At 35.2% G+C, this 60,948-nt stretch overlaps 4 protein-coding genes across 4 annotated transcripts; 1 reads left to right on the top strand and 3 right to left on the bottom strand.

The window, feature by feature from the left end:
- Window positions 1–11,726: 11,726 nt before the first annotated feature.
- Window positions 11,727–13,351, bottom strand: LOC113750393 (protein WHAT'S THIS FACTOR 9, mitochondrial). Its single transcript, XM_027294370.1, has one exon. The coding sequence runs from the start codon at window positions 13,349–13,351 to the stop codon at window positions 11,900–11,902; it is 1,452 nt and encodes a 483-aa protein (XP_027150171.1). The 3' UTR covers window positions 11,727–11,899.
- A 14,048-nt stretch (window positions 13,352–27,399) lies between these two features.
- Window positions 27,400–30,746, bottom strand: LOC113750392 (patellin-3). Its single transcript, XM_027294369.1, is given in 5 exon segments — window positions 27,400–27,654; window positions 28,162–28,312; window positions 28,401–28,525; window positions 29,649–30,151; window positions 30,233–30,746. Coding segments are annotated over 5 exon segments (1,548 nt in total).
- Window positions 30,747–41,549: 10,803 nt separating this feature from the next.
- On the top strand, window positions 41,550–48,015 carry LOC113749351. Its single transcript, XM_027293050.1, has 3 exons — window positions 41,550–41,904; window positions 44,653–44,792; window positions 47,711–48,015. Exons 1-3 carry the CDS (start codon window positions 41,709–41,711, stop codon window positions 47,723–47,725), a joined length of 351 nt encoding a protein of 116 aa, XP_027148851.1. The 5' UTR covers window positions 41,550–41,708; the 3' UTR covers window positions 47,726–48,015.
- Window positions 48,016–50,449: 2,434 nt separating this feature from the next.
- LOC113750033 (beta-amyrin 28-monooxygenase-like) lies at window positions 50,450–53,230 on the bottom strand. Its single transcript, XM_027293951.1, has 3 exons — window positions 52,105–53,230; window positions 51,187–51,374; window positions 50,450–51,081 (listed from the first exon to the last, which is right to left on the bottom strand). Exons 1-3 carry the CDS (start codon window positions 53,048–53,050, stop codon window positions 50,782–50,784), a joined length of 1,434 nt encoding a protein of 477 aa, XP_027149752.1. The 5' UTR covers window positions 53,051–53,230; the 3' UTR covers window positions 50,450–50,781.
- Between the last annotated feature and the right edge of the window lie 7,718 nt (window positions 53,231–60,948).

Raw genomic sequence — 60,948 nt, 5'->3', positions numbered from 1 at the left:
TTTAATTCCCTCTTTATAAGTATCTTGAGTGTCCAAAAATGCCATTTTACTATGTATTTTAAGGCACTCCACATCTAACAAGGCAGTTAATTAATCTACACTATAGTTATAAAGAATTCGAGGAACTTCCTCGAAATTAAAGGCTCCATCCTCAGTCATTTGTTGGTCGAAATGGTCAAAGGAACAAAATCTTGATTTATCCAGTTTGAAAAGTTCTAAAACTGAAAATACAAGAGCACATATTTCTTTCCTAGTTATTATATATTTGCTTATTCGGGGATCAAAAGGTTTTAAGTACATAACAAGATAAATTGATTTAACAACTTAAATGACAATCGCATTTACCTGTGAATTAAACATATTAGAGGGGTAAAATTGAAATTCTGGTGAATGGTTGATAATTTGTCTCAACTTTATGCAATTTGTTTTTCTAAATAATATACAAAAAGACCGTGCTTCTGTGATGATATGTTCAATTTGGAGGGGCAAAAGCCTATGTGCTAAAACAATTCTTGTCTGAATTGCAGTTTTCTAAGAAAAATTTTTTACTTTCTCCGTTAACATATTTTTAATTCTCTTTTAACATATATACATCAAATTGTTACAGTACATTTTTTTTTAAAAAAAAATTCTAAAAATAGCAAATCCAAATGGGATCTAATTTTTTTTTTTTTGGGAGAAAGAACAAAAAATCAAATATGAAAAGATATATGGTTAACAACTACTGGTGAACATTAGTGGTGTAACATGGATTACAAACATTGTTGGGGCATGCGCTCGTGGGCTGAGTACTGCATAGGGATTTAGGCCACACGAAAAGTTAGAGCCATCACTCTTATAGCTCAACCAGGGCAATCATGGCTGATGAAGCATGTGTTTAAACTATTATCAGCACCACTTTCTAGTTCCCTTCATTATTACTACGTAATTCCCAACCTTTTTGGCTCACATTGGAAGGGGGATGGGGCAGGTATGGCTAGGTTTAGGTGCGTTCATACTGCTATTGTACTTCTTTCGTAATTTGATAAACATTTACGTAACTTTATTGTATTTCTTGGCATACAACAAAAGTTATGTTAAGTTTTCATTTGATAATCTAATTTAATATTTAAATTTAGTGGGTTCATATTTTAACATGTTTAAGCGCGTTTGATAACAAAAAAAATAAAGCATCTGAATTAATTAAGTGACACTGAATTTGTTAAGCAAAACTTACTCCAAAAAATAAGTGATAAGTTATTCACTTCTCACTTAATGTGATATACATTCAAATGTATCGAATTTTGTATTTAACAATTCAATTACTTAATAGATTCAGATTTTAAATTTCAAATTTCAGACTTCAATTTCACCAAATAATGAAATACAACAAAGTCATGTAAATGTATATCAAATCATGAAAAAGTACAACTTGGTTTGAAGGTTTTGAAGAGGGAACGGCTGAGTTTAATATCGCCCCATTATGGATACAAATCTGGAACCTCCCAGTGCACTGGCTCTCGAAAGAAGTGGGGAGAAAAATAGCTTCGGTGTTCCAGGAAACAAAGGAAGTTATCATACCTCAAGGGGGTGGTAAGGAAGGAAGGCACATTAAGGTATTGGTGATGGCAGATATATCCCAACCCCTTATGAGAGGTACCATAGTTAAAATGGATGGAAAAGTGATATGGGTTAATTTTAGGTATGAAAGGTGCCCAGATTTTTGCTACACTTGTGGTAAAATAGGACATAGTGAAAGGAATTGCACTGATAGTATACAAGTGGAGAAAGGCCAGGCGGATAACCAATTTGGGCCATGGCTCAGGGCAGGAGGGGGGAAGATGTTACCTCAGAGAGAAGGGAGAGGCAGACAGTCAGGTAATACATCTCCTAACAAACAGCGCTGGGGATTCAAAGATGGGGAACTGGTGCCAAGGACAGGAGGAGGGAAACTGATGGATAAAGAGCAACAAGGTATTAAGGATGTAGGCGATAAGGAAGTTGGACTGAAGGTGGCTGGTAGTCAGGAAGGGACTAACCGGGCTACAAAAGAACAAGAGAGTGAAAATGAAAAAACAGAAGGAAAGGGGAAGAGATTAGAGATGGAGGAGAGCAGGAATGTAGGGACAGTAAGAATGGAACAGGTTACGAAAGATGTGGGTGAGATGTTTAGTACAGAAAAACTGAACAGGGTGCCAGAAAATTCTGGTGAACAGCTTTTAAAGCACCTAGAAACTGAGAGTATGCAAGTAGAAGAAACGTTGGAAAATGTTGGGGACACAAGCAATCAGAAGGCATCTATAAGGAGAAGGAAACAGGCCAAAACTCCAGTTATAAGGAGGAAACCTCTGAAACAGATACAAAACCTCTTGGTTAATAAAGAACCTGCAGGAAAAAGAAAGTTTCATCTAGTAGATGCAGATATGGTGGATGTTGACGTGGTTGAGGTTACGGGAAAGAAAGGAAAAATGGAGATAGGTCAAGAAAGCTGTGTAATGCAAGGTGAGGGGGAGGTGACCAGCCCAACTTGGTCACCCATGGATAAATGAAAGCTCTGGTGTGGAATTGTCAAGGTGCTGGGAGCCCCTTGACAATTCCCCAGTTGAGGGAGGCTTGTAACCTCCTCTCCCCAAACTTGGTGTTCCTGTGTGAAACCAAAAACAGAAAAATTTTCATGGAAAAACTACAAAAACAGTTGAGGTTTGAGGAAAGTGTGGTGGTGGAATCTATGAATAAAGCAGGAGGGATGGCGGTAATGTGGAGCAATGAGGTGCAGGTAATGGATGTGGTAACTACTGCCTTCACAGTAGAAGTCCATATCATGGATTCTGAGGCTAATGTGGACTGGTGGTTCATAGGAATTTACGCTAGCACTGATGATCAAATTAGGAGGAATCAATGGGAGGTGATTGAGAGAAGGAAGGTACTGTGGGGACAAAGGTGGCTGATCTCAGGAGACTTCAATGATATTGTTTCCAATGATGAAAAATGGGGGGGTAGAAGAAGAGAGGAAGGTTCTTTTAGGGACTTCAGACTTTTTATCCATCAAAATGGCCTCATAGATTTGGGTTTTGAGGGGAAACCGTGGACATGGAGCAATCAATGGGCTCAAGAAGGAGAAATTAGACAAAGACTTGATCGAGCACTAGGAAGTAGTGCCTGGAGCCAACATTTTGACAGAGCTACAGTCAAACACATTGAGAATTTTGGCTCAGATCATAGTATGATATTGCTGGATGCTAACCCCCTGCGAGAAAGAAGGAAAAAAAGATTCATATTTGATAAAAGGTGGCTGAAAAAAGAAGGTGTGGAAGAAGTAGTAAAACAGGCTTGGAATAGTCCCCACAGTGGATCAAGAATGTACAAAGTACATAGGAAAATTGCAACCTGCAGAGTTGAAATCCTCAAATGGAGGAACCAGTTTCAAGGAAATGCAAGGAAGAATATTGACAAGGTAAAAAAGCAACTGGAGGAGCTGAAAGACACTGACTGCCAAGACAAGAAGAGGAGAAACAAGATGCTAAAAAGGCAATTAAAGGAGGCATATGAGGAAGAAGAGATGTTTTGGAGTCAGAAATCTAGAGTTCAGTGGCTTAAGGAGGGAGATAGGAATACACATTTCTTCCACTCTAGTGTGAAGGGTAGAAGAAAGAGAAACAAGCTTCACAGATTACTACGAGAGAATGGGGATTGGACTAACTCAGAAGAGGAGATAGGAGAAGAAGTGGTGAGTCATTATAAAGACCTCTTCTGCAGTAAAGGGACTGAACAGGTAGACATGGTTCTAGAAGGAATATCACAGACCATCACTGACCAAATGAACCTTAGACTTACTGAACCTGTTAGGGAGGTAGAAATCAAAGAAGCTTTGTTTTCCATGAACCCAACAAAAGCTCCAGGCCCTGATGGCATGACACCAAACTTTTTCCAGAAATTCTGGAATATCCTCAAAACAGATGTAATTCAGGCCATCACAAGTTTCTTCCATTCTGGCCATATGCTCAAAGCAGTTAATCATACCATCATTTCCCTGATACCTAAGGTAGAAAACCCCACTGATAGAAAGTAGTTCAGACCCATTAGTCTTTGCAATGTCATTTACAAAATCATATCCAAAATACTTGCAAACAGATTGAAAAAAGTGCTGGATAATTGCATCAGTAAAAACCAGGCAGCTTTTGTGCCTGGAAGACAAATTTTGGATAATGTCATTGTCTCTCATGAGTACATGCACTATCTCAAAAACAAAAGGCAGGGATCTCAAGGTTTCATGGCTTTAAAGTTAGATATGTCAAAAGCCTATGACAGGGTGGAGTGGGGATATTTGAAGGAAATGATGATCAAACTGGGATTCTGTGAAAAATGGATCAGCTGGATCATGGAGTGCATCACAACAGCTACTTTCTCTTTCAATATAAATGGGGAAGCAAGAGGATATGTGATACCTTCTAGGGGGATTAGGCAAGGTGACCCCTTATCACCGTACCTATTCTTACTAGTCTCTGAAGGTTTTTCAAATCTGCTGGCTCAAGCTGAGAGTAACCAGAAGCTGACAGGAATGAAAATTAGCAGAAGTGGACCAGCAATCAGTCATCTTTTCTTTGCAGATGACTCCCTGATTTTTTGCAAAGCTGATACAAGTCAAGCTGAAGAGGTGCTGAGGATATTGGAAAAATATGGAAAAGGCTCGGGACAAATGATAAACATGGACAAGTCTTCAGTGTTCTTTAGTAAGAATGTGACACAAGAAGATCAAGAAGAAATCTGCAGCAGACTAGGCAATATAAGAAGGGTGCATCAAGGAAAGTATCTGGGATTGCCAATGGTAATAACCAGAACCAAGGAACAAATATTTGGCTATATCAGAGACAAATGCCAGAAAACGGTCTCTAACTGGTGCAACAAGAAGCTTAGCCAAGCAGGAAAAGAGGTGTTACTGAAAGCAATCACTATGGCCATGCCAACCTATGCAATGTCTTGCTTCAAGCTTCCAGTGAAATTGTGTAAGGATATACATGCCTTAATGGCAAAATTCTGGTGGGGAGGAGATAATGAAAAAAGAAAAGTACACTGGTGCTCATGGAAAAAGATGGCAGCTGGGAAGAATAGAGGAGGACTAGGATTCAGAGACTTACAAGCTTTCAACAAAGCCTTGTTGGGTAAACAAATCTGGAGGCTCCTCACGAGTCCAAACCTGCTGATGAGCAAGGTGTTGAAAGCAAAGTACTACTGGAAGGAGTCACCTTTGAGCTGTAAAGTAAAAGGCAACTCATCCTGGATTTGGAAAAGCTTGATGGGAGCTAGGGAGGAGGTTAAGCGAGGGGTAAGGAAGAGGATTGGAAATGGGAAGGGGACCAGAATTTGGGAGGATGCTTGGATTCAGGATGGGAAGGATGGAAAGCTAGAGTCCCCTAAACCCACAGGGTGCCTGATGAGCAAAGTGAGTGAACTGATATCTAATTTTAGATGGAATTCACCACTTGTTTTCAGGACCTTTAACACAAGAGAAGCTGGACAGATACTTAATACTCCTGTGAGCCTAACTGGTCGACCTGACTGCTACTCCTGGAGTTATAGTACCAATGGCCAATACACAGTTAGATCAGCGTATGAGGCAATTACAAGGGAGGGTAAGCAGCAGGAATCCAACGGGAGACTGAAGGGGGAGACAAGCTGGGAAGGAGGGAGTGAGAAAGTCTGGAAACAGCTATGGAAGTTAAAGATAAAGCATAAACAAAAGCTGTTTATATGGAAAAGTCTGAACCAAGTCTTGCCGGGTAGGGAAGCAATATACAAACGAATAGGCAAAGGTGACATGATTTGCAAGCTGTGTGGAGAAGGTAGTGAGACAGTTGAACACATCTTTTTTCATTGCACAAAGGCTCAAATGATATGGCAGATGGCACCCCTCCAGTGGGATGGAATTAAGGAACATACTGCTGACTTCAGAAGATGGTGGAGCATTTTAATGGAGGCACAAACCAGACGGGAGGGACTGGAACATATAGCTTTAACAGTGGAAATACTCTGGCAGATTTGGAAAGCTAGGAATGAAGCTGAATTCGAAGAGAAGGATAGACATCCAATGGAAGTTATCAGGAAAGCAATTAAGGATTGGGAGGAGTATCAACAAGCGCAACAAATGGAACATCATATGAGCATCTCAGAAACAGAAGTAGCACAAGAAGATGAGGAAAGGCTGAGGGAAGAGGATAATCTGCTAAACATCAGGGTTGAGGTAGGACAACATGCAGAAGGCCAAAACATGGGAATTGGAGTTACAGCAGAAAATAACAGGAGCCAGAAATGTGCAGCTTGGATACTGAAGGAGAGAAGTACTGGTTCGGCTGTTTTGGACAACTTGATGGCCATCAAACTGGCACTCTGCAAGCTAAACGAGAAAGGGTGGCAACATATCAAGATCCAAACACCATGTACTCAGGTGCTGAATATGCTACGACCCCAAGCTACTAGCAATTCAAGGCTGGTAACTCACCTGGAGGATATCAGAGACCTTAGCTCAATGTTTAGGAAATGCTCATTTGATAGTTTACCTGTTGAAGTGAATAGGCTCAGTGAAAAACTGAGCAAGCTAGCTATGCGGATACTTTAATGAGGACCTTTAGGTTCCTCTGTGGCTTAGTCCACTTTTGTAAAGCCTATGCTTGAGCCCTTGCTCATATAATGTGTATGTTCTCATTAATTTTATGAATAAAATCGTTATCGTTTCTGGAAAAAAAAAATGAAAAAGTACAACAATTGTACCACCCGCACCTAAATCTAACTGTACTTGCCCCGAAACCCCATTGGCAGATGGTATTGGTACCATCCAGATTCAAAAATCAAAAGGCCCACTGACATATTTTATGTTGGAGATGAAGGTGGGGTTGGGGTTAATTAATTATGATGAACCTAATTGCAGTTTTTTTTAAGTACACAAACCAATTCAAAGATCAAAGAACTTCTAAACATCTTGTAACATCCAAGATTATATTTCAGTTATTTGCAATGGTCGATGTGATCAAGCTTGCATTTTTGGGACCTGATACAAAAATTAGTGGAGTGATTCATGTTGCGAAGATTTCTGGGTGGATCTCTTCCCCAACCAAATTCATGAACCTTGCGACCACTTAGGTTACTGAGTCAAACAGTTGTGGCAATGATATCAGCCATATAAGTATATTAATGTTATGGAGTCACAATTTTATTCGTACAGTTAAATGCCAAAGTGTAGGGTAGGAAACCAAGTTCATTGCAACAATTCTCCTTGAGTAACAAGCATATGCAGGCTTAATATCCAGATATGGTGCACAAAGCTCAATACCTATAATTTGGTCTTGAAGTTTATCCAGAAATGTGAAGCTTGCTGCAACATTTCACCTTGTCTTCATAAGGGGCTTGCAGTTTCTGATATCTCAGAGGCAAATACTACACAACATCAGGCACTTGCATAAACGAGTCAGAGCCAAACTTGTTTGTCTTTATGCATCATTGCCTGAATCTGATTGATAAACCAACAGAACAGCAAATTTTAAAATGTTCCAAAAGACCATGGTTCTAGAAGTAACAGCTATTCTTCTCAAGCTATCATGTTTTGCATGAGCCAGAATTACCTATAGCAAGAGATAGGGGAAGATAAATACCTTCATGGCTGTCCTTCTTGGTCCATCATATCCCCATCAAGTTATAAAAGAACGGCAGAGCATTAGGGATTAACCCAGCATTTTATGGGGGCCTAGCGAGTATAGCAAAGGTCTTTGAGGGGATTTAACTTAAATTACATAGAATTATACTACAGAAAACCCTAAATATAGCAAAAGATTGAAGTCATAACATGGCAAGAAACAATCTGCTGATATCAGTTTACATAAAATAGAAAAACTGATTGTTCAACAATAGAGTGTACTGAACCTGAAGGATGCTTTGTATGAAACAGCACACATCAACCACAGCAAAGTTGCACTCCAGAATTATACATTACTCATATTCATAGAGAAACACATAGTTTGGTACACATTAATAGTCAAACATGTAGATATTTATTCTCCAGCAAGATAATCTAATCACTTAAGTCCAAACCCAGTTTCATTTGCCATCCTTTGTACCTACAACCACACAAAGCATTGTTGCTGATGCTACCTACTGAAAACATAAGTACTGGTTCAGTCAATAGAAGGTTTTCACATCAGTAATTTGCTTCTGCAGGTCACATAAGAGGTTTCTCAAGCCTTCTGCAGTATGATTCTGATTGACCATCAATAACTACAAAGCTTCTGAAGAGCATCCCTATACCTAATATAAAAGCAGTTCTTCTCCTGATGACAATCCACCTTTCCTAAAGTTTGGACTAAGCTACCTGCATCATTAATATCATATCAAGATTATATGCAGTACGAAATAAAGGGAAACCAAAAGGGTTAAATCTAAGATAAGAAATAACGAAAAAATGACCAAAACACAATTGGAGACCACTATAAAAGAAAACCCGATTGATGAGATAAGAGAAACAGAAGCCCACACACAACAGTTCTTGATGATGTTCTTCCATGGCCATCCCTGTTTAGAGAGAAAGCATGGAAAAAATACAATTCAGAGAAAAGAATTATAAAGAAAATTCCATGTTGAGCAGGGCAAATCTTGTGAAAAAAGCGAAAAACAGATATAAAGAGAGACCTGATGGTAGTAATCTGAAAGAGCACAGTATTCATCCTCTGAATTTCACTCCTCCTACTTTGTGTTCTTGTAGCTTCTCTTCTCTTTATTCAGGGGAGGGAAGAAGAGACGGTATTATAAGAGAAACGAAGCATAGAAATATTTAGGATATGGAGAATAGAAGTGAGATTTTGAAAAACAAAATAATAATAAAAATCACAGGTCATGGGAGACCAGCGAGAGAAGTGAAAGAAACAAGGGTGAAAAGACTGAAAGATAAAATAAAATAAAAGAAGTCATGCGCAGCACACATCAGCCGGTGACAAAGGACGACGAAACGATGAAGAAGTTGGCAAATGTCCTCTGCTTGTATCCTATTTATCTTTCAAACTTAAAAATTCCCTATGAGGATAGTGCTAACCCCGTGCACAAAGAAAAGGGATGCAACTGAACATTTGGCTATCCATTACCATAAAATAGTAATATGATGTATTGAAAAGCTTATAGGTAATAGATGGCTTCACCATAGATAGGAAAGCAGAGATTTTTTACCGAGTGAACTCTCTGATGTTCTTATTTTCCACAACCCCTGATTCATGAGAAAGATTAGAAAAGACTAAACAAACTCATGATTCATGTGGCAAACACTAACCAAGAACAAACTATGTTCCTGATCCACGAAGAAATCTAAAAATTCAACAGCCACAGTTAAGGTTAGGACACCATTATATTATTATATTCATGCTCTTAATTCTGCGCACCTGGGCAATTAGTAACCATACATGGGCATGCTTTTGCATGTTCATGTTACCTTAAGATGATGACTAACCACCATGGCTTCTTTGAAATCTTGGCATTGCATACTTGGTTACAGACTCAAAGTGACTAAGCTTATTTTAAGAAGTTTGAACATTTAAGCAAGGGTGAGTAGTGATGCCTCATTGTTGTCATTAAGGCCCCATTTCCGTTTTATTTATAGTACCAAACAGCAGCTCATGTACTCGACCTAATTACAAAAGACTAAGATGTCATTATATTCCTAATGCTCTTCTTGATTTCATTCCATATGGGCATCACCTCCCTTGAGATGAGCAGAGGCAAAATTCTGGAGCACACTCCACTTCTGGAGATCCACAACAATGCACTCCATGGTTATGTTGATTACAAGGTGGATGGAGGTATCTTTCATGCTCGGTTAGTGTAGGTGCAGTGCTACTAAAGTATTTTATCATGGCAGGAACGTACAGCATATCAAATCTTCCACTTTCAGGAATTTTCACTTCATGCAGCTGCTTAAAACTATTTTTCTATATTAATGGAAAATTAGTGCATCCTTTAAGCAGTACTATGATTACCAATCTTAAAAGGTACCTAAAAGTTTGATAAAGAATAGATCCCAGCTCATCATTTCTTTAATAAGAAGCGGATTTATCAGAATAGAAAGTACAAGTTGGTATTATAACATTCTCTCAGAGTTAACCACTCATGAATTCAAGTAGCAAAATTCAGGAAATTACCTCAAAACCCCAGTTCCATCCCCAGAGAGAGAGAACATATAGATAAAAGAGCAATGGATATTCACGCAAAGGACCATCACCTCTTGAACAGAAATAAACACTGAATAGGATGTCAAAATATATAACCAACATATCCTATACGAGTAAATAGTTATAACGTAAAGAAAGTTAAAGGAGATACCTACCCAAAAAGAAAAAAGAAGAAAAAAGATTAAAGGAGAAACAGAACTACAAGAAGCACAAAAGAAAAGTTCAAAAAAAAAAAAGCAGCAACCAGAAAGAACCAATTAAGGGCATGGTTACTCTCTAGACTAGTTTTAGATTCCCACTTCTCAAGTCAAAATTGTGAAAGCAATAGCAGGCTAAGGGGCAAAGAAGAAGTAAAACTATACATGTCCCATCTCCATCTCTAATATACATAAACACACATATCGAAGTACTTGATCTAACAAAAGTAGTAGAGATGGACAAAAAAAATCAAATCACAAATGATCTAAGAGTCAGCAAAAAGAGCGCACATCGGGCTTCCCAACCCCAAGCCCACACTATCATCCTGTTTATACTAGAAAAGTATCATCAAACAGGTCTGTAATGGTCATTCTATATTAGATGGACCAAGCATGATAGGTATGGAAATCTGAAACTACATTTCTGATTACAACTAACGTGAAATAATTCAGAATCAAACCTCATATTTCTTGAACATTCACAACACTTGTGCTAACCATGCAGGGTAAGGAAGAAAACCCGCTTTTGAGAATACAAATTGCCATTAGCAAAAGATTTCCTAGACTATACAGGCCTGTCTAGAAAAGCTAAAGAATCAACGGTAGCTAGAGCATAAAACAATTAAACAGGAATACAAAGGAAAAGGTTTTCCGCTTGCACGGAGCATCCAAACTTTGGATTTAGCGCAGGCCAAAAGAGATCCATTCCTTTACCTTTTTCAAAGCTGGAGTGCCTTAGCCGATGAGCAGAAGAGCAACTAGTTTAGATTGTCAAAATTGAAGAGCAGCTAGAGCAATAGAAGACAGGCGACGAGTGGAGGAAGGAGACATGAAGAAACCATACGTTTCTGAACCAGATAAGCAATATAGTTTGGCGGAATTACAGTTGAGGTGGATTTGGAATAAAAGATGAAATACATTGCTGTAAGAACATTATTTACTATATTTACTACTTGAGGAAGAGAACTCGTATTCATGGTCCTGCGGTACTATACTTAATGCTTGAGGAAACAAATTATCGTCTTCAATAATAAGGCATCTTGAACCAGGCATTGAATGTTAGGACATGCATATGCTCATTTGAGAATTTCAAGATTTTCTTGAACACCTAAGCCATAAGAATGCATATTCTCTTGAAAGGTAATTAAATAAATCAAAATACTGTGAAGCAAGAGCATTGCACCATAATTTAAGTGGTACCGTAAAGGCCTACGTGATAAAACAGGAGATAATGGAGAAGGGAATTTTATGCCTAGAAGCATATCCTCAGCACACAAATAACAAAAGATCAATATTACTGGCACAATATTTGGCTTAGGAAAACCTTGCAACAAACTGAACACAAAAAAGCTGAAACGTAACTAGTTCATGGATTCATCAGAGAAATAAATTAATAGGTAAAGACTCTGTTACATAATGTTACAGCAGAAAGGAATATAATATAGCTTTATGAAATCATAAAGTCTTTATGAAGCAAAAAGAAACCTACTTTTCTGGTTGATTCCGTCCATCATTGAACACCCCCTACGTAGAAGCCCTTTCCCTTGAAACAGACTTATTCTTTCTTCTTGGAACATTAAATCTCTCCAGTGATCCACCACAAGCACTTTTACAATCTTGAATCTCTGTTCTTAGATGAAATTTAGTGTTACTTTTGCCTGCATTTTGGGACGAGTTTCTTCCAGGTGATCTTCCCAACACAGTTCTTGGAGACTCCTTCTCTTTATATCTTTTCCCTGATAAGTTTCCCCTATTTTTTGAATTCATTCTTTCTTCATATTCACAATCACTCTCCTCATCAGACAAATCATGCATTTCCTCATCTTCTTCCGCACGACTTTCATCATCTTCCAATGCTTCTTCCCCTTGATCTCCCTTCAGATCACGACTCTTCTTTTGCTCTACACTCTTCGATCTTTTATCCTCCTTCACCAAGTTCATCAATTGAACATACTTGTACCTCATGTCCATCAAAGGAACCTTCTTAATCAACATGCCCCTTTTATAAGCCTCCTTCAAAACCACCGTATGAGTTCCAATCTTACTTGACACGTAGAATATCCCCGGATGTTGTAACAATGCCCTCTTAAACCTCGACCTGAGCCCCAACCACTCGCCTAAGCTAAGTACACTCTCCCTCTCTCCTTTACTTCCAAGAAAAAGATTAAGAATCTCATGTAAAACTGCGACTGCCCACTTATCGGAGTCATCACTTTTTGGCGCAAGATGCAGGGCATTTTCATAAGGTGAGATGTATGGCAACTTTCGCCACTCATCCACCCATTTTTTATATTTCTTATCCATCTCAAAACCATTGGAATACTTGAAAGTAAACTCAATTGGCTCCTTCCCCTTTTCCAAGGCTGAAACTGCAAGCTCATTGCTCCAACAAACTAACTCCAAAAACCCTCCATTTGCATCATCTCTCACTCTAAAATAATCTGGAAATTCCGGAACAACAGTTTTTACATAATCTTGAGGCAAACCCAGTTCCCACCTCAGCCCATCAATGATACTCAGTGGAATGCTGTTAATTCTACGAATCATCAAAAGCTTTAAAAGACGGTCAGCAACATCTTGCCTGTAGTTTACACTTTGGTAGATAATTTCTTCTTCCTTGTCGTAATTCAGCACTTCCGGGGTCAGCTTGATGTGTGGTTGAATGCCAATGCCACCAGGGAGAAATTCTTCAAAAATTGAAGGGAATTTTCGGATGAATTCAATGGGACGAATTGGAATTTTAAGAGAATCTCTGGATTGAGATATCAGCGACAGCGGGAGAGACTTTGAAGGCTCTGATTTTATGAGATTTTTTAGGTTCAGCACTGGCTTAAGGTTTCTTTCTCTCTCGACTGCGTGGTCGAGTCCCCTGTCACGGACGCATTTCACCGAAGCCGCCGCGTCGTAGAGGCATCGAAGCTGCAACTGGTAGTGGTGGTGGTCGGAATGTCGAAGGCGACGGAGGAGGAAATGCATCTTACTGTGGCGTGGCGGCTATCGGCGTTGGAAGGTTTTAGCGGGGTTTTAGCATCTCAGATCTTCTACTAATTAATTAAGGGGACTATGGGAGAACGAATTTTTTTTTTTTCCAATTTTTGTTTTGGTTATATTCACTTTGCCCCTGACTCCTGTTGGTTGGTTCACTTTTTCCCCATCAACCCATAAAATAGGCACTTTGCCCCCTCTATATTTACACCATTATGAAATGGCCAAATTTCAAGTCTATTTTTGTACTTCAGCAAAACAAAAATAGCTTTTGATGAGAACAAGAACATCCAGAGTCACATTCAAGTTCACGAAAATTTCATTTACTTAAGGCCAATCACATGTATTACTTTTATTTCGCCTTCTTCGCTTCTTACATATGGGAACTTTCTCATTTTCTCTAAATTCATCTCCTCAATAGATTCAATCAATCATGGTGATTAATGGTTGATTGTAGGTTGAAGAGTAGGCACGACTAAAATTTAGATGTTTCTATCCTATTTGTTTCTCTCTATCTCTCTCTTCTTTTTTCTCTTCTCTCTCTCTCTCTCTCTCTCTTTTTTTTTTTTGCTCATGTGACTTGCACTTCTTTTATTCCCTCTAATTGTGTGGAAATTTTGTAATTTTACCACTCAATTAGGATAAAATGGTCTTTTCCCTTTCGCTCCAACATGCATTTGACCAAACACTTTCTTTGAATTTTTTTTAAAAGTAACTTAGTTTAGTGTTACTTTGGGAGGTGCAAAGTGGTTATTGAATCCCTAAGGTTCAGGGGACAAAGTGAATTTATCTGATTTCTTTAAATTGAATCCCTTCTTGTTTACACCAAAAAAAGAAAAAGAAAAAATAACTCTCCTTATATGAAAAATCTTGTAAAAGGGAATAAGAAAATTCATATTCATATAAAGTGTGTAAATGTTGGAAACTTTGTGATTAAGTATCGATTAACGGCCATAGATTCTATATTAATTAATTTTGTAGGAAATATATGAAATTAACCTTATATAAAAATATAATCACTCACATGTGTACATACTCTCAGATATGCACATTTGAGCTTATACATATGACATAAATGAATTAGAACATGCGGATTCAAATGGATGTAGGTATGTAAATAGATAGGGTTTGAGTTGAATCCTTTTGATTCAAATCTAAATTCATTAAATTTAGTTAGATAAAAATTCAAAACCAAACCCTTATAGGTTTGAAAAAGTAAACCTACACCTGAACCCTCATGAGTTTGAGTATCTAGATAGCCATGGATATTTTTCTAAAGGGAAAATGACATGTTTCATCCCTCACATTTCGCAAAAATATTCTTTTCGTCCTTTACTTTTAAAATGAAGCAAATTCGTCCTTGACATTTAAAAATTAAAGCTATTACATCCCTGAACCTAATTTTCAATCTAAATCAAACTATCCAATAACCCAGTAATAAATTTCGAAAATAGAATTGATAGATCATTCTGTCAACTTCATCGTATTCACATGACATTTATTAAACCAAAAAAATAAAAGGCCATTATTTGTCTTGGAATAGTAGAGTTTTTTTTTTTTTTGATAAATCTTTTCATGTACCGTTAGTATATCCGCTTGCGAATCTAGATGTGTATCATAAATATAAAATTTGGTGTTTAAATTAAAATTAAAATGATATGGCGGTACATAAAACCGTCAGTGTATACAATGATAATGTAGAAAAGATTAATCTTTCTTTTTTATGTTATAATTTTTTATTTTTTTTCTTTTTAGGTTCATTAAATTTCACATGAATATCAAGTTGAGTTAACCAAGTGATCTACCAATTACACCCGCAAAATTTGTAATCAGGTTGATTGGTGGTTTGATTCAGATTGAAATTTGGGTTTAGGGATGTAATAATTTCAGTTTTTAAATGTCAAGGACGAAATTGTTTCATTTTAAAAGTGAGGGATGAAAAGAATATTTTTGTGAAATGTGAAGGATGAAACCGATCATTTTCCCTTTTCTAAACATACAGTAAAGAATTAAAGTAAAAATATTTTGAAAATATATAGAGTTCAAAAATAACATAAATATCATCTTATTTTTATTTTTAAATAATAAAATTAATATTCAAGATGTTAAATGCAATATTATGAATTCAAAGAAAGAACTATAGTCAACTAAAACTATTTATTTTTAAAGTTTCATCTGCATCTACATTCAATCTTTTATTTACTTGCTTTTGCTTTTTCTCTTTTTTTTGAAAATGTTTGGAGCAATTTACTATGACATAGATAGATTATATACACACACACACACATATACACATATATATATAATATATGGGTCGGATCTGGATTTGGATCTAAATAATAGAAAACCAAACTCTACCTATACACGTGACTTTCTTACCGGGTTTGGGTCTGAATAGGCTTTAAATTTGATAAATTAAAGGGATAATTTTAGAAACCTCCCATGAGGTTTCTGACAGTCTCACTCACCTCCCCTAAACTTTGCAAAATATCAGATACCTCCCTTGTCAGATTATTGGGCCCTATTTGTGATATCATTGATGATGAATTGACAGATATACCCTCATAACTTATGATATATTTTGAAGCTATTTTGACAGAATTAGTTAAATGAGTAATAGAGATATAACTTTTGATATAACTTATGATATACCTTATATTCCACTTTACACTTTTTATTCGTAGTACAATCACCAATGAAGAGTTTAGCATTAGTGTTACCTTTCTCTAAAGTCATGTATTTCATGTTTTTTTTGTAAGACAATTATCCAGTGTAACTCATTACTTATATTTGGGTAAATTTGGTTTTCAAAAATTCAATGACGTAAATTACATATTACATCATCTCATAAAGTGATGTGACACAATTTGGGTTATTGAATTTTTTGAAAATCGGATCTACCTAAGTTCTAGTATTCAAACGAGCTTGTTGAATAAATTCGACTAACTACAGTGTGAATTAATTTTTTTTAAAAAAAATGTCAACTAAAGTATCTAGCACTAAATGAAATGAAGTATCTTGCTACTTCATTTCATTTTCCACAGAGAAAATCGCAAAAAAAGTTATTAAACTATTGAGAATTTGGTTATTTGATCATTACACTATTTATTTAACTGCAATTGATATTCACTCAATTAACCAAATAGTGAAAATTTTTTGTGACTTAACTAGTAAAAATTTATACTTTTAATCACTCAAATAATATTTTTTTATGACTTAACTAATAAAAATTTATACTTTTAATCACTCAAATTATAACACTATACATTTTTTTTTATATCACCAGAAGTATGTTTCAATTAATTGAATGATCATATTAGCTAAATAAATGTCTAATAGCTAAAACAAAAAAATATAAATAGCATTGTAACATTGCTGGAAAAAGCCATCTGCATTTGTCTCTATCTGGTTCAACTTATTACTTCTTTTTTTTGCTTTTGCTTTAGCTCAAGTTGTGGATAAGCAAAAAGGGCATATGTGGAACACAAATATCATCTCACTCCTCAAAATATTTTTTTAATGCTCATTTTTCTAACATGGGCTGATCTTGTTGCTCCAACTATAAGTTCAGGGGAGGTATCTGATATTTTGCAAAGTTCAGGGGAGGTGAGTGAGACTGTCAGAAACCTCAGGGGAGGTTTCTGAAATTATTCCTAAATTAAATCTAAACCCTATCCAAGTATATTGGATTTATTGGGTTTGGATTAAATTTAGATAAGATCCAACCCATTGACATGTCTAATTAGATGTTTTAAAGTAAAAGCTAAAGTTTTGTGTTATGGAATAGCTTCAATAATATAATATCAGAAACGACATTCATGTTTGGAACTTTGGAAGCATAACAATATTTTTAAAATCTATATTCAAGGTATTATGGCAAAGAAAATTGACAAACTAGTGAATGAATTTAATCACCACACTTGGTCTAATATAGATATAAGCATGTAGAAATAGATGGATACATGGATATATATATATATATATATATATATATATACACACATGTACATGTACGTTAGAAGATTTTAACTTTCAAATATTTATTATAATATGTAAAGAGCGGATTCCCTTATTCCTTTCAATAACAAAAAAGTGATTTTAATTCAATTTTCAATCCTAATTAGTGAAAGTAACATTTATCTCTTCCTTCAGTCTTTGATACCCTTTTTTTTGTCCTTGTCCTCGCTAACAAAAAGGGCAAAAGAAGACAAAGTGGTTACCTGAGACCCCCAATTCCTACAAGGTTTCTAAATTTCCAAGAATGACATCAAAGGATATCCCATTATATAATTTGTCAAAATAAAAGGACAATCACTTCTTTATGTAAACATCCTACTAATTATTATTCCCTCTGTTCCATTTTAATAGTCTTAGTTTTTTTTCACACAGTTTAAGAAAAAGTAATTAATTTTATTGGAAAAACAAATTTAGATTGCTATTTTTCTAAAATACCCTTATATTAAATAAAGTTGGCTTTTCATATATCAATATGTTTTGAAAAATTTAAATGCATTAAATGTGGTAGGTTATATTCAATACTAACAATCTATATTAAATAAGGTAGTTTATAAGTAATAACAACTTACATTAAATAAGGGTATCTTAGATAAATTAAAAGACAACTACATTTTTCAATTGAAAAGTGGACTACAATTTGGAATAGACGAAAAAGAAAAACAGGACTATCAAAGTGGGACTGTGGCGGCCCCATTTCCCTCTAAGGCGAACCAGAGGGTTGGCGGGTCGCCTGCCTAGCTCTCGCCAGGACTCACGCAAGGAAACCGACTAAACCTTTTCCACGTACAACTTTAATCAAAACAGAATTCTTCACCTGAACAAGCCAATCCCTTAAACATCCAAAATACTAGAAACATATTAACTTCAGAGACAACATTGACATTGGACATCTGCATGTTCACCCTTGGTACATCTCCAACTAGCCTAACACATAACTACACTTATACAATACAAACCACAAAGTGAAAACTGAAAATTACAAATTTATTCATATAGACCAAAGTTTAGGGTTTGAACTTTTCCAGCTTCAAGTGGCAACCCAAAACAAAAGATACATAGACCGTTTCGAAACAATATTTACAAAAGCCAAAAGCAGATTTCAAATCTCTCGCACGCCAAAACCTGTTAAGGAAAAACAAATATCGTGTGGTGAGCTAAAGCTCAGTGGTGCCCCAAAACATGCAATCATATAACACAAATAGTAAATAATCTTCAAGCTTAAATTCAGCAAGTAGAAAAGCATATAACAGCACAGGGTAGGATACAGGGGCTCTCAGGAGCCATTTCCACGAACTTGATCAAAATTAATCGTAGTTGACCCTCCGTCAACTCTCACTATCTAAAGTCCATGTAGATTCATTTTTTTTTCTTAACACGCTCCAACCAACTTACTTCCACCGGGCCCGCACACCTCATGAGAGAGTTTGGTATTACTCGAGTATACCTTTTTATAAACTAGTCGAGAGATTCACCTAACGACGTCACAACAAGTGGTTACCAGGTCAGGATAAGAGGCCTTCCCACCCTAAAGTGTGGTACGTTCCCCTGCTTGGTAGATTAGTTGACGAGTCCACGCTCCAGTCAACAAATTCAAGGTTTTAGTACTTGAGATAGGATAAGAGGCCCTCCCACCTTAAGGTGTGGTACGTTCCCCCACTCAGTACTTAACTAATGCAAGCAAGATATTCGAGAAAACATTTCAAGCAAGTCACCACTCGAAAGGGCTAGTGCGATAAAGTACACACTGCCCACTTCGATGGATCAGGAAAAATCACTTTCCAAATACCACATAACAAATCAAGAAAGCACTTTAACAAATTAATCATAGAACAAGCACGGACACTCACCAACAGTGAAGCTCAAAAGTCAAGCTGAGAATCGTAGTCCACGCCCTCGCTAAACCCTAGAAAACCAAGTTTTAAAAACTATAAGTTTTACTATACAAACTCTTGGCTTATATATAAAATATTATCTGGTATATAACTAGTTTATTTTCTCGGAATAAATCAATAAATCTCTTAGAATTAAAGCTAATAAAGCGATAAAATATTTCGTATGATTTCTTTAAAGATACTTTTCTTTCTAGAGGGTAATTAAAATCAATTTAATTCAAACAAGTTTTCTTGCCGAACAAGTTTTCTAAGCCTTTCTTTTTATAATAATTAAAATCTCATGTTTTTAACAATTTTCCTCAAAACAACTAGCCAGGAATAATTTTACGAAAAACTTAAAATTTAGAAGTTAATACAATTATTTCCTAAAAGTAATAAAACTAGTTTAAGCAAAGAAAAGAATTAACTAGTTAGCAAGGTTTTAAAAGTCCTGTCATTTAAATTTTAATATTAACGTGCTATTCTCAATCTCTATAACTTGATAGTAAGATAAAATAATTCCACAAAGCTTGATTTAAAAGTACTCAAATTCAACAGACCAAAACGGACTTCACGATTTCAAATCATTTGCGCATTGTATTCCCGGTTGCCAAAATAGTCAAAACACAATTCAAACATCAATTTCACTAGGGTTTCATCAATCATTAGCCCTAGGTCTCAACAGATTTAATTCCAAATAACATTCAACAAAGGAAGTCCAAGATATCAAAACAATTCCAAATCACAAACCATGAACCTTCCAAATACGTTTCAGCCAACCACTTGAACAAATTCACCAAAAATTAAACTCTTGCAAAAATTACTCAAATGGCCAAGAGCTTCATCAATCATTAGCTCTTGACGAAAAACAATCATTCCTTGTAACAGTCAACCAGAAATTTAACTCAAACATAGAAGATAAGTCACGCCTAGCTTACACACAACTAACTCTAGAAGTTCAGATTTTCTTTTCTTGCTTCAATAGTCAATAAAATTCCAGCAAATGTCAATTCAAGATGTCCATTAAATCTCCATCTTTTACTTGCTAGAAACACTAAACATAAAGCTTATAATCTGTCCAACATGAAATGAATCAAATAACAAGTAATTCCAGCAAATTCTTCCACCAAGACGTCCCCATAAATCTGACATCATCTAAGATATAATCTTCCAACAATTTGACAGTTTAAATGTGAAACTTTCTCCACAAATTCTTCATTTTCCACTCCAGCTCAACATGCAGAGTGGAGTTATCATGCTACGGTGTATCTTGTGCAACAATATGAAATTTACAGCCAAAGATTCAAAAGGAAAGCTGGATAAAATTCTGTTTCCTTCTCTCAGCCATGCTGAAAATTTTCAGCAGCAATCCATCTTTAAAGCAAGGAATTCCTCCAATAATCTCTCCATTTCACACTTAAATCTAAAATGCAAAAGGTGATTAGCAAGCTACAAGCAAATCTTAAACTATCCCACACGAAAATCCTAGCTACAAATTCGAAGAAAAACTAATCAAATGTTCAACCCCTTCTCTCTGCCGAAAAATTCAGATTTCATCTTTTCTTTGTTTTTTCTTTCTTTTTCTCTAACCACGACTCACATCAGCTTCATGCATGATCAAAATAATTAACTATCTATCAGTTTTGATCCAAACCAAGTGCGGACAACATAAAAAAATTATCATCCAACCAGAAATTCATTCGATCCTTCTCGGTTAGCTTGCATGCAAGCAGATTTTGTGTTCCTACAACTTTCTTGCTTAATCAAGGCTAATTAACCTCATGCAAAGCTTAATCATCCAGTTTTTAACTAGCTAAACCCACAATTAAACTCAGATCACCACAAATTAACAAACTAAAGCTGCAATTTCCAGTTCAAACTCTCGGCAGCTTCAATTCTTTCCAAACCAGTTTTCTTGCAACTCCATTCTTTTTTTCCAGCCGTACAATTCCCACATGCATGCCCCTAAACAGCTTCATCAACCAATAAACAACTAATCTAAGTCCAGAAATTACCTCAGCTTGAAGCTTAATACACGTGACTGGCAGCTGAAATATTTTTTTCCCTCTCGGCAGTCCAAAATGCTGCCCGCTAGCTCTTCCTCTCCCTTGCTCAAGCTTGCGACTAGAATGGAGGAAGTTTGGCCTTAGACTCGTCACCAGCTCACGGATGGAAGGAAGAATGAACCGCAAGTCTCTCTCTTCCCTCTCTAGTTTACGGACAGAAAGGAAAAGGAATAAAAGGCTCGGCTCTTTCTCTCTTGCTCTCCACTCTCGGCTCACGGCAGAAAAGAAAATGGAAGGTTAATGTTGTGGTGGATTGGAAATGGTATAAGAGAGTGTGGTAGTGGAGGATATATAATGAAGTGTTTTAAGTGGCCTGAGTCGGCATTATGGTTAGTGGAATGGTGGAGTAGATAAAAGGAAATGGGACCGGCTAGAATGGAAATGCTAAGTGTAAAGAATGAGACCGGCATGCTGGAAATGTTTGTATTTGGAGCTTGTTCTAGGAGGTTCCATGGCTGCATGGTTAATTTGAAATGGAGGAGGGCTAATTTGGTCTTTTAACATCTTGTTCAACCATCCACTAGATTCCTCATTCGTAACTTAACTCCAAGATTTTACCTCAAATGAAATTCGAAAGCCTACTAGCACACTAGTCTCGCAAAATTAAATTATCGAGATTCAACGTCCTAAATATAATTATAAGCTTTTTGACCTAAGTCATTTCCATCTTAATTCTAGGTTTCCGTTAATACCTAACGTTATTAACACTTAAAATTAGCTATTGAAACTCAAGGAATTAATATTAAAGCAATAAAATACTCTACATCATGAAATATTAATTTAACTTAGTAAGATTCAAGTAACTTAATATTTGCACAATTAACTTATTTATATATAAAAATTATGGTCACATACTTATTTAAAAACCAACAATAGTAACGGTTATTAAGAGTCTAAAATGCAAATGCAATATGTATATATTATTTTTTTTTTCAAGGTTCTCACAGGGACGGAGGGAGTAGTAAAATATAATCAATTCTTCATGTGAAGATCCTCCTAATTGATTCGTTTTCTCAGCGATGTTGGCTTACCAAAAATCTTTAAAATGTTGTGTTTAGTTTCAAAATAAAAAAAAAGTTGTGTTTAGAGCCTCATTGGATTCTCTGACACTCTACAGCTAGATACCCTTATGCCCGCAAATATATGCTGCCAGATTGGGGTCTCAATTCCAAGCCTTATCAACTCTCCATTTGGTAGTCAAACCGACGTTAATGTGCGTAACACTGGCCCCGTACGCTGCATATCTAGACAGAACTAACTGTTGATGGTTTCATGTTGTCAGACAAACTGTCGATTTGGAGCCCCCGTAAATTCAAGGGATAATTTCCTGACAATTTCACTGAGCTCCCTTGAGATTTTCAATATTACACTTACCTCCTTTAATGATAGACAATGACTATAATAACCTTCATAATTTTTCAAAAGACAAACCATTGATAAAAAAAAAGGGAAAGGATAACAGAAAAAAAAACAATTCTTCTTGACCAAAGTCAAATATTGTGGCCAAACTATTTCAACCATGGCTATTAAATCGTAATCTTCTATTACTCAAATATGCTGCTGCTGCTGATGATGACAGAAGAAATCATCACTACCAATAATCCAATTGTTCATATCATTGAGCACAAAAAAGTTATTGGATTATAGGAAAGCATAATTTGATAGACTGTACTAAAACTATTACCCTAAACTTGCACTTTGTTGATGTTTTGCTTAGTTCCTCTTAATAGGCATCAAATTTGTTCTTAATAAAATTGTGTTAATTCAGAGAAGAAAAAATGTGGATGACCAATCCAAATGTTGAGAGTAGAGGTTAGAAGAATTTTGGTAACTGAGGACTTGGCCGTTTGAGTGGGGAAAAGGTAAGGACTGTGAGTTTTATGACTAACAGTTTTGGTAGGCAATGTATGGAAGAAACCTATAGAGAGGTAAATATTATGAAGGTAAGAATTATGACGATAAATTTTGGCATCTAAGACAAAGAGTTTGTTCGGAAAAAGAAGAATAGATAAGAGTTTAAAAGTTTGGACGGATGTAGAAAACCGTGGAGATGGAATATATCAAGATATTGGTTAAGCAATAAAACTCATAATTTTGGTAGTATACAAGTGTATTCTTACTTTTAAAAAATTTTAATGATCATTCATATTAAGGAAATTTATATGAGGGTAATTTTGGGCATTCATATACTTTTTTGGTCTTACATCATTAAAGTGAAACCTAAACCTATGTTCTAGGAGAGGTATGTGCAATTTTCAAAATGTAAGGGGAGCTGTCTGAAATTACTAAAAGCCTCAAGAGAGGTTTATGAAATTATCACTAAATTCAATTCAAATCCGTTGTGTAAATCTAATAACAGTGGGTGTAAATTCATACAATTTCAACACAATTGTGATTTAACTCAAAATTTACATTAAAATTATGCCAGATTACATTAAATATGATAAGAATTACATAATTTATTTGAATTGAATAACAACTCAACTTGTGAGATTATGATGTAAAACTCTCTAGTATAGTCTTGAACCTTTAAAATGCTTCTTTTTTGTTATTTGGTTGTCTATGGTACATGATATTTCCCTAGCTCCACAATCTTGAAGCTGCAAGGAACCACAAGTTCATTAGTTAAAGACATTCAGCTTCACTTTTGTATAATCACAGCATAGCCACCTATGTTTAAAAAAAAAATTGCAGTTTTGATCCCAAATGTTTAGGGTATGAATGTGTTTAGTCCTTTAAGTTTGAATGAAAACAAATGTACTTTTAAATGTTTAAATTTTTATACACATTTAGTTCTAATGACTGATTTTTTTCCAATTACTATTGGAATCAAATCACATGCCAACAACTAATTTTTTTAAAAAAATTAAAAATTGATAAAATAATCACAACAGTTTTGCCAATTTTGGCATGTTTGAACTTTGACTAATGTCTATTTGACACTGCGAAAGGTTGGATTACATAGTAAAGTGGAAGGGATTATAAATAAAAAATTTTGAATTTAAAACTTTTCACTTAAAAACAGTTTAAAAAAAATGTCTATTCGACACCTATTTAACAAATATATAAAAACAAATGAGGCAAATACGTAAAACCAAATTATAAGAGTAGAAACACATAATTAAAAACGTCTTTCATGATTTGGACTTGTATAAATGAATAAATCAAAGTCAAATAAGAAGGTTCTTACTATATTTTTAGGAGTAGTTAGATTAAACCTTGATTAGGTGCTTATTAAGTTATGTGAAACAATTGTCTTATGTTATGGAGTGAGATCACAAGACTTCATTTTGATATGAATTTCACTAGGTAAAGATTCTCTAGTTTGATGTAATGTGACCTCATTTAAGTTCGCTATATAAAAATAAAAAGCAAAGAAAAGTTTAAGTTAATAATGATTGTTTTAAGCTTTGATAACAAGAAATCACTGAACTAATAAAGGCTAAAGCATATCAAGCACCAACCTGTCTCTACCGGTGATCACATGGAGGGAAATGAAGACCATGAATTATTACAACCCCACACCAATAGCAAAGAATGCTCAACAACCACATCTCCAGTCAATGAAACAATGGTGGAAGAAGAACCAAACCAGCACCAGTATAATAGTAGTAATCATGATTTCTTGACCTGGAAAAGGTACCTAAGAAACTCAGAAATCTAAATTTATTATTTAGACCTTATGCAAACAGCATTAAACAATGCATCCAAGATTAAAATGTCTTGATTTAAAGAGTAGGATATGGTACATCCAAGAAACATGTACATAGGACCTCTAGAATGATTAAAGATGCTCCACTTAAAAGGGCATCCACAACAGGGCATAATAGAGGGCATAATACCCTTTGTTACACCCAAAATGATGATGCGTATCATGGCCGTTACATGCATAATAAAAATGCAAGAGGACAAAACCATGATAACGATGATGCGTATCATGACCGTTACACGCATAATAAAAATACAAGAAGACAAAAACTAGTTGTCGATCTCATTTGACAATTTAAAGCTTTAAATTTTATGGGATGTGTACTGTAAATTTTTAATATAAATATGTGATTTGGTTGTATATCCATGCTATTATACTATAGAATGTAATCTGTAGTGAGAAATAGAACAATAAAAGAGGGAATAATAAAATGATTACGTGACATATAAATTATATTCAAGAGAAAGTGTAATACTGAAATCCATTGTGGATGCCAAGAGAAGAGATATATTGGAACATAGTGCAGCTTTTTTAAGATTGAAAGTGCTAGAAAAGCATCTTTCTTAGAAATGTCATCAGCGGTTGATTATTACACTAATAGATGTATTCTTAATTTAACAACCATTTATTTTAGTAGCTCACTGCTGAAACATATAACTAGTGGAGGTTTATTAAAATTCTAAAAATGGTGATGAACACAGCTTTAAGATACTTTCCCATCATATAGACTCTGTATGGTTGTTTCGAAATTGAAGAAAAAAAAAACTCTATGTGGTGATGAATATTGACTTCTAAATAGGTTTGCCTACTCAAAGAAAATGATACCCGAAAAAATGATCTCTATCCAATTCTAATAGGAGAAAATCACATTCATCTCTTCTTTCGGTTTATAATACCTCTTTCTCCCTAATTGGTTAGTTATCTTGAGAAAAAGCCTATAAAACGAGCGAGGTTGGCTTGCTAAAATTGTGAGGCAACCCCCATACCTAGATCTCCTATGACAGAATTTTTTGCTACTAATAGGTCTCTTGATTCTAAAAAAGAATCAAGTTATGGTGCAATAATTGCTATAATGGGAATACAAATTACAGTACAAACAACTTTTAACAAATTTTGGATTTGAAGCAGAGACGATTATCAGGTTAATCGTTTATATCGATTTTTGTCCAATTCCACAAGATATAATTCACTTTCTTCACAATATAACTATTTTCAATAGAAAGTAATTATAAAACAAATTTTTGTAAATCTCAGGCATGACATTAAAAACGATGCATGTACATGTAGCAGCGATCCAAATTGTACATTTTCTTTTTGACAAATCTTGGCTATTAACTGCTCAGCTACTGCCCCGCTTCCACGAATTTTATGCTACATCTACCACACCAAAACAGGAAGACCAAACACTCTATTCTTGACTCTTCTCCATGTAAGATCGTTGTTCACCATCTTTTGCAGGATACGAGTAGCTAAATATTTGAAAATGGCACCATTTCATTGCACGCATTAACATGATTATGGCTGCTGCTATTTTTACTGAAAACAAGCAACCAAACGGATCCACGAATTACCCAGAAAGCTATGAAAACTTTGGACCCCATGCAATCCTGAATGCTAGACAAATAAAAGGCTTAAAGAGTGACATTCATTACCAGGAGAACCATAGCTAAAGTTCTGAAGAATTCTTTGCAAGCAGCCATTTAGAGGAACAAATCCCTTTTGCGTTTAGTTGTGTGCTTGGGGAATTCTAATAAGATATAGACATCGAATTATATCAACAGAAGTAAAGAAAGAAAAGGGAATTTCTTGTAGTTTTCTCCAAGAGCAAGTACAACATATAACTCGTAAACCAAAGCGTAATAGCTAAACAGGAATGCTATAAACGAATAAACTGTATATATATGCAAAAATGCAGCAGTAAAAACATCCAACAACAGCAATTATACAATAGAAGAACAACCAAATGTAAAGCACAAGTTTTACAAACTCATCCCTTTTCATATCTATACCTGCTGCCACCAAAATACTGTCCTTAGCCCGCATATTCTTAATCCTTCCAATTCCATTATAAAAGGAGAATGAAGATACTTGCATGAGTCCACTATGGGCAGTATCCAGGCAAATCAAGAAAGGATGCTTAACATATAGGCATGCGTAAAGTCTATATGAAAACGTCAAACAACTGAAAAAATTCGTCTATAAACAAACTCTACGTGCATAACTTGTCAGTCTTGAGATTACGATCATAAGAGGAATGCCACAATTTCCAAGCCAGATCAACCCCCTAAATTTGGTAGCTAAAACGAAATTAACGTGCAAAATGCTCGCCCTGTATGTTGAAGCCCGGTAGAACCAGCTGCTGGTGATTTCATCTTGTCAAACACTGTATGGTACAACCTTGAACCTGTAAAGAAACTTCTTCTTTTTTGTTGTTGGGTTGTCTATGGTAAGCAATATTTTCCCCAACTCAACAATCTTGAAGCTGCCAGAAACCATAGACTCGTCAGCTGGAGACATTTTCCTTGGCTTTTGTATAATCACAGTATAGGCACCTTCCGTGTTAGGCACATATTCAGCGCTGTAATTCACTTCCCACCCAACAACCCATAACTCCCAGACAAGGAAGCATTTCTGCAAAATTTGACCAAACCCAGTTAGAAATAAGAAATGCTGCACTGTATCATCAAAGGGCATATTCGTCCACAACTTGGAGAAAATACAAGCTCCTCCTTTTTAAATTTTTCATAGTTATACAAACATCCTCTGTTATTCATAAACTACAGTAACTACTCAATAAATTAATATCAAGTTTGGAAGTCTCCCAGCTCCCTTCTACTCAATGGGAAAAAATTTAAATACTAAATATATAAATTTCATCTACGTGTCAACTAGAAAATGCTTGTACTGTGGTTGTAGCCAGGAAAGTAATTGCAATACAATACCTGAAAGCAACGTTTAACATGCCAAAAAGAGCTCACAGCAAATGGCAATTTAATTTCAAAAACAGAAGCTGAGAAGGGATAGTCTTAGCATTTATGTGAATCACAAAGGTGTCCATGTAATTTATCCTAGTAGCATGCACATGGCATCATTTACAAAGCATAAATTGGTATAGAATGACAACCATTAGAGTTGTACCTCGTTCACAACAATTTCCACAGTTTGCTTGGTTACTAGTTTTGTAGTGATCTCTGGGGCAGGGTCATCAACGGTGAATTCTGGGTTGCACTCACAGTAATCTACGCTGAGCCCTCCATATTGAATTGGAACTTGTTCAGGAGAGATATACCTATAAGAGGAATAATACAATGCATGACTGATCCATGTTGAAGTCATGCAGTAACAACAGTTTCAGTAAAGAAAAAACTAATCCATACTTGAAAAGGGTTTCGGTAGTCCTTGCAGGGCCAGCAAAAACAAACTTGCTTCTGGTCCTTTGAGTCATGAATGGACTAATCATAGTGTAAAATGCCAGATGCCACCAAGGAACATTGATGAATACCTTCAAAAGCCCCAAAAGACCAAGTGTTATATATCAAACCAAGCCACCAGTTTTAAAACATCAGAAAATAGTTCAACAATAGGTACAGGATCTGATAAGAACACTGACTAATTTGCTTCTCTTGGTCTTTTTCATTGTTTAGTCATAAGACGTTATAGGGATAAGAGGAAAAATAGAAGGAACAGAGCAAGCTACAGTCACAATCATATTTCAAGTAGTCAAAACTGATTGCACGCATAAAGAAAATGAACAAGGCATCAGACTACAAACTTCTGTCATATCTATTCACTGCGAATCTTTTACAAATACTTCATACATCCCGGAGGACTAGGAGAATAGGTCAGCATCTTAAACCAGGTTTATCTAATTCCTTCAAAACCATAAACCAGAAAGCACTCTTGTCCTGCTTTGTCGAACAATCACACCATTTTCGCAGGCTTCATCACTTGTAGGCAAGATATCTATGAAAGTAGAATTCATGCTATTGTGTTGCAACTACAGAAGCTTGACTATCAAGAGCACATCATTTTGATTATTAACAATTAATTGCCAAACTAAAATGCTTGAGGCGTATGTATACAAGAAATTCTCTGAAAAAAGCATGGTAACTGGCACCAAGCATAGTGCAGAACATACAAATGGATATATCTAATAATTTCCCAATGCATGAGCATGGAGAATATCTGCAATTAACATGTCAATACACCAAAAATGGCACAAGAAGTGACCCTTTCAGCATGTCCAATGAAGATAATGAGAACCATTTCTAGTAGTAACAGGATTATAATGCAAATTATTAGGTCCTTCAGTTCATCTTCATATTGCTTCCCTATTTTGAACCTCAAGAAGTGGCTCTTTTTGCATGTTCAGTGAAGATGATGAGGACCATTTCTAGTAGTAACAGGATTATAATGCAAATTATTAGGTCTTAAGTTCATCTTCCTATAGCTTCCCTAATTTGAACCTCAAGATATCCTCCTACAATATTTGTCTTTATCACGCTAACCATCAGATAAACACAAGCTCAAAAAGTTATCCTATTGACCAAAGAAAAAACAAGTCCATCCATAATATAGAAATATCCCTCTAGTTCAATAACAAATGACCAAAATTTACAAGATACCTATTTTGCCACAAATTCTGGATAGTTGTCCTGAAGCAAGAGCAAAGCTTGCCTTGTGGCAATCCTAAGTTCGCGTTTCCCAGGTTCAGGTGAATTCTTAACGTCGCTAACCTGAAATATAGTATTAATCCTGCTAGGCCTAAAGTCCAACTTCCTAATACTCCTCTCCTAGAACTGAATCCTCCATCTCAAAAACCTCCTCCTCTTCTCCTCATCAGCAAATGTCTTGTTATACAACTCCTTATTCTGAAACTCCCCATATACGTTATCATGGCCGTGCATAAAAACAACTTTCTCGAGATCATCCCCGAGATCTTCATCAATAAGGCCATCAACATTGTAGTTGTTTCTCCAAATAATCGTGTTTTTCAACATCACAAACGCCTTCCTAACATCGAAATCTCGCGCATGCAAGAATTTCAATAGAATCATATCAGTCCTGTCATCTTCCATCAACGGCACGCCCCAAATGGATACTTCCTCTGGCAAGATGATTTCTGAGGACTTTCCAGCTTCTTCCACCACTTGGGTTTTCGCTTCTGAGGACTGAGATGGAGCTTCTTGAGCTTTTTACGAAAATGGGGTGGTGAAAGTTTTGTTATTGAGTGCTTCTTGAACGAAAGATTTGAGCTCTTCAAGCGCTTTCCTCTGGAAATCAGTGAGATCTGCGACAATATTACTCTATTCTTTGAAAGAAACCCAGAAAAATGGATCACCATTTTTCCCTTCATCTGTCTTCAAAATTTCAGCTTCTATAACTACCTCAGCTTGCCCTGGCAGCGGCGGCTGCGAAAAACCGGACTCCTGAGGCTCTGCTAAAGCTTCCGCTAATGGTTTAGACGTTGAAATCTTTTTCATTGTCGAACTAACAGAAGCTTTCTCCTCAGCCAGCGGTACTGCCGGTTGAGCAAGGGATAATGACACCTCTTTCTCCACCACCGTAACCGCCGCCATAGCAGTAGTTGGTGTTGGTACCGGGACTTCAACATCAGCTGATGCAAGTGCTGGCTCTGCTACTTCTTCCACCACTCCTGATGCTGATGTCGGTTCTAGTGCTTCTTGCTCAGCCCTGGTGAGCTCTGGGGTTTGCTCAGCCATAGATTTTCGCTAGTGAGTAGACTAATGAGTGGAGTAAACTGTAAAGCTGTTTTTTTTTCTTTCTTTTTGGGTTTGGCTTTTTATTCCTAGTAGGGGCGGGTGGAAGGGATGAGGATGGAGATAGGCTGTGGTTTTTAGTTCATACTAGAAAGGAATAGATGGAATCAAATGTAGAATATGGCAAAGAGGAAAAAGGAGTAGTGAGATTTGTTTGTTTGTTTGTTTTTGGAGGCTTGTAACTGTTGCGATGGTGTATTTGCAATGCGGGACTGTGTGCGGGAGAACAATACGATGCATAAGGTCTTAGGCCTTCAGGTAACGTGTGGAGGTTAGGTGTTGACACGAGAGCAAGAGCTTAGAGCAGAGTGGTTCAGTGAATGTTGAGTCGTACTAGAATCCAAAGTTCTACACTATTCCTATTTGGATTTTTTTCCTTTCTTTTTTTTGGTGGAAGAATCCAAAGTGATAGATATCAAAATTTAACAAAGATATTGGTACTGACAAAGTTCACATTTTAAATGTCATATTAAATCTTTTTCTTAAGATATAGTTTTTTTTGTTTTTGACATCATAGTAATCTTTTCTATTCATATCAATTTTTTTTGAGTTAGAGTTTTTTTTTTATAAAAAATACATGATGTATGTGAGGTATAAAAAAAATTAAAAATAAGTCATGAGAATATTTTAGAAAACTTTTTCTAGAAATGAGTTTTTTTTCCTCTCTAGTCGGATGAAGTATCAATTTGATAAGGGATTTTATTAGAGTTTGATTTCCTAGACACTTTTTTTTTTTAGTGTAAGTGAGAAATCTCAAACTCATGACCTCTCACTTATACTCTTTTTTGCTGTGTCTTTCAATCCATCTCTCCCCCCGAAAGTTTAGATTGATTCAACTCCGATCACTATTATAGCTCAGAACATATTTTTGAAATCATAGATCACTTGCAGAAGCTTTTGTAGATCACCCGCTAACGACTTTTAGACATGAATATCTTATGGTCTTTATTCAAGTTTTCAATTTTGGCTGGATAAAATTTAACTCACTCACACGGACTAAACTCAAGTTTGGATCCGTAAAACTAAACTCGCTTGTACTCAATTGAACCAATAAACAAGATAAACAAAAAGCTAGAATTATTTTGACCTGATTATACTCATTCATATCTTTGTTTAAGATCAAATATGTAACAGAACTTGGTATAACGGTGGGGATTGAGATGGATCTAGGGAAATGGTGATTATCAATGGTGTAGAGTAGCTAGGTGGCATGGAGAAACATGTAATCTTGCTCAGTTTTATTCTTCTTTCTGAAGCGAAATATGTATATTTGTTTAGCCTTATGTTACTAACCAAAAAGTTTCCTTGCAAATGAAACTATTGAGAGTCACTTTCTGATTTAACACTTGTGCCACTTCTAAGTTCCAGCTTCACTATTATGATTCTAATAATTTTTCTTAGATGTTTGTATAAAATTTTATTGTAATTTATTATAGAAGTTATAGGAAACTTTTATAATATTAAGGATTTGGAGAAACTTTTTTTCTTTTCTCTTTATTTTTTTCCTTTCTTTATTTTTTTCCTTTTTCCTTCTTCTTCCTCCCTCACTTCCCACTGCCAACAATGTTTTAAAATCCGGACCGGAGAGTGAACCGGAAAATCTTTCGGTTCACGGTTTGATCGGTTCAACCGATTCGACCCCGGTTCAAAAGTTTAATAATTTTTTATTCATTTTAGTATTAAAAATTTTGAATAAAACTAAAATATTTATTTTAAAAAATAAATACTTAATAAAAATCAGTTGAACCTCTCGATTTTTACCGGTTCAATTAATTCTTTGGATTTTTAGTTGAACCGGACTAGAGACATGTCGGGTTCGCGGTTCAATCGATCGAACCAATCAGTTCGGTCCGATTTTCAAAACATTGACTGCCAGCCACTAGACGCTATTGCCGTCGATTGCCACCATCTCACCCACCATTTTTTTTCCTCTCTTCTCTTCCCTCCCTTTTTCCTTCTTCTCTTTCCATTTTCCTCCTCTTCCCTTTCTTTCTTCCTTCCTCCTCCTCCATCCCTTCCTCTCGTCTCTCTTTCCTTCTCATTTCTCTTTTCCCCCCGTCCCTTTCCCTTCCCCTACCCCCACCTCTAGTCGCGTGACCAAATTTGGTCATACAATTGGTCACGTGACTAAAGGGGATGGGGAAGGGGAAGGGGAAGGGGAAGGGAAGCCACGTGAAAGGAGAGAATGAGGAGGGGAGAGAGGAGAAGAAAAAAGAAAGGAAAAGAAGAGAGAGAGAGAGAAAAAAAGAGGAAAAAAAGGGTGTTGATGTAGGTGTCGACAAGCGATGGGTTATAGAGGTGGTGGGAAAAAGATGAAGAAAGAAATGAAGGAAATTTTTTTGGTATGTTTTTTATTATTTTGAGGCGTGTATTTTAAAAATGTTGAAATTTTTTTTAAAAGTTACTATAGTTAAAATTATAAAAAAATATGGCAAAAGACTCGTTTGCCAAACAAGCCCGTAACTTGGTGGGCTGATTGTCCGACGTTTGTTTATAACATGGGTTGAGCTTTAAGATAGGGATTTAATTCGTACTTTTGGTCCTTGATTCGGGGCAGGTAAGTATGACGAAACGAGTACACAATTTCCACCGAAGTAGGTTGTTAACCATCGTTGTTTACCAATATATATATACTAGCATGGGTCTGACCGTGCCATGACCAGCCTGCCCAGTAATATCAATAACTAAATTGTAGGCCAAAAAATTTTTGCTGTCTATTTAACTCTTTTGTTGTTTGTGTCTGCTGTAATAATGAGGATAATTTGCTCAAACTTCATAATGTATTTGTCAGTTCAAGGGGTAAATCATATGCAAATCATGACCATAGATTACATAAACCAAGCCATTCAAGTTTTAGCAGGACATGTACTTCAGTGCTAGCCACTACATAGTAGCAGCTCTAAGTAAGATTCATTGCTTACGGAAGTGTTGCATTGCTAACTAAACTATTAATAGTTATATTGGGATCTATTATTTCTTGAGTGAAAAGAATAATGAATCATAACATAATTCAAAAAAGATTGTCTAAGCAACAGAGGCAGTCATTCAGCTAGTTAACAAAAGACTTAACAAAAGTACAAAATTAGGCAATTTCAGACCTGCTGGGCTTTGACTTTCTTTGCTGGACTATCTTGGATATTGCTAGGTGGAGTGTTCTATTGAGCTGTTTCTTTAGTAGACTGCTGAGTAGTCTCTGTTGGATGTTTGCATGGTGTTTTTGCTAGTAAATTTTCATTCCGAGATGGACTTTCTAGAAAGCCATGGCTTCTTTTCACTCTTCTGCTTGTAGATATATATGGTTTTTCTTAGAAGAACTGGCTGTAGTTATTTCTTAAAGCACTAACTTAGCGGTTGGTGAGAACATTAGGTCCTTTGTTGCTTTTTCTTCACGTGTTGTTGATGAAGTGCCGAGTGAAGAGGAAACTTCAATGCTTTCTGGACATATGCTATTATGAGTGGAATATTTGATAGCTCAGCTGCAGTGTAAGCTTTAGAGACACTATTCTTTCTTTGTGGCTGGACTTGAAAATGAGACTCATAAGTCCCCAAAAAAACACACGATTGTGTATTTCTTCAAGGTATCGTTAAATTTAGTGTCTACTACAAAGCCCTATAGCATTTTGTTTTTGAGTTTTAGTGAATTTGTTTTATGTATTTCCGTATTTATGGTTGAATATAAAACAAAAGGGTTTCACTTACATCTTCTTGTGCTTTAAGTTATAGTGGAGTGAACTCAATCAATTTTTCATCATCTTCTCCAAATATAATATAATGCATTGATCCTAAAGCATCGGTTAAAGTAATTGGAATCCAAGCCCTTTAATTGAATAAGGAGAATCAAGATTAATCTATGATAAGACAGTAGAATAATTTATAATTCAAGAGTATAAATTAATAGTCTAACTTGAGTTCACTTTCACTTTGCTATTTGCATGAACGACAGCGGATAATCCAGTCAACATCGGCATTAACATTTTCTGGCAATTCATGCAAGTAGTAGTCCAATATTTTGTGAATTCCTCATATGCAAGTTTCGCAATTCCTTGCACCCAAACCGTCTTTTGTTGAGTAAAGCAAGCATGGTATAGACAAAATAGCTGTGTTTAGGTGGAATTTTTAAATAAGAAATAGCACCTACAACTGGAAATGATGCTTGGAAATTCCTGATTGCTTTGATATCTTCTTCATTTGCGGGAGGAAGTAAATGGTTTGGATCTTTGTACATTTTTTCATCAAGAAAATTCTTGATTTCTTCCTTGTTCAAAGTACACCTGAATGATTATAATCAGAATACAGATAGAGAAATCACCATGGGAGTGCATTAATATTTTATAGTCAAAAGTAAAAAGAAGATTAAATTTACCATTGCCTCAAAAAGAGTTCATCTGGCAGTGGAGGATTTATTAGAATATCAGACGAGTATCTTGTAGTGAATGACAAAACTGTAGAAATCATTAAAGTTTTTAGTAAGACAGAACTACAGAAATCATGAAAATTTTTAGTAAAAGAATATATGAAGCATTTAGAAGTCTATTAGCAAACAATTATAATGCATAGAGAAAGTTTTACTATTGAATGTAGTCACTTTGACGTGCTATTATGAGTGGAATATTTGATAGCTCAGCTGCAGTGTAAGCTTTAGAGACACTATTCTTTCTTTGTGGCTGGACTTGAAAATGAGACTCATAAGTCTCCAAAAAGCACACGATTGTGTATTTCTTCAAGGTATCGTTAAATTTAGTGTCTACTACAAAGCCCTATAGCATTTTGTTTTTGAGTTTTAGTGAATTTGTTTTATGTATTTCCGTATTTATGGTTGAATATAAAACAAAAAGGTTTCACTTACATCTTCTTGTGCTTTAAGTTATAGTGGAGTGAACTCAATCAATTTTTCATCATCTTCTCCAAATATAATATAATGCATTGATCCTAAAGCATCGGTTAAAGTAATTGGAATCCGAGCCCTTTAATTGAATAAGGAGAATCAAGATTAATCTATGATAAGACAGTAGAATAATTTATAATTCAAGAGTATAAATTAAAAGTCTAACTTGAGTTCTATTTGCATGAACGACAGTGGATAATCCAGTCAACGTCGGCATTAACTTTTTCTGGCAATTCATGCAAGTAGTAGTCCAATATTTTGTGAATTCCTCATATGCCAGTTTCGCAATTCCTTGCACCCAAACCGTCTTTTGTTGAGTAAAGCAAGCATGGTATAGACAAAATAGCTGTGTTTAGGTGAAATATTTAAATAAGAAATAGCACCTACAACTGGAAATGATGCTTGGAAATTCCTGATTGCTTTGATATCTTCTTCATTTGCGGGAGGAAGTAAATGGTTTGGATCTTTGTACATTTTTTCATCAAGCAAATTCTTGATTTCTTCCTTGTTCAAAGTACACTTGAATGATTATAGTCAGAATACAGATAGAGAAATCACCATGGGAGTGCATTAATATTTTATAGTCAAAAGTAAAAAGAAGATTAAATTTACCATTGCCTCAAAAAGAGTTCATTTGGTAGTGGAGGATTTATTAGAATATCAGACGAGTATCTTGTAGTGAATGACAAAACTGCAGAAATCATGAAAGTTTTTAGTAAGACAGAACTACAGAAATCATGAAAATTTTTAGTAAGAGAATATATGAAGCATTTAGAAGTCTATTAGCAAACAATTATAATGCATAGAGAAAGTTTTACTATTGAATGTAGTCACTTTGACGTGCATAACTATGATTAGGGGGCAGTGTTAATCATGTTTGCTATTTTGCTTCCTTCATCGTGTTCAAATTCATTGTACAAAGTGATAAGCATGAGTCTTTTCCTATCAGGTATAGCAAAGAATTGTAATTGTTATCCTTGATCTAAAAGATAGATATAACCTAATCCAAAAAACTACCATCTCACTTATTAAAATCACACACATAATATTACTTAAATTTGATGCAATAAGACAAACCTTGTTATATCACTTTGAAACTTAAATCTCTACCTTGATGCAGACAAATCTAAAAATTAGAAAAAATATAAATCATTTATGGTGATTTATAAGAACAACAGGGGCGCCTTTTTGACAAAAGGGAAAATGATTCCAGGTAAAAAAATATAACTACGAGTAGAAGGAGGGAAGAGAACAATTGTACCTATGCTTTCTCTACTCTCTTCAATATTGGCGAAACTGAGAAAATGGCATAAGAAGGCTTTGTTGTTTCCCTTTTTGTGTAAATGGTGGGTTTTGGAAGCTGTACCATACATGATTAAAAAATTCTTTTATAAAAGCAAACATCACTTCAGGAAAGAGAAGAATTTCACTAGTAAATTCAAACCTAGTACAAAAATGATTGATAAATTAGTACAGCATTCATCCCTAAAGTGAGCAGATTTTTGGGGAAAAAGAAAATTTTACGTGCATATCGAAGATTTTTATGGCTGCAATCAAAGGAAGTACAATTAGTTGTTGAGGGAATTGGTAGAAAAGTAAGGATTTTGCAGGCTGATAGTCAGCTATGTCAGCGAAAGAAAGAGGGGGACCGAGAAAGCTTTCGGGTCTTGAACCTAAAGAATGACTAAAAATGTTTAAGACAAAATTTCATTAGGGTTAAGTGTTAGACTAACCACTTGCAAATTTGGATGTTTCACTAATTGACCGGCCTAATATGACTTACACTAATTAGACTCACTCCATTATCTAATTAATCAGAAAAGAGCCCATGTGATGAATGGAGCCCACAAATAGTATACAACTATTTGCATTTGGTCAGAAAATTATAAAGGAATAATTTCAAATGTACAAAAATGCCCCTGAATAGTTAGCAACTATTTTGATAGGTAGCTTTCATGGAAGGACCCAACTGACCTTTGTCACCAATAAAAATACAAACAAAAGAAAGAAAGGAAAATAATTAAGCTATTATTACCAATTAGCCCCAAATAGTATGGAACTATTGATACTTACAATTTGGATACCAAGTCCCAAATAGACATTTCTCACTCCTTAATGCCCAAAATAAAGAAATGAAAATTGCTTCCTCCAATAACACCTTGACACTTTGCATTCAATGGAGAACTTGAGTTGTTCTCTTATCTAGTAGGTAGATGTGTGTGAATTTCTTATGCTACTATTTGGAGGGTTTAAATGTCATTTTATTCTTCCAAATTCTTATCTAAAAAAGGATCTAATTTACTTGATGTTTCAAACAATTTCCAACTTGATAAAAAACTTGTTCGGATTTGGTTTAAAGACTCAAACCAAACATAAATAGTATTTTATATTAGGTAAAACTTCAAACTTGACTCATATCAAAATCAAATTTAAGTATAATTTAAATTCATTAAACTAAACAAATAAGCTTGATGAAGTCTGCCACCATAGCTCTGGTACTTACATTCTTTCAATATTATTGACATCATGTGGAGCACTACTGCCCTTATTTTGTTGTTTGGAATTTTGCTTCTCACTACATCGGCTTTGTGCTTTAGTAAAAATGTTCCAATTCTTTCAATACATCCTGCTTTTTTTTTTCCGAAATGATCAAAATTGTGTTGTTCCTTGTTTATTCTTGTTTAAGAAGGTTTATTCTCCCATATCTAACTAATTATCATTAGAATAATTGGCTATCAGCTTTCTTTGGGTGCAAGTCATGGGATCAAATCCCTTAACTAACAATCATTTTTAGGATTTTCTTAAAATCTTACCAGCTTTGCACTCACACTCGTTTCTCCTTTGTCTTTTTGCCAAGTTAGAATTATTCCTTTGGTTCATTTGAATCCACCCTCTCCTCCTTAGCATAGAGTAGGAATAGGAGAAAAATGGAAAACCTATCGTGTCAACAAATAATTTTTTTTTTCTCCCTTGTCTTGCTAACAAGTTAGAATTATATGGTGGCAAAGCCAAAGCTTCGTTCTCGTGTGGAAACAATTTCAAGAGCACCCGTCATCTTCGTTAGGTAGTCTTCACCACTTGAGCTAATTTTTTTACTTAGGAGTAGATGCACGATAACTAAAAAAGCAAGGGATAATTTTATGAGTTAATCTTATATTATATTGATTAATAGTGTATACATCATCATTATTAGAATATTGACACATATATAAAATTTAGATTTCAAATTTAAATTTAAATTAATTGTTATGTATTTAATGGTGATAGTTTATACAAGATTAATCTTAATTACATTCAACTCTTTTGAGGTTTGACTAAATGACAAGTTGAACCCCTAGATTTGGCCAAATTATCAATACCCCTAACTTAATGATAATATAAGTAGGGCTGCAAATGAGTCGAATCAAATCGAGTTTTGACCAAGTCGAGCCGGGTCTCGACTCAATTTTATTAAATTTGAACTCGAATTCGAGTTCAACAATCTCTCGATATAAAACTCGAACTCTGATCTCGACTTCAAATTCGAGAAAAAAAAAAGAGATTATAGGATAAAGAACGCTAACTAGAATGTAATCAAAGCTTTTGTCCAAGAGAAGTTCTTGCGGCAGTTATAACTTTATCCATTCCACTGTTACCCTTCTATCCTTATAAAATCAACCAAATGAACTGTGTTTACCCAAATCCATTCCGATCTTCAGTTTTTGGCTCTTTGCAACTTATCACCCTACTCCTTTTCTTCACCACTCTACCTTGAACCATCTTGAGATCCAAATCCACCACTTACCCAAACATCTGAGCATCATTAACATAGTCATTACTTTCACCAGTTATAACTTATACCAACATCTTCACATATACCAAATTACACCAACTAACAACTACCCTTTCAAAGGGATCCCAAATCCAATCTTTAAATCAAACCCTTTGAACAAAAATTCTTGCAATGGATTGGGGATGTGTCAATGAACGCAAAGAACTAGCCAAGTTCTGTGAATAAATGTTCTTTTTGATAAAATTCACCCCATTCTAGAAATGTGTCGAGCCTAGTTCAAGAAAACTTCAAAGGGCAGCTCTATTTCGACGATTGTTTTTAAAAATGTCATTATTCCTAGATTTTGGCCCTATTTTTCCATTTTTTTTGTCCTTCAAAAATTCAACCTAAACGTATTCTAGAAATGCGTCAAGCCTAATTCAAGAAAACTTCCAAGATCAACTCTTATTTGAGTGACTGTTCTTAAAAGTACGATTATTCCTAGAACATGGCCCAAAGAACTAGAAATTTTTTTTACTTTTCTTGAAACAAAAAACAAGAATGAAATCGAGATGAACCAAATTGGGATTGAAACCAATCGGCAAAGTAATGCCATGAGAAGGACCGAAGGCTAGAAAACAAGGGATCTCAAGAATTTTTAACCAAAGAACCAATGTGGGAGACAATGCAAAGACTTGTAACAATAAAGTGGGAGACAATGCAAATTTTCCTTCAAAAAAATTTGGCAAACACAAGAGGTTTAGAAAAAAGAAATTTCATCCATCTTATTTTGGTGCTTAGTAATATGATACACCTATTTAATTTGAAGTTTGGTTGTTTCATCTATTATTGGTTGAGTTTGATTTTTTCTATTTGACCTTTGAAATGGTGATTGAAATGGTGCTTAGAGGGCTAGCTTTTGCAAATTATGATATTATATATAGGGAAAAAAAGGGGGATCTATTGGCATAATTACGTAGAAAAAGGTGAGAGTGATAGTAGTCACTAGTGACACGGCAAACACTTAGATAAATCCGATCTATATAAATTCTATGATCTAAATTTTTCTACACTATCTCACTAACTTAAGAATCGATGGTGTGGCAAAATTTGGATCACATAATTTATAAGATTAGGTTTACCTAAATTTTTGTCGTAATGATGACAAGGTTTTGATGGAGTAGGGAGATAGGACGAAGAAAGGATGGCAACCATGGAGGGTTTTGATAGCGTTAATGGAAGAAATTTGGCCCATTAAAACTTAGGAATTCAATAATGGCATTCTTGATGATAGGGGCTACATGGGTAAACATTTGTCTATTCCAATGGGGAGACTGTAATTCGGTCAAAACTCAAAGTTAATTTTGTATTTTAGGCAAACCTCAAGGGGGGTAAATGTAATTAATCCAAAAAAGGAGAGTACACGTAATAGGAATGGACTGCACCTGCTATAAGAATTTCTAAATCAAAACTAAATAGGCCTATGTGTTTCTACTGAGCCGGGCTTCATCCATGGAAATCCACAAAATGAACAGATCCACCTACCCAATCTTAACTCAACAGAGGCCCAAAAGAGTCACCCAACTTAACAAAAATTTTCCCTCAAAAAAAAAGAGAAAAAAGAAAAAAATTCCAGGAATTCGGGAAAACTCCACAAATTAAAGCATAGGGTAAAAAATAAAAAAATTCCATATTAAATCTAATTTATAAAAAAGCCTCTCATGATTTCAAAACGCATAATACGGCATCTCATGTTTTGAACTAAATTATAAAGGTGACGGAATCCGTTAAACTTAACAGAAATGGATGAAATGACAAAACTATCCTAATATAATTAAACAAAAAACGGCTCAATAAAATCATTTGTTTTATTCTCTAGACAGAGATAATTGATGATTAAGGGATGAAACAGGTATATTTGTTAAAAATTAGGTATACATTTTTTTTTAAAGATATTAATAAGTCATTTCTGTTAAATTTAATGGATTCCATTATCTTTACAATTTCGTTAAAATAAGGTATCATGTTTTACGTTGCGAAAATCGAGGGCTTTTCTGTATATTAGATTTAGAACGATTTTTTTTTTTTTTCACCCTAAAGCATACGAGAGCAGACAGAATCGAAACCCTCGCGGATTATATGCGAACCCAGTAAGAAGAGGAAAACGAAGAAGAAGAAATCAAAGGAAATATAGGAAAAAAAAAGGTTAATATTGCCTCTAAGCTTTCTATTTTCGTCTAGATTGTGATATTTTCTTCACGGAAAAGAAATGGCGGAAGAGAAAGGAGAAGCACCAGTTGCATCACCTGCCGCAGCAGCAGCAGCAGCTGAAATCCCACCACCGCCACCACCATTGCCTCCCTACGATGACGTAAATGCCAAGTGGGATGTGTGTATGGACTTGAGCATTCGTCGGATTTTCTATTCTACCGCTGTTGGCGCTTTTGCTGGGCTTTTCCTATTTCGTAATCCCTCTTAAACACTCCTCCTTTTTTCATTTAAAATTGTCATTTAATGTTTAAATTTCCTATGTTTTAGAAATAATTGCTGTTCTGGGTTTCGTGGATGGAATTATGAGGATAAATCTATAATGGTTTGGAGGGCTTTGATTGGCTCTTTCTAGTTTTGTTTTGGTAATCTGGGACCAGTTGCAATAGTATTTTTGGGATTTTCTCTCTTTTTTTTTGGAGTTGGTATTTTTGTGTAATGATGATTTAAGGGCTTTTCTTTTATGAGTTATAAATGGGAAAAAATGATGGATGGTAAGAGAATCTGTACAATATAATGATGAAGGTGTTTTGATTTTGTTGCTGCATGATTTTAAGTCACGATTCAATATTCTGATGGGATACTAATGGAATGGGATATTTGGAGTGCTATTTGGTTATTGGGATTTGGATGGAAGTAGGTTTTGTATCGCGTATTTTCATGTAATAAGTTAATGAGTGGTTAGGTATTTATGTTATGATTGGAAGGAGATTGAAGTGCAGTATCCAGATACTGTTGTTCTATGGTGGAAGAATGTTGCAGTTTACTCAAGAATTTAGATATCTTAAGGTGGAGATTTTATGAGTGTAGAAGCATTTTCCTTTACAGCAATTGAGGCAATGAAAGATGTGCAGTTTTATCAGTTTAGGTATTCTAAGAGATGTTGGTGTAATAAGTGGCGCATGAGATATACTGAGTTTGTCTTTTGGGAAAGTATTATAAGCTTACCACAGCAAGTAAAATGTGTAGGGGAGATAGTAGCACGTTTAAGACCTTTGAATGAGGATGTAAAACACTTAGTGAAAAAACTATAGATACAGAGATGTGACATGTAACCATGCTTTCTTTTTCTTCCTTTTATGACTAGGTTTTGCACCATACATTGATTTAGAGTCCACATGGCTATGTTTCTGATAAAGGTGGAGCAAATTGGGGGGGAGGGGGGCTAGGGGAGCTCTCCCCCCAAGTTTTGGGATTTTTTCTTTTAGTCACTAGGAAATTTTGAAAATTTTCATTCAATTCTTTCTCTCAACCCCCTTCCTCTAGCAGCTGGCCGCCCCAACCAAGATTTTGACAAAATTTCATTGCCCCCTCTCCTAGCTTTTGCTTTATGTAAAATTTGAACTGATACTCCTCTTTGAATGTCTTTGACCTTTGCTATTTAGTTAATTGATCTATAAAATTCATTTTGTTATTAACTGCTTTAGCATTACATATTAACTTGTTAGAACTTTATCTATTATGTCAAGAAAAATTTGTTTAAAGCTAGAACTGGGCACACCTTTCGATTACTTATCTGGTTTAAATTTTCATTTTTGATCTGTCTAATTTCAAATTTACGTACTTGGTTCTGCATGCATGTGATCTTTTTATATTTATATTTGCAGCTAATAAAATTGTATATTCTCAAAAGTTCTCCCCATAAACGTATACAACTACGTTTCACATTTAATTGGAAATTCTATTTGTGCACTTCCTTTTTGCATTCTAAGATATAATTGTCACTCACTTTTGGCACTGGAGAATGGTCAAGTTGTGTTTTTCCCCTTAGGATGTTAAGGATGAAAAGACTGAGTATTTATATTAATAAATATATCCATGCACATTTGTGTTTACTAATGAATAGATACCATTGTTATTATGTTTAATACACTTAACTTTACTGTTGTTATGTTAAAATAATGTTGATGATAAAAAAGAAGTTGTTGAAATTTGATTATTCATTTTTTTACTTTGAGATGCGATTAGATATCAAGATTGGATAATTTAAAGGACAGAAAGAAAAAACATGCTAGCCATAATTCTGAAGTTACACTTGTAAAATGATAATTATCTATACATATAGCCCCTGGCTAACCACAGATTCTGGGCCTGCCACTGCTTTCTGAGATGGGTTGCAATGGCATTAAAAGTTTTTAGTTGTCTTGAGAACGGCTTTAAGGTGGTATTTTGGTCATAAGATGTAAATGACGTGTTTCTTTCAACCAATTGGACTATGAGACAACTTCTGTCATTATGATGTTAATTCTTTTTTTAAATTACACGATTTCCACTTCAAGTCTGGGAATTAGTAGAACCAGGGTTGTCTTATCTTCTGGCCATTATAAATGAAGGGGGACCACTAAAAGCAAATGGTTTTTGTAGAAGTATAGAGGATATGATGCAGCATGTGAGAAACCTTTGAAATGCTAATTTCTGTTTTCTGCAACACTGAATGAATATATGACATAAATATCACATCATTCTGAAAATTGTTGGTATTAGCTGTGAGAAGCTTTACTTATTCTAGGTCTTTTTTAGCATCTATAGTTCTTCATTCTAATTGGTGCATTGTCAATTTTGTGGTAGTAAGTGTTTACTTTGTTGAAGTGGCTGTCGGCATCATCATTTGAGTAGCTTAGGTAGCATTTCTTCTTAATTTCAGCAGGGAAGAGACAAATAGGACTTTTTAGTTTATTTGCAGTGACTACACCTGTTGTTGTTGTTGTTGTTGTTTTTTATTTTTTTATTTTTTTATGCCAATCCTGCTACTTTTGTTACTGGTCAATTTATAATGAAATACTTCTCTTTACTTGTTTATGTAATATGTTGACAGAAGTGATAAAGTCCATATTGCTGATATTCTCTTTTAATAGGAAAATAATTACATTGATTTGTTGATTTATAGTAAATCTTTTTGTTCACTTATGTTTTATTTTTACTTCTTGATGAATTATTGGTACCAGGGAGTCCTGTTACAAGATGGACTTCTGTAGGATTGGCTACTGGCATTGGTATCGGAACTGCTTTCACAGAGTGCTCTTACATATTTGGGCGATCTCCAGCAAAATTGACCCCTAAAATTTCTAAGGCACCTTTGTCAAAGGTACAACTCAGTGACTCACATCATAATCTATTTAATTTAACTTAATAAGAAGGTTTACCTGTCAGCACAAAATAAATGGGGATATAATAATTGAGAAATTGGTTTATACTGATTAGTGTTCTTGCATCTTTTGAACTCCATTCAATTCAATCTATAGGGAAGGCTTTTGAGCTAAATTTTAGATGGTAAATAATGTTGCACCTAAAGCATACCAATACTTCACTGGTGGTTTTGATCCCTCTCCTTTGATAAACTTAAGGATATCTACTTATGGAACACATGGTAGCTTTTCATTGGTATAGCAAGATATAACCCCAAATATGAAAGCTAAAGAGATCTACTATCCGAGAGTTTTCCTTTTATCGGCATCAATTGCATTTTTTGAGTTCAGTGATCATGATTTTGCACTGAAATGATTACTATATTCCATTAATTCACCAAGAAATAGACCGTTAATTGCTTCTTGTTAAAAACTAGATTTTTAGCGACGAGAAACCTCAATAAGAATACTAGCTTTTTAAACCGGATTCTCATTATGGTTTAGTGATCTTAGCTAGTCGAGAAAGAAATTCTTAAATAGTTGGTTACCGTATTTTTTTTCTTTTTGCATGTCAATTAGTCGTTACTGTGCATATTTATTGCTTTAGCCATGATTCTACTTTTCTCCTGAGGCATATAAAGGTGGATAGGCTTATTGCTCTTGAGCCCATTTTTTATTTGCTTTCTTTATTAAAGTTACAAGTTTGAGTCTGAAATCTGTGCCAACTTAGAACATATAATTTAGTTTTTATTCTCAGGTAGTCGGACAAACTGCTGGTTAATTTAGAACTTTTACTTAAAAACCGAGTAAGTTTTTTCCCTAAAGAGTTAGCTTGGATGTGCTACCAAACGAAGAGTAGATTAGTGTTTATTATGGGTGTATATTTGGGTCTGAAGAAGAAAATTTTGAATGCTGTCCTTTAATTATTTAAGCCTTTCATAGTTCTTTCCTGGATGGCATAGACTTGAACCCTTTTTGTGCCATGATTGAGTGCTTCATGGTGACACTATACATTCACATTCAGAGATACTGCATTCACGTGCCTTATTTTGTAACTTATATGATCTTGAGCTCTTGGGTCTGGAGTAAGAATTTGATGCTTGTTATTCTCCTGTTGTGTGTTCTGATGATAATCTATTGAATTAAACTATGGTTCATTTTTGGCTCAGGCACCATGTGATAGCTAGTATGTAATGGTCTAGTTTTATTTCCTGGAGCACTTATCTAATTTGTATGATTCCTGAACGTTTCACTATTCCATGTACAGCTAATCTGGAAGCATATGTGTGGCTTTTTTTTGAGCTTTTCCTGTACTACGTTTCTATTTTATCACGTCATGTCAAATTAAATATTGTAAGCATTTCAAATAACTCGTACTCAATGACCAACTAGTGTCACCATTTTTATGTTGCTATATGTTTGGACATCACTGGTTAGATTTCTAAAATTCTAGAGACTCCAAGAGCCAAAGCATTACAAGAATTAAGCCCTATGATGGTGTAACATACCATTGCAAAAACTAGCTGCTAGTTCACAAGTAAAGTGACTTATCAGATCAAATCAGTGGCTGCTAAATGGCTGACATTGACAGTTGTCACCAGTAATGCTTTGTTTTGGTGCTCAAAATGAGCAAAGTGAAGTAAAAAAACTGGCTGCTTGAGCTACTTGATAAGGTTGCTGAGTCGCACAAGGTTAGTGGATTGAGCTCCTATCAACAATCATGAGTTGATGAGTTCACTTCAAGAATAAAATCAGTCTGTATATTCTCTTGCAGCTTGCACATGATTCTTCATAATTTGCTTGGAAACAGATGCTGTGTTTCTTGCTTCTCCCTATTATTGTGTCTTAGTTAAGGGTCCTTTTATTTACAATATTGAACAAAATTTGGGGATTCTGTAAAGCAAATGGTCAGATAACTTTCCTTGTTAAGGAATTAATTATTACCTCAGGAAAGTAGAGTCTACAATTTCTATTAGGAGACTTAGTACTCTAATGGGGGGAGAAATAAGAAGAAAGGCTGTGAAGATTCAGCAAGTCAAAAGGATATAGTTGCCTGGATAAATTCAGGAGATGAAGGAATATACTGCTTCCGAAATGAAGATTTACTGCAAACCGATTTGACCTTCAGATATATAGATAATGCAATATTTTGTCATATTGAGCTCATTTTGAAAATGCTTCAGATGTTGTACACGATTTTGGACCTGTATATAATAATGTCTCCCATTTTTTATACCGTGCAATGATCTGTACCTATAGTTTACAAATGGTAAATATGTGGTGATGTGAAAAACACGTCACATGAGTACATGTGATGTTTAGAGTCTTGGGTTCATCCTCACGAGTACCTCATGTATGTACATATATGTGAATACATGATCAGGTCACTCTTATAATTGGAAGTTCTTTCATTTATAACCAGATCCGCTACTTGCTGTGTAGTTTTCTGGAGTACTTTGTAACTAAATAATCACAGATTTCTTTGCTTGTTTGAGTAAGATGAAAGGCTATTCTATTTTCATGTATGGATATCCTTCTTTATAGTGTGTGAAAGAAAGGGAAGGGAGGGCTGCCATAGTGAATCATTTTCCTTTAAATAGAGATTTCTCTTCCTGTATGACACTTCTGAGATAAATGTGCTCTGCAAGTTCTTTTATGTTCCTTTCTCTCTGGTGCTTCGCTATTAGAATGTACTACAGCTCTGGAAGAGAACCGTTTTGATTTGTGTTTATGTCTAATTGTTCTTGTGTTGCCTCACGTTGTGCTCTGGCTTCTCTACCCCTTGGTTTATTTAGTATTTCTAAAATTGTGATGAAATACGCTTTTGTGTGCTTTAGATTTACATAACAGACTAATTTACACTTGCCATCTATTTCAGGATGCGGAGCACTGAAGCAGAGCCTGAGATCTTTGGCTTCCAAAATTTCCAAATTAGTAAGCATTTTCCTAATTGGACTTCATTTTGCCTTGAGCGGCTTTGCCTCTTGCGAGATTGTTTTACGTGGTTGATTTTTCAGCATGATGTATGGACAATTTTCTTCTGAACTCCAATGCACACTGTTCTGTAACTTGAATACCAGGCTAATAGGGAAGAAAAGGGATAAGCTAATAATTACTTTTGTCTTGGCATGCTATGTATTGAGGCTATTTACTTCTATTCAATGGGCTTTATAAGGTACCAAACAAGAGTGTTCTCGAAACATATTTTAGCCTTCCAAGTATCTCATTCTTCTTTTTTGGCATGGCAAAGCTTCCATTTGGCTGAGGTTGCCTTGAGTAGTAGCTTCATATAGCTACTGATTTGGATACTTGCCCACGATATATCTGCTTCTGTCATGATCGGCCTGAAACCTAGATTCTTTACGAGTGTTTTAATGGAGAAGGTAAAGCCGGGGGACAAGCCTGGTGGGTTGGACATCTGTACTCATTAACTTGTCCACCATCTGAATGAGGCTATCCCTTTTGGACTTGGTTTGTACATCGAAGATAAACTTCCTCACCTTAGTTGCTTCAAATTTGGTACGGCATAATTGTGGTAATGACAGATAGGGTGAATCATGTTGACCTTTCCAGGGCTCCGTCAATGCACCTGTTGGCTAAATTCTGATTTCAGAAATATATGTTAATAACTACTGTATTCTGCTAAGTATCACACAGACTGGTGCAGAGTTGAACAAGTACATGTAATCACTTGGTTGCAACAGAGACGAAGCAAAAAAAATAGTCCGAAGCACGGTTTCATAAAAAAAAAAAAAAAACTCAACATTTCTACGAATCCTGGCCAAGAACTAATACTGCAAGAAGAAGAAAAACTAACGGTGATATATTAATTCAAATCATGAAGGGATTATATATAAGTTTTTAAACAATAGTGGAGATTATGTGATAAAATATCAAATTACGGAAGGTAAAAAATAATTTATCCTAAAATGTGAATGGAAAAGACAAATTGTCACTATAATGACACGAGTTGGTGGAGACGATAAAGTTTCTTGAATTGTCAAGTGCATCAATTCTTGAGCCGCCATACACCATGCATTTGTTGCCATCACAGTTTAGACTTGAGAGAATTCTTTGAAGAATATATTGTGGGCCCAATAAATATATGATGGAAGTGGTCAACCCGCCAAAATGGAAAATTGGTGCTGTGCCCATCAAGTGCAATTTTTCCAACCCAACCTTGTGGCAGGAAATTAAGCAAGTTAGCAGTTGGGAGAGGGAAATTCCATTAGGGAACACAATGACAACCAATTCGCATTAGCAGGAGAGTAGCGATGACAACCAAGTGTCAGACAGTAATTAGCAGAATTTGTCATACGTACACGCATTACACGCATGCTTTCTTTGTGTCATTATGTCCGCTTTGAACATTGCAGATGCGTTTACACATGCAAGCGTGGTATCCTTGTGAGGTGTTTATTGCTAACAAGAAAGATGCAAACTCGGGGGAGTGGTACGGGGAAAGGAGTGTAAGCGTGAGGTCTCGGATTCAAATTCTCTTGTTTACATTAAAAAAAAGAAAAGAAAAAGGAAGATGCAAATTCTAGATGAGGAAATTTGCCTAAAAATGATGTATGGGTGGTCATATTTATTGCAGACATTGCTGCTATTGCCCACAATATTTGAAGAGCAAGGAATTATGCTATTTTCTTTGTCAAGAATAGTAGTTCAGCTTATGCACTTGCCTTACCGACCAGATTGTGGAGGATAGCATGTGGGGTTTTTTTTTTGTTATTTAAATTTTTTGGAGATAATCTGCTACAAAATTTTATTTATGCTAATAAGTACATCATATCTGTCTTGCATTAGTACCTAATTGTTGTGCTACAATCTCTATACCCAACTTAACTGTTTGGGGCCATAGTCATATGATAAAAAAGTATTGACTTTCTCAAGTTCTCTCTGTAAGGTTTGGAGTCCCCTTTTGAACCAAAAAAACGTTGATGTGTTTACAGAGACTAATTGCCTATCAAACTTAGTTAGATGAAGAGATACAATGAATCTAGCCATACTAGACACTGATATCATGGATAATCCGCCTAACATGTTTTGAAGCACTAGCAGGATTTTGCCGTCATAATTGCAGTATTTGGCTACCAGATATATGGAGAGAAACTTTGGAACTCTCTGAGGAATGGAACTTTAGATTTGGCTATATTTCTTAGCTGTTGAGAGGATTTCTTTGGTTCCCATTAGAGTAGTAGTGCTGTACTATTGTGCTGGCCTTGTTTGGAGGGTTTTGTCTCCTCCTTGAGTATTATTCATTTGCATTCTGCCACCCAAATCATCAAGAGTGCTGTACTGTAGTATCGTATGCTATTAATTTGTGGCATCGTGCTAAACTAATTTGAAGACTAGCAAAATTTTCCTTTCGTTTTTCTATTGAAGGGGCTTTAGATACCTATATGAATCAAGGCAGCATTTTTTTTTTTCTAAAGTAGCTAACCAAACTTCATTAAATTTCAATTGATGAAATAAATCTACCACACACTGATAATATAAGAAGCTAAAATGCAAATATTTGCAGATTTGAGCTACAGCTTCAAAAGAGAATTTGGTTTGATACCATGACCAGATACTGTGAAAACTAAATGACACAAAACAAATGAACCAAGGATTAGTTGGAAAAAGATCTAGTATATGATTAATACACCAACTGTTACACGTATATATGGTACAATAAGTGCAAACAGGCGAAGGATCATGGTTACAATTTTCGACGTTACACTCTTATTACATTATCTATTCAATTGATGCGTGTCCCATGTAATAATAGCTAAGAATCTCTCGTGACGGAACACTTGCTATTTTGAAAAGTTATGTAATATAGTGTAACATGAGAATGGGTAACATAAGACCCTAAGTCATGCAAATATAGATTGATTATAGGATCAATTATTGGAGTATAAATGTAAAACTTAAAATACTAATTACTTAACTAAATAATATTTAAACATTGTGGCGCTGGAGTCGAACAGGGAGACCGTCCACAGGAGTAGGGGATGCAAGATTTATTATCTTCTCATCAGGAATTAGCTTCTCCATCTTGAATTTGGTCACCACATTATACATGAACACTAGGATCTCCAGCCTTGCATATTCTTTTCCAGGACACATCCTTGGTCCTCCACCAAAGGGGATGAATGTGAATGGTGCTGGTCCACTTCCTTCAAATCTTGAAGGGTCAAATACGTCTGGATTCACAAAGTATTCGGGATTTTGATGTGTTGAATATACACTCCAAAATGTCTGAGAAAAGATTTCAAGTGAAGAAAAAGTATTAGTAGAGTTAACATCACTGATAATGAAAGAATTTGTATAAAGATTTGTTTGTGATGTGTTCATACTATATACCTTCCATCCTTTTGGAATGGTGAAACCAGCATAGTCAAAATCTGATTTTGCCTCTCTAAAGGCACCTTGAGCGGGCGGGGTTAGCCTTAATGATTCACGTCCTACATTCCAAGAGTAGGTCATCTTCTGGATATCCTCCCAACTCAAGAGGTCGTCTGGACCTTTGGACTCTGCAATCTCCATGATTTCTGTAACAAACACAAATTCACTTTGTTTGAGTTGGTTGACCTAAGAGATCATCATCCACTTCAATATGCAGAGTATTAATCATTACATAGTGTCGTATTGAATGATGAATTTTTTTTTTTTTTTGCTTTTCCTCTCTCTAAAGAAAAGAAGCACTGAATAGTTTCTTTCAAGAAAAACTTTCGGAAAAAAGTCGCTATGAAAAGAATATTAGCCATCACTGAACAAAAGAGACTATTCAGTGCTTTACTCAAGAAAGACTTTCGGAAAAAAGTCGCTATCAGGAGAATATTAGTCATCACTGAACATTAGAATATTAGTCTCAACTTTAACATAATCAAAGGTCAAAGATTACAAAGGGGTGCGGATTAGGTATAACAGTTGTGGAGAGATGATTCTCTAGCACAATTAATTTGATACATCATAGGGGCACGAAAGATGTTTTGGGCAGTTAAACTCTTTAAGAATAATATTTGGAAAATGGTACTCCTTATATCTTTGTGACTTTACTTTTCGTGTTCAGAAAACTTGAATGGTATAAGACATTTCCTTCACCAAAAAACACGAGATTACAGTGAAATGAGAGTAAAGATTATAGTTTGAGATTTCAAGCATGACATGCATTTCCTGAGAAAAAGAAAATGGGAACTTGATAAGAAAGCGCATATGGAAAAAACATAAGGCCCTAGATCAAATCAAAGTATCAAACCTTGGTGCTTTATGATTAATTACCTTGGTAAACCTTATCATAGATGTGTGGAAGCTCCGAGAGATATTTCAAGACGAAGGTGGCGGCACAACTTGTTGTGTCAAAGCTAGCAACCAAAAGACCAACGATGTTATTGCAGATCTCCATTTCGTTCATTAACTTGCCACCTTCATCCTTGACAAGAATCATGCGTGACAACAGGTCTCTTCCTGCAGAGGACTCGTCTTCCATTAGCTCTTTCTTCCTATTTGTAACGATCTTCAGCAGCTCTTCACGTACTATATTTCCTCCTTTAATAGCACCGTTGTAAGCTGTCCCGGGAAAGTCAAGTGGGATGGAGAATAACCCGTTCATCACTCGGGCAAACGGATCAGACAATCTCTTAACATGCTCAGGATCTTCAATGTTCAAGAACAATCTGCATGCGAGTGCAAAAGTGTACTTCTTGGCTAGATGGTAAACCTTGACTTCTTGGAAAGGAGCCCATTCGGCATCCAGATGTTTACGGGCCATGGCGTCCATGACCGGGATGTACTTCTTTAGAGCTTCAGGTTTGAGGATTTCATGCAAAAAGCTGTGCTGAAGGGCACCTACTTCTTTCATGGGAACGTCCACATAAGAGGGAAAGAGCAAGGCCTTCCTCATTGATCGCGGCAACCATGAAGTAACAGCCTTGTCTTCGTTGGAGAACAAGAATTTGTTCCCTGCAGGGCCGCAGAATACGGCAACTTTCTCCCCCATGAAAGAGGTTTTGAAAACTTGGGACGAGTATTTGCTCATTCTCTCCTCGATAAATTTCCGAGGGCCTCCGGAGGCAAAATCTACATTTTCCCCTAGAACTGGCCATCCTAGATTCCCTGGAGGAAGTTTGGCTTTGCTAAACTCTGGATTTTTTATTAACAAGAAAAGATAGAAAGGAACCAATAGGGCTAAAATTGTGTACAGGGAATAGAGCAAAAGGTCCTCCATTTTTCTCAAGATTTGCTGAGAAAGATGGAGGAGATCTAGAGTAAGTATACTACTAGCTAGAAGTTGGATGCTTTGAAGTACTGATCAGTGAGGAGATTGTATATATAGAGAGTTTATGTGGCTTGTGAGACTTAGTCTTACGTTCCTATTGTAAGAACTTCTAACAATGAAGAAGTCGGTCAAAAAAAAAAAGGAACAATGAAGAAGTCAATAGAAGGAAAGAAAAGAAGTCACTCTACGTAGGAGTATGAATTGAGGAACGGGCTGTAATTCAATACTTTGCTGCTTCTAGGGCAGAAAATCTTGAGGTCATAGACTCATAGCACTCCAGGTTTTTAAGGTTAAGAAAAAATTAATCAAGTCAATGGAAATGAACTTAGGTTCATACTAATATTCCAGATCCCCTATTAAAAGTTCTAGAGAAAAAAAAAATTGCTAAATGGCCTTCAAACTTTCACGCTCTTATACTTTTAACCTTCCAACTATTAAATATAGCGGTTTGCTCCTTGAACTCTTAAAATTTTAAATTTTACTTATGGTCTATTGAAGATTAGTTAATTTTTAAATTTTAATTTTAAACATCTTATCTAATAAGTTGTTGTATTAAATAATTTGATTTGTAATTTCAATTATAGTTTGATAGGATTTATCTTGTAATTTAATTTTTTTATTTTGATAAAAAATTTTCTTTGTAACCGTTATCTTTGTAGGGCAGTTTATCATGGTTCTTTTGTCAACTTGAAATGTTGGAAGGCATTTTTGTCAAAATAATAAAGAGAACAACTCCAAATTAAGATTTTTATACTTAAGACTGGTTAGGCAACTAAACTATGTATCTTGAATCTCCATCATACGGGTAGTTTAATGGACATTGGAAAATTTGACATCTATTGGGCCTTGAAGTTATCGGAAAATTTTAACTAGTGCGAAGTTGTTTCAAGAAAGAGTGGATTATTTCATGTCAAATTCTTTCTTGATTTGAACTCCCCGCCTCCAAAAAATATTTTAGTACAAATTTAAAAAATTTGGTGAAGAATTTACAAAATAATGGTAGCAATACCATCTTTGACTTATTATCTAGTCCTATCTAGTGAGGTGAGTACAAAATCGAAAATAAAGTCTAAAAGTGTAATATCATCAAATTTTGATATGAATAAAGTAGTGATTATTCCTTATTCAATTGCATTGACAGGTGATTGATAGTTGTAGGGTTAGCAGACCTAGATAGAGGAAGAAGATTGAAATTACATCGTTTGGTGTTGGGATGTTCAAATTTTGGAAAAACATGAAAAAATAGCCGATTCAATTTAGATTGGATATTCAATTTACCAAATTAAAATTGAACAATAATGAGATGTTAGTGAATATCATTAGCTTTGAGATACATTCGAGTAGATCTAATGGGTCAAATTGATGGAAGGACTACAAGAGCACACTTTTAAGAGTTTAGGGGCCAAAAAGATGCAAAAAAATAATTGAAGGGCTAAAATTATGAGGCAAAAACAATTCTAATCATGCCAAGTCCGTATGGAGCAAATCCATATAGATTTTTTTTTCTTGCAGCATAGTATGTATACCATTAAATTATATGTACTACAAGAGATGATTAACATATTGTTGGACTACAAATCAGTGGCACCAATAATCTCAGAAGAGGACTAGGGACCATATACAATTCATGCCCCAACACTGTAAATTAACTTCAATAACAACAATAATTATCTTTGAATAGTTCAAAAAACAGATGATGCAATATGACTTGGCTGTTTCATCTCCCTTTTCTTTTGTAATTCTGCTATACATAAATAATAAATGGCTGTTTACTTAAGCTATATATATATAGAGAGAGAGAGAGACACACATATACATATATATATATATATTATATTAAAAATAGCTTGGTCCTATAATAAGCTGCCTTGTAAGAATCATTTTATGTCACCCTTACCCTGGAGAACCTTCAATTCGCTTATATGGATGAGAAGAACCTCCACCTCTTTATAAATACTATAGAGAAGACAGGTTGATTAGTCTACTTAATTCAGAGACATAAAATACTAAAACAAGTTTTTGATGATGAAAGGAGAAATAGAAAATTGATGATGGCCAAGAAAAGTTCCTATAAGCCTATAACATGCCCATATTTATTGACTGAGGTTTATAATTTGATATCTCATACTGATAAACAACTAGATAGGTTTGGAAGGGGAGGGAGTGTGAGTGAGAGATTCTGCAGTTGAGCCCTCCACTTACACTATTAAAAAGAAAAGTCTAGTGAAGTGATGTACAAAATTGAAGGGCAATTATAACCTAAAATTTGCCATGCCATGCGTATCTAAGTCATTTTGATTAACTAATAAGAAGTAACCGTTGAGTGCACGAAAATAAATGTGGAGTGGCGAAATCAATAACTAGAAATAACCATGCATGTATATTTCTGCTGCTTAGAATTGAGATTTCAAGATTTTCTAGCTCTCCTTTTCTTGCTTTAAACACGAAGAAACTGCTTTTCCTCCTCTTCTTTTCTACCTCCATGTACAATTCTAAACTGAATTTTTAAGGAGCTTTGATCTTGATAAGATTTTGACGTTAGGGAAAAGAAAAAGAAGAAATACAAAAAAAAGGACAGGTGATGGCAAAAGAATGGACTAAGTAGTCCTGGTTCTTCTAGTAATTAGTACATCTGTCTTCATCTAATTGAAGCTCAGAAATGCAACGAAATTGACTGTGATGGTTGAAAAAAAAAATTGACATTTGTGGGAGGTTTTGAAAAATTACAGAAGTGATTGATATACTCCCAACATGGTTATATATATTGGATTTGTATAACCCTATCTTGAGATTTGGGAGCAATAGTTAACATACACAGACCAGCGGTAGGTGCTATTGATATTTTGTGCATTTATACTACATAATTTAATGAGTATATTATAATATAATTTTATTGTATGTATAGGTTTTAGTTTTTACATCGAATTAATATCTAAATAAAACTTGATCTGTAATTATAAGCTAAATTTTAAGAGAAATACAATCACTGTACGTACCTAATCACACCAAATCCCACTCTACTTCCCCAATCCTTATATAAATATTTTTTTTCCAAATATAATATATATACATATTTATTATTTTAAGTACTTTTGCAAATTAAAAATCAACAGCATGAATGACTGCATTGTATACTTGATTTTATTAAAAATAAAACAAATTGCTTGTGCCTTGTTGTGTTGGGCTTGGCTGCTATAATTGTGGTCTGGGCCACCCATATTTACGTAGGCTAAAAGACAAAAGGACTATTTATCCCCTTATGAAACAATACGACGTCGAATAGCGTACCATAATAGGAGCATGAAGGAGATTTTTCGTATTTCAAACCACATTTTCTTTTTATTTTATCCGATGTGCCCCAAGAAACACTTTTTGTTCAAATGGGTTAATTGCAATCTGTCCCCTGTACCATACCAAATCAGTACTTTGTTCCTAAATTGTCAATTGAAATAGGAAAAAAAAAAAAAACCACTGGGCCAATGGCTCAGTGGCCACCAGGGAGGGGTTTAAGTCCTTCCTTGGGCTGTAGGGTGAGGGTTCAAACCTCACCTGTAGCGAAAAAAATCTAAGGGTTGTGCCAGAGCACTCTCTTGGTCTAGTTGGGTCTGTGTACCCACTTGCCCCCTACCACAGCCTCCTTAGGTTTCCCCTCCCCCCTAGATTAGGATAGAGTAGGTTATACAAATGTATCGTTGCTGACCAAAAAAAAAATAGAAAAAGAAATTGGAATTTCAGTCTTTGATGTTTAGAACACGTGCAATTTTAATTCTTAAAGTTTTTGTAAAAAAAATTTGATTTCCAATGTTTTGCACCTGTACAGTTTTAGTCTCTAAAATTTTGGCAAAAACAAATATGGTTCTCAATTTATCAAAGTTAAAGCAAATTTAGGACAATTAAATTTTTTTTCTTAATTACTGAGGGAATTTAGTCATGTACACTACTCATGTGCCCATTAAATTGAAATTAAAATAAAGAATGAAACTAGTGGCTTACTTAAAAAATAAAGTTAAGGACTAATAACTCACATGTGAGTAATTAATTAACAGGAAAATAAAGAAATTGTTACACTACAAAGTAGAAACCAATCCAAGCACCTAGTTCATGGATCCCTAACTAATTTTTACTCTCTATCCTCAATGATCCCAAGTACAAATCCCTAACCCTCAGTATTTTCGTATTAATTTTAACAAAAATCTTTTTCTTGTTTTCTTGGTTCAATAGTTGTTCACATACCATCACGTGAATTAATCTCATTGTTTTAAAGTTAATCATTGTTTTATTTTATTTTAAATAATTTAATTTAATAAACACGCGAATAAATGTGACTAGATTCCATCAATAATTGAGAAAATTTGTGAATTGTCTTAAATTTGCTTGAAATTAGAAATATCGGGGACTAGTTTTTTCTTTGACCAAAATTCTAGAGACTAAAATTGCATAGGTGCCAATCGTTGGGGCCCGATTTGTTTTTGTTGATATTTTAAGGATTAAAATTATACATGTGCCAAATATTAGGGATCAAAACTACATTTCTTCCATTGAAGTATTATAGTGACTCAGATAGATTTCTCCCTAACTATTGCATTAACCTGATGATCCATCCAACAGGGCTGATCTTTTAGGTTAAGAGACAATAAACACCTTTGCTCATATGAAGCACCCAAATCCCAAATTTCACCCTTCAACATGAATATGATTTTATGTTAATTAAGTATTGATGTGTTTTCTCTCCGTGAATATGATTTTGTTTTTTGTGTGTTCACTGAGAAATGATATTAATTTGAACAGAGAAAATAAATTGATTAGATGGATGGCGGCTCTTCTGAAAGTGATGCAATTAGCTTATTTGTCATTATACTTCTGTAAGGCCAACTAACTTTTACCTTAACATCCAATTAGGGGTGAAATCGAGTCGAGTCTAACTCGAGTAGTGACGTACTTGAGCTCGAACTCAACACAGAAATAAAGATTGAGATCAACTCGATGATAATCAAAGCAGACTCGAACTCGACTTGATCGAGTTTGAAATGCCATTTGAGCTCAATATCGAGTTGAGTACTGGAGCTCGAGTACTTGACAAAACAATCTTGCTGTCACTTGTTAGTTCGCCTCTTTCCTGCACAATTCCTAATAATCTAAAGAATCTAGACTTTGTATCTGAAATGCAGCACTACTAATTTGTACTAAACAGTAAACAAATATTTGAATTAAAGTACATTAATATCAATTGAGCAAGATGAATTGCAATGCAAAGAAACAAGACTTAGAAGCCAATTAAAGTCTTGGAGCCAAGCCAATGGACAAGACTTAGAAGCATGCCATTGCTTCTTTGAACTTTGAAGGACAAGTACATCATGGCTATGATCAATAACCAGAAACCAACACATGCGATACAGTGATAACCAATTTTTAGGCCTTCTCAACAGATTCCAACCAATAACCAGAAACCAAGTATGGTCATGATCAACATTCAAGAATTCTAGCTTCTAAATTCAGAAATTCAGCAAAAGAGAAACAAAAGGGCAGACAGATTCCAAAAAAACAAAGAAAGAAAGAAAAACCACACGCATGCAGAAACTAAGTGGCCATGATCCACATTAACATTTTCAGCAATATGCACAAGTAACAACCTATTCTCAACCTCATCAGAATTTCACAAAAATAGAAACAAGAGTGCAGCCAATTGAAAGGAAAAATTCAAGGAAATTTTCTTGAGTCTAATGAGTATTTAGAAACTCCTGTTTATAATCTGGTAAATCCAATAGCTTGTTCACTTTTTATGCATCTTCAAATTTTGATGTACAGTCTACAACACCTGGCCAAACACAAATGACAAATCAACCAACTTATGTACAATTTAAAGTTAAAATTTGAACACAACTTAAAACAGATTAAGAACAAGAAAATTAGAATTCACAAAAAAGATGGACCTGATTTCCAGCAGCTTATTTGCTCCTTATGCAACTTTAAACATTGGGAAGCTCATATTCTTTGAGAGCTTTCTGTGGCTACATTTAGGTGGTGGAAATGCAAATAAACCTAATTTATCTTAGCAATAACAAATTTATATAGATATAATTTACTTTCAATTTCTTTTTGACTCCGTGTAAATTTCTACACCAATTGCCTGCACACATTAACATCTAGACTGTCTCTGGAGCAAGTGAAGCGCAGTAGGAATCAATCACCCTAGTTTGAACACTAAAGGTGGCCTCAGATATGATGGTAGTGATAGGAATGGCCAATACATTAGCCGCTAGCTTAGAGAGTACCGGGTATGTTGACCAGTTGATTTTTCACCAATCTAAACAGTTGAAATCCTTTGGATTTTGCCCAGTAGGCTAGCAAGGCTTGTCTAGGTAATCCACCAACTCGCTCTTGTGGGGCTCATTGGACTCGAGTTCACCACAATACTCATCCAAATCATCCCAATAGTCAGCACTTGCTTGAGGTAGACACACTATCTCGGATGCAATATTTAATGAACAATCTATCCCCACACTTCCACTAGTAGCCATAACAACGCACTCATCATAAAGCTCAAAGATGGTTTTTCGAACGTTTGTGACATTCTCTTGAGATTTATATGCAGAATACATCTTAGGAAAGACGAACTCTATTGCTTGCATTTTCTGTCTTAGATCCAAGATAACTGCAATGGATATCAATAAATTGCACTCTTTCTAGTATTTGTCAAACTTGAATTTCATTCTTGTAATCACACCCCGGTTGAAATCATCTTTATTATCCACTTTTGCATCGAAGAGTTTCTTCACCTTTAGAACTTTAGGGAGGAATAGGTTGTTAGTTGGATACTCAATCCCCCAAATTATGTGTGTAGCTATGTAGAATTTGTCTAAAATGGTGCATACTTTCTCAACTTTCTCCCAATCTTATGAAGATGGACAAATCTCATAAAAGTGCTCTCTAACTTGGAAATGAGAAAAAACCTCCTTATATTTTACAGCACAACTCAACATTTCATGTGTTAAATTTCACCTTGTCCAACAATCATGGAGTAATTTTTTCTTAGGAATTTGTAGGTGTTGAGCAATTTCTGCAAATAGCAATGCCCAACCATCAGACTTGTTCACTAAATCCACACTATCTCGGATATTTTTACAAATATCTACTATCTCTTTCAGGCCATCTTGAACCATAAGGTTCAAGACATGGACGTAACAACGAACATGAAATAGCTTTCCTCCACCCAATAGCTTCTTCCTTCAGCCGAAATTATCTTTCAACAATTTCACGGCCAAATCATTGCTCGAGGCATTGTCAACAGAAATAGTGTGAATTTTTCTCTCAATTCCCCACTTCTTTGCATACTTGAAAACTGCATTCGAAATCTCAACTTCTTAACGAGGTAGTCGAATATGAACAAAATTTAACACCCTCTTCTGAAGCTTCTAATTTCCATCAATCCAATGCTTGGTAACTACCATGTATTCAATTTTTTTATTCTTTGATTTCCACATATCGGTTGTCAAGCTCACTTTCTGTACATGCCTGGGCAAGTTCTTCAACTTCTTTTTTTCTATTTCATACACCTATGTACAATCTTTTATAACTGTCATGTGTGAGATCTTCTGCTACTCCAGCTACCCACGTTTCATCATTAGGTTGAAACCTTCTTCCTCCAAAATTGTGAAAGGGTGCTCATGCATCAAGATCCAATGTGCAGCAGCATCTCTCATTACTTCCATATCGAATTTGCCCACGTGCAATGTTTGTATAGCTAGAAAACGCTCATCCGCCTACTGAAAGTTTATCTTTATCTGCTACTCGGCTTTTTTAAGCTTGGCTTTTCTAACAGAACTGTTTTCTCAATGCCTCCATATGCT

Source organism: Coffea eugenioides, chromosome 10 (assembly GCF_003713205.1).
Source record: "Coffea eugenioides isolate CCC68of chromosome 10, Ceug_1.0, whole genome shotgun sequence".
In the NCBI taxonomy this organism is placed as follows: Eukaryota; Viridiplantae; Streptophyta; class Magnoliopsida; order Gentianales; family Rubiaceae; genus Coffea; species Coffea eugenioides.
Note: the sequence above shows the minus strand (reverse complement) of the source record. Positions and strands in the feature narration are given on the sequence as shown.

What these genes read in the sequence shown, in the direction of transcription:
- LOC113750393 (XM_027294370.1), bottom strand. Translation starts at nt 13,351, where the DNA reads ATGCATTTCCTCCTCCGTCGCCTTCGACATTCCGACCACCACCACTAC.
- LOC113750033 (XM_027293951.1), bottom strand. Translation starts at nt 53,050, where the DNA reads ATGGAGGACCTTTTGCTCTATTCCCTGTACACAATTTTAGCCCTATTG. An exon ending in CTATGATAAGGTTTACCAAG is followed by an intron (nt 51,375 to 52,104) that starts GTAATTAATCAT and finishes TGTTTGTTACAG; the next exon opens with AAATCATGGAGATTGCAGAG. An exon ending in CCATTCCAAAAGGATGGAAG is followed by an intron (nt 51,082 to 51,186) that starts GTATATAGTATG and finishes ATCTTTTCTCAG; the next exon opens with ACATTTTGGAGTGTATATTC.
- LOC113749351 (XM_027293050.1), top strand. Translation starts at nt 41,709, where the DNA reads ATGGCGGAAGAGAAAGGAGAAGCACCAGTTGCATCACCTGCCGCAGCA. An exon ending in TGCTGGGCTTTTCCTATTTC is followed by an intron (nt 41,905 to 44,652) that starts GTAATCCCTCTT and finishes TATTGGTACCAG; the next exon opens with GGAGTCCTGTTACAAGATGG.